Source organism: Sinohyriopsis cumingii, chromosome 5 (assembly GCF_028554795.1).
Source record: "Sinohyriopsis cumingii isolate HCF-2022 chromosome 5, ASM2855479v2, whole genome shotgun sequence".
NCBI lineage: Eukaryota > Metazoa > Mollusca > Bivalvia > Unionida > Unionidae > Sinohyriopsis > Sinohyriopsis cumingii.
Genome location: NC_142965.1, coordinates 101,866,153 through 101,934,914, shown reverse-complemented (window position 1 = coordinate 101,934,914; position 68,762 = coordinate 101,866,153). Strand labels below are relative to the sequence as shown.

Here is a 68,762-nt window from a genome sequence, read left to right as displayed (position 1 = left end):
TGTAAAATGGACAGGACATTATTATGTATGTGTTCGCCTCCCTTTCGGGTCACGTTCAAGTCCAAAATCAAGCAATTTGTTGGATAGCAATTCATAATTATGGTACTGATGTCATCTTGCACCTCCTTGACAACTTTCTTACAATAGATCCTCCTTCTGGCATGTGGTTGAGAGAATAATGGCTTTGTTGACTTTAATTTTCAACAGATTGAAGATTCCTACAGCTCCAAACAAGACCATTGACCCATGTACATTTATAGAATATTTGGGAATAATTCTGGACTAGGAGCAAACACAAGCACGTTTACCGCAGGATAAAGTGGAGTGTATTGTGAAACACTTTCTTAACAAACAGAGTGTCGGCAAGCGAGAACTACTCCAGTTACTGGGACACAAATTTTGCTACTCGTGTTATCCTACCAGGACAAGCGTTTGTGTCATATTTCATACGACTATCTACCGAAGTCAGGAAACTCAATCATTACATACACTTAGATGCAAATTGCAGAGAGGAACTATCCGTGTGGCACCAATTTTTAGCTTCATGGAATGGAGTTTCCATGTTTCTTGACAATCATTCGGACGATCTTGAATTATGCACAGATGCTTCATCCAAAGTAGGGTAAGGGGGTTATTTCAAAACTCACTGGTTTTCACCTGCATGGTCTGATGATCTCCAAAGAGGTAAACTTTTTATGGAACCAAACTTTAAGCCCTGCTACACAAATCGCCTACAACACTGCATTCAACATTTTTAGGACCTTCATGCTGATATGTGGCTTTGCCTCAAACATGCAACCTTTGCCAGATATTACGGAGAACACCTTAATATACTTTGTGACACACTGCGCAAGAGCCCTCAACTTAAAGCATTCTACAATAAAATTGTACCTCTGTGGCATTAGGTTCAAGTATATGCAGGCTGGTATGCAATCATCATTTACCACAGACAGAAATAATATGCCAAGTCTTGCCACCATCTTCCAGGCCATAAAAAAAAAGGTTCATCTGCAAAACTGCGCCAGCCTATTACATATAATATCCTGACAAGCATTTGTACAATTCTGCGAGCAGGAGTATTTGACACAGATTTGTTGTCGTTGACTGTCTGCATAGTTGCTTTCTTCGGATTTCCAAGATGTGGGGAATTCACTATTCGGGATTCTTTCAATCCAACCATTTATCTCTGTGTGGGCGATGTGCATTTCCACCTAGAAACTGCATTTCTAAAGTTAAAATCATCAAAAAACTGACCCTTTTCATAGGGGTGTGACCATTCAGTTACATGCCACAGGTCATGCTATATGTCCATACTCTGCTCTGAAGACTTTCATGCAATTCAGGAGACGTTCATAACCCCAGCAATATGCCCCACTTTTCATTACGGCTACAGATCAAACGTTAATCAAGAGTTGTGTTCCTTAATCATATGCGACTTGTCTACTGTAAGATGAGACTGGACACTTCCCAGTATAGTGGCCATTCATTTTGTATAGGTGCAGCTACTTCAGTGGCAGCGGCCCAGCTGGAAGACCACAGAATCAGAGTTCTGGGCCGATGGTCTTCAGATTGTTACACAAGATACATTCACACACCTCTTAGTACTATTCAAGCAGCACAGAGGGCCATGGCCATGGATGCGGATAGTAATATACAGCAACCATGATCATGCTGCATTCAACATACAGGGATAGAAGGTCTCACATTGGTACTGTTCTTCCATCCAATATCACATGGAAACCTACCACCAAAACCAAGAACAGAACAATCTAAAAAGAGCTTCCAATACTCTGATACAGTTATGTGGAAAAAGCTTCCACTACATGTAAAATCTGCTGAAAATATTAGAGTATTTAAGAAGAGATATTATGAGCATGTATGTGCTTCTAATACATAAGGGAATTTAGTATTTTAATACTAAACATATTAAAGTAAACAGTAATTATTGCTACCTTCATATAATGTGCATTGTTTTACTCTCCTTAGAGGGCCTCAAGGGAGAATGGTCCTTGACTAATGAGTCACCCTCTATAAATAAAGCATTATTATTATTATTATTATTATTATTATTATTATTATTATTATTATTATATTATGATTATTATGATTATTATCCTAGGGGAGTGTTTCTGGATCCAGTTTGTTGCTAATGTACCATGTGATGTAACTGCTGTGGTTCCAGTTTCCACAGTCGTTCATTGCGTTTCTGTATTCATTATGTGTGGAGTTCTGCACGCGTGTGATACCAGTGTTCTTTGTGTGGCACTTGTGCCTATCCATTATGTGTGGAGTTCTGCACGTGTGTGATACTAGTGTTATTTGTGTGGCACTTGTGCCTATCCATTATATGTGAGTTCTGCATGCGTGTGATACCAGTGTTATTTGTGTGGCTCTTGCCTATCCTTTATGTGTGGAGTTCTGCACGTGTGTGATACCAGTGTTCTTTGTGCGGCACTTAATTGTGCCCATTATGTGTGGAGTTCTGTACACGTGTGATACCAGTGTTCTTTGTGTGGCACTTGTGCATATTCATCAGTTTCTTAATTCCTGGAGGTGTTATTGCATTCTCATGGTATTCTTCTACCCATTTCATGGATGTGATCATCTTGCTTCTCATATGAGTTGGATGTGATAAGTTTTTCATTTCCATTCTCAAATTCCCATAGTTCATCTTTGTCTTATTCCAAGACACACAGGGAACCACTCCAAGATATTCTCACATGATTTGAATTTTATCATAATTCATAGACTTATTGCAGTTCATGTGGCTTTGTCGTGATAAGTCAGAGGCTGCTGTTACAGTCATAATACCAGTCTTTTTATAGTAATTACATGATGTTTCTTGCCATTGTCGATCTATTCCTACAAGCATGTATACCTTTCTTTTACATTATTGTTGATATACTGCTGTTGTATAGACAAACACTTTTTACATTCTCTTTTTTCTTCATTGAACACTAAAGGCTTCCCAACTATTAATTCTTGGGGGACAACATCTGCTGCACGTTTTCTTTGGGCATTCACTTCATTCCATTCCATTCTTTCACCCAAGAATCTAATGTCAGCACTATATGGTGTATTCAAACTAAACCACTGAGTGAAGTCCACACAGTTGCCACTGTCATCCCAACCTTCATTGGACAGCCCAGTCTTCGCAGGGCTCCTTCAGTTTCCGCTGAAGAAACTTTACTCAAGGGTTATCCATAAAATTCTGTCAGGGAGTTTCACAGACCAGCTGTGACCTCTGTACAACCATGTTGTGCCAATCAGTAGCTGCTGAATCACTCACTGACAGAATGAACCAAAACAGTTTCATAAGTAGCAGCAAACAGTCCCTGTAGGCAAAGAGTATAATTATAATAAAACTAACTGGATCTGTGTTTTGTTGTGTATAAATCTGTATTTACTGGCATGCATCAGCATCATCTGTTCAATACTGAAAGGTTCAATGCCAGGAAGCTCCAAATCAAAGTTGATAAAATACTGTACAGCAGTTGTTTTTAAACTTGTGTAAAACTTTTAGTAACAGTAATTCAAACAGGGACAAAGTGTCAAAGTCTGTTATGTGGTATTTTAGAAGAAGTTATAAATGGTTTTTTAATATTTAGCAACAGCAAACATATTTGATTGCAGACTGGCAACTTTTCTATTTATTTAAAAGACTTTCATGCCTGAAGACTTTCTGCAAAATTTGGTTAAATTCTGAGAAGCCATTTAAAGGATATTCTACATTTATTAACAGTGGATGTATTTACTGGCAACAGTTGTATCACTATGAAAGCCATTTAAATGATATTTTACATTTAGTAACAGTGGATACTAGCAACAGCTGTACAGCTATGGAAGCCCTTATAATCAGAATGCTTTCTGTCAAATTTGGTCAATTTCTGCAGAGTAGTTTCTGAGAAGTGAGTTACAGGTTTTCTATTTTGCTAAAGACAGCCATATCTGATGGACTTACATAGATTTCTCTACGTTCAGTTACTGGTAGTCACGATGGTACATCTGCATGATATGCCAAAAACTTAAAGTACTTCCTACAAAGATAATAACAGACTTATTTAAATGTTCAAAAACTTAAAAGTTCTTCCTACAAAGATAATAACAGACCTATTTAAATGCAGATCTGCATGATTTATTAATCATGAAAGATCTTCTGGTCATGATGCTGTCAAATCTGACTCAATTCTGTTCAGTGGTTTTAGTTGGACATGAATACCATCAAATCTGACTCAATTCTGTTCAGTGGTTTTAGTTGGACATAGCAGTCAAATCTGACTCAATTCTGTTCAGTGGTTTTAGTTGGACATGAATGATGTCAGATCTGACTCGATACTTTTCAGTGGTTTTAGTTGGACAGGAATGCCATCAAATCTGACTCAATTCTGTTCAGTGGTTTTAGTTGGACATGAATGCTGGCAAATCTGACTCAATTCTGTTCAGTGGTTTTAGTTGGACATGAATGCTGTCCAATCTGACTCAATATTTTTCAGTGGTTTTAGTTGGACATGAATGCCATCAAATCTGACTCAATTCTGTTCTGTGGTTTTAGTTGGGCATGAATGCTGCAAAGGTTACCAGTATAGTGACAGCAAAAAATTAATTTTCCAATCATACATCATTATACTGCTGTAATTCAATGCTGCATATATGCACATGTTGCCAGCAGAGTGACAGCATTAGTACTGCTATGACTATATGCACGTTACCAGCAGAGTAACAGCATTAGTATTGCTGTGACTATATGCACATGTTACCAGCAGAGTGACAGCATTAGTATTGCTGTGACTATATGCACATGTTACCAGCAGAGTGACAGCATTAGTGTTGCTGTGACTATATGCACAAGTTACCAGCAGAGTGACAGCATTAGAGTTGCTGTGACTATATGCACGTTACCAGCTGAGTGACAGCATTAGTGTTGCTGTGACTATACGCACAAGTTACCAGCAGAGTTACAGCATTAGTGTTGCTGTGACTATATGCACATTACCAGCAGAGTGACCGCATTAGAGTTGCTGTGACTATATGCACATGTTACTAGCAGAGTGACAGCATTAGTATTGCTGTGACTATATGCACAAGTTACCAGCAGAGTGACAGCATTAGTATTGTTGTGACTATATGCACAAGTTACCAGCAGAGTGACAGCATTAGTACTGCTGTGACTATATGCACAAGTTACCAGCAGAGTGACAGCATTAGTACTGCTGTGACTATATGCACATGTTACCAGCAGAATGACAGCATTAGTATCGCTGTGACTATATGCACAAGTTACCAGCAGAGTGACAGCATTAGTATTCCAGCAGAGTGACAGCATTAGTATTGCAATGACTATATGCACAAGTTACCAGCAGAGTGACAGCATTAGTGTTGCTGTGACTATATGCACAAGTTACCAGCAGAGTGACTGCATTAGTATTGCTGTGACTATATGTACAAGTTACCAGCAGGGTAACAGCATTAGTATTGCTGTGACTATATGCACGAGTTACCAGCAGAGTGACAGCATTAGTATTGCTGTGACTATATGTATAAGTTACCAGCAGAGTGACAGCATTAGTATTGCTGTGACTATATGCACGAGTTACCAGCAGAGTGACAGCATTAGTATTTTTGTGACTATTTTGCTGGACTGGATGCCAAAAAAACCAAACAGTTGTAGCTGTAGTATCCTACATGTGCAAGATCATGGTTGCTGTAACTGCTGGACACGTATGCCACCCACACACAATTACAATCTTTACTATTAGATTGGCAGTTTCACTTGGGATTCTACAATCTAGCGGAAGGAAGGAATTCAATAGTTGTTTAAAATGGTGTTAATTGAAACTAGAAATTATTTAAATAACTCGCTCAGTGGAACCTCCCACTGGAATACCTTGATGTACAAACATGCCGTTAAATTTCTTTATGACAGTACTCAACACGAAAAAATATTTAAATAGCTGCTACTTGTTTCATCTTTTCTTAATAAAACATGCATCTTTTCCTTGCACAATAGTGACACAAAGCAAATAAAGGTGACTTAGTGCATGTATTATCTGGACCATACATATATTATTCAAGATCGAATCCAGAAATACCCGATATATTACTCAAGATTGAATCCAGAAATACTCAAAATATTACTCGAATTCAGAAATACCCAATATATTACTCAAGATTGAATCCAGAAATACCCGATATATTACTCAAGATTGAATCCAGAAATACCCGATCTATTACTCAAGACTGAATCCAGAAATACCCGATCTATTACTCAAGACTGAATCCAGAAATACCCAATATATTACTCAAGAATGAATCCAGAAATACCTGATATATTACTCAAGATTGAATCCAAAAATCTAGGATTATCAACAAAAAGGCAAAATCCTGAGTTTGAATGTACAAATGAACAAAATGAACAACAAAACTCCTTACAAGTAAACTACAATCATTAAAATCATTTGTTTTAAGACATTACTCTCTGAAGCCTGTCAGATACAACTGCCCTTTTACATTCTAGTTGTTCCCCCTCAACAGTATTTATATACGCATAAAATATGGTAACAAAAATAAAAATCTTTTTTTTTGTATGAATATAGTCATCATTTGACAAAATACACAATTTAAAGAAGCTCAATTTGTAAAATGTCACTGTCCCAAAATTAAGGAACGTCTTTTTATTTATGTAGTAATGCCGTTGTTAATTACAATGGCACATTAATGGATAAAACCCATGAAAATTAATGGCTTTTGTCTTTATAAAATTATAATAAAATCAACATTTTTTATTAGATACATGAAAATATTTCACTCTTCAAGTTGAACATTTTATATTGTCACTTGCAGATTGGCCACTCATGACAATACAATCTTTCCACTTGTCAAATATTTCTGCATGTCCACTCAAAAAATATCCTCTATTAATGTCAATATTAAATTCATGACACTAAAGATAAGTCTACATGATTCTCTTAAGTATAGGAATACAAATTTATACTTAACACAAATTTAATGATATAATTACCAAACTGTTTCTTATCTGCTTTTTACAAATTGTGTGGTAAATTTCTGAATAACGTGTGCTTTAAAGGAAATATATTTTTATTTCACTTTTCTTTTACAAACATAAATTTGAAGCTGACAGATGACATTCTGAAAGGAAACAATCAGAAAAAAATCCTGATTGCAAGAAATTCCAGCATTTTTTGACCAAGAATTCTTGCATGATAAAAGTCTGTAGGTTTTGACATACCCAGACTCCAGATGACTTGCAGAACAAAAAAGTCCAGAGAAATCATGACGGATTCCTACAGCTGATAGATAAAATGTCAGACATCATGATACCTCCTGCTGCGGTCATGAATTCAAAAAATCTCAGGATTATTTTAAAAGACTGGAAACTGCCAACTATTTCACCAGGATATCTCAGCATGTCATAAGATAGAACTATCATATCCTTGTTCATGCAACTTAAAATTATTTCTGTTATAGAATAGTCTTTTCAAAAAGATAATATTTATAATTAACTAATGTAGCCAGCTATACTGAAATCAACAGCTATTGTTTATAACATATTTTTCAATAGCAGCAGCATCTTTAAAAGTGAACACAGCATAACTGCAGCATGTTACAAACTTGTTTCTTTCCAAATCAACAAGATTTTTACAGCAACATCATTAAAATCTGTTAAAACAGCACAAATGCAGTATTGATTCATTTATCTAGGTAATATCTTGCATGAATTCAGGAGAACTGCATGCTGTATAACAGCAACACCAGATGAGACAGAGCACTGTTGTGAATTGTCGGAGTCAGTTCTACAAGACTGCAGCATGATGGCAATTCATGCTGGACAACAGCACTATTCATTATTTTTGAAGTTCAATTTGCATGACTACATCACTGATGTGTTGAAAATGTACTTTAATATTACAGCACTGATACAGTATTTGAATAGCATAAATGCTGGATCTACTGCATTTGTAGCAAATTATGTGGCAGTTCTGCAAGGACTGCGCTTAAGAGATGGATGACAACCAGCTCGGGCTGGTTTTGACCAGGTCTAAACCTGCAAACAACAGAAAGAAAACCAACAATAAGCCACTGCAGTCAAAGTTTTCACTTCCTAATGCAAGGATGCCATCATCTGAACCACTGAGTACTTTAAGAAAATTGCTAGAACTTCTTAAACAAGTTTATTATAAATAAAAAATGCAATTAAGTATGATCTTAAAAACAATGAAGTTCAGTAATTGTGTCACAATTAACAAGACATTAGTCTGAATTACGTACCTCCTGCAGCATATTCCATCACAATATTGAGGGCCCCTGCATCAATATATGCCTTGCTGTAACGCACAACATTGACATGCTTGCAGCAGGCCAGTATCTCCACTTCTGTGACACACCGATCCACCTCCTTGTCATTTAAATTTGCCACTTTGATCACCTTCACCACACATTTCCTTTGAGTTGTATTTTCTCTTGCAAGCCATGCCTGACCATAAGTCCCTGAGCCAAGCAAACGTAGTAGGTCATACTTTGGGGACGCCATTTTAGAACAGCCAACTGTTACATGTAAAGAGAAAGTGCCATCAGAACAAATCCAAATCTACTGAAATGTAATCAAATTTTTGATGGTAAAGTTTTTTGGGACAAATAATAGATAAAAAATTCACAAGTACAGAATGATATTTGCAAATTCAAGGTAAAAACTGAATGCTCCAAACAGCAAAAAAACTGAGTAAAATGAGCTTTCTCAATATTTACCCTCTGCTATCTAAATACCTTAGGAGAATGACCATTACCTCCAAATCCAGACCTCCCAAGCTAACATTTTAGCTACAATTAAAGCTTGTTTTCTGCACATATAGGTAGGATTCCAACAATGTAGGGATTGGCACCACATCATGTATGCGCTTATCTTACTGATGAAACTATTGCCATCAAGGTTGCTTGTGCAGGCAAGAATATGTCATGATTTTTCTTGCAATTTGCCGATTTAACAAATCTATTATCCAAGATTTTCCTCAGCTGAGGGAAGCAGCGAGAACACATCACTCTGATTCCATCACATTTTGCAAATCAAGGAACAAACGACAAGCACAAGCGCTAATATGGCATGCAAAGTGTGGATATTCCTGAAAATCTGACTGATCGTTCCGAAGTTAATCAACATCAAAACACGCTACACAGCGCCATCGTTGGGCAGTAAGACCTCGATGCCATAAAAATAAATATCAGGTCAAGGTCTTACTGTAGGACTAAGGGTTTGTGGGGGAAAAAAGGTTCTAATGAGACCATGATAAATCCAATGAAGCTAATATTCCACTTGAAAACTGCTTTTTTCAAAATACCTTGTTTTTTGTTAAACAAATATCTTTGTTTTTACTAGCAGGACATTTTCGTTTCTGAGTTGCTCCACACCTGATCATGAAGCACTTAAAGATGAGTTTGTGGATTACTGCATACTGCCTGAGTGTGTGCCTGTATTAATTAACAGACAATTGCCAGAAAAGGAGCTTTTGTAGCTACTGGCTGGTTATTATCAGCTAGACAATTAGTACTGGTGGAATCCACTTCCCAAATCCGAAATTAGTTAATCAGCGACTACTTACTTTGCCTCACAACAAAGCAGACTATGAGAGATCTTTTTCTATCATGAAAAAAATACATACATATCGTAGGAAGTCCCTGAATGCAGACACACTAACATTTTTACAGTGTAAAATAAACACTGACACCTGCTGTATAGACTTTAAAAGCCCTGATTACATTTTGAAAGGTGCAAAGTTGCATATAATAATGTGTGTGTGTTAAAACACACTGAAAATCAAATGAATAAGTTTCAGAGATGTAAATACTTATGTAAATGTGTGTAAAATTAGTTCGTTTATGGCATGTGTTGTTTTAAAACTGTTGATCTTATATAATGTATGAATACATATTTTTATGTACGGTTTTTTTGGTCTTTGCAAGGTTTTCATCGGTCTGGCATACAGGTTTGTCCAAACTGGTTGATAGGTATAGATTTAGTTCTTTCTACTGCATATTACAGAATCCTCTACTTCAAATGAAACAAAAACTAAAATGCTGATGGACCTATTTCGAGTACATTTAGTGCCATGTATCTTACTTTAAAAAAACTCAATACTGCGTTATGGGAATGTTAGATGCATTCATTTCCTTTCTGCTGTTTGTGCAATATGCTTTGTTGAGCATACGAAATTCCATAATACTGAACTCCCTACAGAGAAAAGAATGACAACGAAAAATTTAAGTCCAACATTTTACAACAAAATTGCATTAATACTAGATTCATGTGAAACAATATGGCACAAGTTCTGTTAGTTACCCCATGCAAGAGCAGTTCCAGATCAGGTTAAGTGTTGGGTGGGGGTGGGTGGAGGTATTCCAAAATTTCAAAAGGGCCCTAACTTTCCTCGCAAGAGCACCAAAGCAAATGTCTGCATGTCTTTACTCAGTGTATGCATGATACCCAATAAATGTGTGTAAGAATAAAATGGTCAAATTTCAAGAAAAAGTGACTACGTTTGTATACGTTTCTTTTTAGCAGGCTAATCTGGTCCTGAAGAACTCTTGGTAATATTTGTACTATTTCTTCTGATATACAATCACAGGATTATAGAGGGGTTAATTAAACTTTAGATTTTGTATTAAAAATAAGGACAACATGCCATTCCTTTTCCTATTTAAATAAATTTATCTTGTGATGAATATAACAATAAAAAATATCCTGGTCGGAAAGAAGAACCTAGCCCCACATTTTAAACAGCCTTGCAGAACATGTGTAGTTAAAATTGAGTATGTATATTCAGCCTTGAGACTGGGTCATTACGCGATTCGTAAATTCAGAGTTTGCTCTGGGTTTTTTTTAAAACAAGAGAAACAAAAGTGACTGGAATTTAATTGTCTAAACCTAAAGGATTACTTTTCATGTTTGAACAGCAAGATAAATTTACATTGTTGAAGAGAAGATCAATACAGTGTGCCTCTTGTCAAGTCAATGCACAAGTCTGTTCAGATTTCTTTTGAATAAAGTAAACGTTTAAACGTACTGCAAAAGAAGTCGATCATCATTCTCCAAATAAACAGAACACACAAGATTTTTTTTAAATGTTCCAATATATTTGATAGAAATTAAGATCGCATGATACTTAAAATGGTGTCCGATTTTAACTCACACATGATGCCTCAGTCTTTCTGTGTGGGTGGTCATCATTCATTGACTATTCAAATGTCAAACAGTACACCTATGTTGTTAATGACTGGACCAGAATTTGAGCTATTGTATTAAGTGTATTGAGCCAAGTCATTAGTGTGATAGAAATGCACCTTTCCCAAGCTGAAATTGACATCTTCTGATGGTAATATTTTATAACAGTGTTTACAATAGTCAATGCTTTCATTGCTGAAGCCAAATCTTTATTAGGAGAAGACCATTTAAGTTTCTAAAGGGGGGTGGATAAGTGCTCAAAATCTATTGTCCTAATGTATTTCATGTTATTTTTCGTACAAAAATAATTATTAATATAAGTGTTTGAAAAATTATATGTAAAATAAATTATCATTTGGTGGTACTGACCATGGACAAAAAATAAAGGGATTGTACCTGAACAAGTTCTACGGAACACGTGCTACTCGACAACCAAACAGTACGAACATACAAAGTAAATGTATATTTTCTGTCTCATTCTGCTCTCAACTCAAGAATCTAATTACAATCAAAATAAAAGTACTCAAAGATTTTTGTTGTTATTTGTGAACGAGAGAGAGAGACAATTATGTTTCAGTGTGCAAGCTCATCTGCATTTAGAGCATATGTAGCTGTTATGTTGTACAATGTTGGCAAAATGATTTAAGATGGTTTTAGTTTTAACATGTATTAGTTATGGGCATTACTTATTTGGTAAATTGTATGCAACAATACAAGTCCACATGGTTGAGAAATTAAGTGCACCTTGTATTTTTACAGCAACAATGATCTCATTATCAAATTGCAATAAAAAATACAGAACTTGAAATCACGTTTTAGTTAACGCAAGCGAGTGAGTACGCATGTGAGAGATGCACAGAGATGAAACAAAATTTTGTCAGTGTACAAGTCCATATTTATTCAGGGTGGTTTTTATTTGTAGCTTTTGCAAAGACAAAAAAAAAATTTACCCAATGATTGTGATAATCCTCATGTCATTACGACCCTACTATATTCCATTACCAATAAACACTGCTAAATCAATAATTCATTCTTGTTTTAATTATAATGTACATTGTCACAGCAACCACATGGCTATACAGTGTTATTTACAAGGTAATTAAACATGCTTAGCACTTTGGTTATTCCAGTACAAACCAGATTGAGTGTAAGAAGAGGTCAAATCAGCGAGGCTCCAGTAGGGAAATGAGGCTCTCTTTAGGGAAATGAAGATCTGTCAATGTGCTATTGAAACTGTTGTCCATACAACAGATGTTATAAGGAGAAGCGATCATACACATTACTTGTTATTCAAACTTGCCAATAAAGATACTAGTGTGGTATTGGAGTCTGTGACTTTCATATTTATGATAGAAACTTACTAGGTTTTTATATTTTATGTTTGTATGATACAATGAAACAATAAGACTAGTTGACCAATGATCTGTGGTCTTCACTTTAACATGTACTGAGATGTAATTTTTGTTGCATAAGAAAACATCAAAGGTCTTCCAAACTCATTTTAAAATGCATGTGGTGTTTTGTTATGGTGACGGACTTAATAAGGAGAACTAATTAACGATAATATTTAAAGGTATGGTCTGAGAAGTCCTTTGTCCATTTGTTAATAAACACCAGTAGATATTGCAATTAGAATGACAGCTTATGCACATGGGCACCCGCTTAATTTTTTGCAGGGGGGTAATCAGTCAGTCACGGCCAGGAGAGTTAGTATATCAAGCAGTCTGAAACTAAAGTTAATATTTACTAAGCGTTTTGAACAGAATCTTGTGACATATTTTCAGCTTCATTTGCATGATTATACTTGTCAGAATTTATATATATATTTGCAGTATGATTTTGGGGGCGGGGGGGGTACGTGAACCCTTCACCTATGCTGTAGGCACCCATGCTTATGCATCAATCATTGCATTTTCTCACTAACAATTATTAATTTTTGTAAAAACAAAATTGCAATATGCTATTTTTTATGTTTTTTTGCAAACATAAATCTTTTTAGTAGAAATTTTATGTCCTATAATTTAATAGATTTTTTTTATAAAAAATACAAAGTGTTATGTACAAAAATTATGATACATTTAAATAATTATTATTCTGATAATTGGACTGTGTATAAAAAATTATAGGGTACGAAAAATTACATGAAATATGGTATTCTGATTTGTGGTATAAAAATGGACACTGTCATTCCTTGCATTACTTGAATCACACTTATCTTGTGATGAATTAATTTTAAAAAATACCAGCTGGAAATAATAATTTAACCACATAAAATCAAATGGCCAGTCCCTTACAAGACATATGGATTCAGAATTTAACTAGTTGAGTTGTGTACATGTATATTCATCAATCTCCTAAGTGGGCCACTACTGCTTAAGGAATAAACAAATGGTTTAATTTTAAAAATAAATTCAGTGTTTTCCTTTTCATTTTTCATTCCTTTGAGGATAACATTTCATGTTTAAACACTAGGATAAATTTACACTGTTCAAGAGAAGCTCATCAACTTGTGGGCAAGCGTGCAAGTTTTCTGAATATAAGAAATACACAAGACTTAGAATTAATTTCTATTGTCCATATATATAATCGAAATAAAGATAACTGAATGCTCTGAAAAAGTATTTAATTCCTATCACTCATGACATCGGAGTCTTTCCATGGGTGGTCAAGGGTCATAAATCAGCTTTGTTCCACTTTTTCTATCAATGTGCAGGGATAAATTATAAGCCATCCAACTCAAAATGGAAAGTGAAAACTTCTAGTCTACTGAATTTTCCTATCACATTTATGGCCATGTGATGATTCAGGGCTGAACACTGAATCACTATTTTCAAATACGCTCTCTCGAAAAATATTATTAACTTTGTTAACTGATGGTCCATATTTTCCAACAAGTTTGTTTTACATTTATTCTGATCAAGTAAATACAAATACTTTGATCTCACTCTTCAGTGCTAATAAACACTTACCAGAAGAAGAGCAGATTGGTTTAAGTTTTTAATTATTTACAACTAGTATTGGAAAGGTCAAAGAATTCTTGAAATTTTTCAGATCAGATTTGGGTGACAATATGAAAATGTTCAATCTATTACATTAACCAATACATTTCTCTAATAGCTGGTTAAGTAGGAATCTGTTAAAATTGCAACATAAAGTTTTTGGTACTTACCTGACTGTATGAATAGATTATAAGAGATTGTTTTAACCCATGATGTGGAAAAGAATTAGATCAATGATCCCTGGCTATTCAAGCCATTTGCTCCTCTGTCTGTAACACTGGAAGTGGAGGATTACAATCTAAATATAGCATACAGAACAGTCTGAACCAAAAGCATTTATATATAACGTGCAATAATTTATACCGATACTGAAGAATAATATTATAGAATATTGATGATGGTAGGAATATATTTTTTGTATATAGGCATATTTTTTCACAACATTACGTGGTTTTGTTTGCTATCCACCTACCAAGTTCTGCATTCATTTGAACCAATAAATACCGGTGCTAGTATACACCACTATTTCACCAAAATTCCAAGATACTATACCTAGTTAATTTTCAAAAGAATAATTTTTAAGACCTTTAAAAATACCTTTAGAGCAATTTATCATTGTACAATATGATCAGCACTGTAAAATAAGGTCCAAAAATTGATGACCAAATTGAGGATAAAGACCAAGTTTTCACCTCAGCCAAATGAGGGGTCACCTCAAAATAACGAAGCAACAACTCTTCTGTACATACTATGGATACATAAAATATGTAAACCCCAAAATAAGTTCAACTGAATGACATTGTACACTACACAATGGATGGATGATGTCACTATGATACAATATATATATATATATATATATATATATATATATATATATATATATATATATATATATATATATATATAATGAAAACCAACAAGTTTTGTAAAATTTAACACATAATTTATTTCCTTGGAGTACAAAGTAAAAATTTAAAAAGAATTTACAGTATTTTGAATTAAATCCCAAATAGTCCTAAAAGTTCTATCATACCTCCAAAGGTACAGAGTATTCAAAAAGGAGTTTTAGTGGTGTTCCAAATTTAGTCCAATCTTGAATTTGCTTATGTGACCACAGCCTGGAGTTTTATAAAATGCCAACTGTCTTGATGTATAATCCAGAATGTCTTTAAATGAATTCACAATAATCCCAACATACTGATTTTATCAATTAAGTCGATCAGAATTCCAACGAATAATTGAAATGAATAAATCCTCTCAAATCATAACTGAACACAAAATTACTAATTCCATTACAGAGGTTACAAATAGTAATTATTAATTCTGTTTATTAGTTATATATAAACTTAATAACAGAACCAGGATGAGGATTACAAGTTCATTTCCAGAAATTACAAGTTATATACAAGGTCCAAAGGTCATGTAATCATGTTTAACCATATTCAAGTGCAACCCACAATCATGGAGCTATGTAATGTTTATATATATATATATATATATATATATATAGTATGAGCTGTTCAACTCTTTCCTCATTTAATAACAAACTTCCAGTTTACAAAACTTTTCAAAGCAAACACTGTAAAATTTATTTATTGATATACAAATTATCAATGCCATCAGTGCCAGAGTTCTGAAGTGAAAGAAAAAATTAAGAGATGAACATACGGTCAAACGGACTCCATGTCTCTTCTAAAATTCACTCATTTGTATCTGGTCTCGAATGCTGATGGTGGTCTCCATTAACAGTTAATATACTAACTTTGGGTTGTAAAAAGTGACCAGTCCTCTGCTCCATTCCCACAGTGTGTGTGTACTGCCACGAGATCGAGACCATCTCATTACATATTACATTCTTACCCTAAGCCCATCCAAATACTACTGATGAAGCACATTCCAATATAACCAGAATGTCATTCAAAAAGGACATTATTTTAATCTAAAGACGTTTTTTGATTGAACATAAAATGATATTTCTAGAACCTTTGAAAAAACAGTATCCTAACATGCCAGTAATTGCTTCAATCTGCCCTGGTTGGACATTACATCCTGTATTCTGGGCAGATGACCTCAAATGAGCCCAGGAAAAACTATGCATTGCATGAACTGCACCTGTTGGTAGTATCCAAGTTTTAACATAATTACAAATTATTTACTCAAATTAGAACAAGCCATTTATTTTCTACAGTGTTTTAAGCATCTGAAAAAAATGACAAAGTCAAAATTATTCATCTAACTTTTAAACATAGTTGCAAAGATGAGGTTACTTGTCCATAACATCAATGAGCACTTTGTCTTAATATATGACCACTATGGTGTAAGATGTCTGTGTACATGCCCTCCGATACACTTGCTGGGGTTGTTTCAAAATAACACAGATACACTTCTGGATTCTATTTTTCGCAGAGTTTTGAAAAAATTGTTATTAAATATTTTCTTGTGAGTACCACTCTCTAGGTAATACCAGCAGTTAGAATACACAAGTTTTTGTTGCGCCGATTTAAATGTTATACAGCCAAAATGCAAGGTGTAATGATAAGTGAACTTGTTCCATCTGTAACATGGGAAAACTAATGATACCTCTTTCTCTTATATGCAAATATGTTATTGAGGTTGTTGTTGTTGTAGCGGTTAACGCCATTTTTCAGCACACGAATACTGGCGGCCAGTATTAATGGAGGAGGAAGGTCCCGGGAAAACCCCGGAAAGAACGACCGACCCACGAGAAGCTACTGACAAGCTTTCTCACATACCCACATTAGCCGAATCCGAGACTCGAACCCACGCAGACAAAGGTTGAGATGGCAGTGATCTGTAACGGAGAGCGCTTTAGACTACTCGGCCACTCATTGCCCCTTGCAAATAGGTAGTGGCGAGTGTTATTAGTGACCACATTTTTTCTGATAAATGCAAGTGTCTTTTGGGTAATAACGTATGTGACACGTCTATAATGAAAGCGAATTTCAATTATTCTGGCACAGTACCATTCGATATAAATGTGATAACAATAAAAGTATCTGGTATAGTCAAAACACGGACCCCATCTTCTACAAACCATGCTGGAATATTCTCAAGCCTCAAGGTTAGTCCTACATGTAAGACGTATCACGTTATTTATGTTTTAGTGCTGACACCCAAAACAAATAGCGTCGAGGTCTTACATGTACGACTAGCCTCAAGGGCTGTACTTCTACATCGACAACGAGTACGAAATTCTTTCTGAAGAAAATCCTCTTAATTTCTTACCCTATTAAACGATTTTTAAAATGTCGAATCCACCTATCCTAATAAGCAACCTGTCTTTCAGTCAACTTACATCTACCGATATAACGTAAGAATAGATTTTAGATAGTATTTCTGCTCTTACGCCTCGTGTCGGTGTTAACTTCCTTTCCCTTCTGTGGGAATTAATCCCGCTACAGGGCGTTGGACTCAACGCGCACGAGATACTTGTGCTGAGGTCGTAACTACAATGTTCATACACAGTTTGCTGTGTGCAAATCGTGTACCATAGTTACTCTTACATCGATAATTACAGTATTCAAACTATTTACACAAAAGTTTAGTACTCATTGGATTAAAAAAAAAAATTGACATGGCGTCTCAAATTTGGCATTAATGAATAATGCAAATCATTTTAATGGTCTGAGTTTCAGTGTGTGTGTGTGTGTGTGTGTGTGTGTGATATGGATATTGAACGTAGCTTTAACAATTTTTCAGTCATCGCTACGATGTCTGACAGCATGCCGCGGACATATATCATAATGTACCACCCAGTTACATTATCCTGACACCAGGCAGACCAGTCCTAACACTAACCTCTTAATGCTAAGCGCCTAGCGAGGCAACTGTTAGTACCATTTTGTTCGAACCAGCGACCTCCCGCATCCGAGGCGGACGCTCTAACGACTAGGCCACCGGAGAGTGTCTGAGTTTCAGAATACACGGTCGAGGCTTATGCAAGAGAGAATTTTGATTAAAACAAACATATTTGTTTATCCTCTTACTGTTGGAAATACCGGCTCTACTTGCATGTGTCTATTCAAACTGCAAATTTCACAGACCCAAATCAAAGCATTATGCGCCGGCAGATCTGAGTCTATGCAATTCGCAGTTGCACACTGTCACAGATCCAGCGCAGTAGCAATGTGATGACATACTTGTTAATCATGAAAGGCCCGAAACCTCTTGGGTATGAAAACTTCCACAAAACAAATCAAATATGCAATCGTTTACTGATCGTATTTCGAATTAAAAAGTGAAGCTTTGGGATCATATGACTGATTTTGATTTCTTTTTTAACGCGTATGTGTGTGTGTGTGTGTGTGTGTGTGTTATGTAATTCATTATGGCTTTCTTTTCGTAGAGGTTAAGTACGCACGTGACAAAATACGAGATATCTCCACGGTGTCAAGCGATGACCTTAGTTACCAAGTGCATTACGTCAAACAAAGTCATCAGCTACGCTGGCGATTTGGGATATGCATATTTACTTATCATACTATGTAATTATTAATTTAAGTGTCAATTTAAAAATGCGTTTTAGCATCAAAGATGTGTAAGGCATTCATCGTGCCGTCTGAATGGCAACAACCAGTTTGCAAGGTCTCCGACTTTAAAAAAATTACATAACTGGTATCAGTTTTCTTTTTATCTCGTGCTATCAGTTTGATGGACGACTTCAGGTGGTCAAGTGTTTATGTGATGATAACATATGTAGATTATCTGGAGCTAATTCCAGTTTAGTAGCAGATATTTAACCAATGCCCCAAATAGGAGAACATCTAGTAGCAGAGAGACTGGGCCCACCAACTTTTTCGTCCAACAGGACCATCTATCAAAAACTCTTCTGATAGAAGTTCTTATTTCACAAAATAAACCCTTCCAGCCAGAAACTATAATGACTAAATCATCTTTTCTGGCTAACGGGGTTATTTCGACAGCGATAACCAGCCGCTATAAATAATAGTTTCTTCGCGGGGTGACGTCGACGACGACGTTGGTGGCGTAGTCTCTCTGCTGCTAATCATTTTAGGATTTTTAGTTAAAAAATGTATCTAACCCAACTCGGTATCGTGTCCGAGGATCATGTAAATTTATCGTCACAAACCCGTGTGGTTTTCGTTGAGCATGACTAAAGAAATTTTTTAATTTATTGAGGTCCATGTCACCACTGCACCAAGTCTGATGAATATTTCTCAGCGTGTGTGCGTCAACTCCGTTAAACACTGCAAGAACGTTACAATTATCTCTGATCACTTTTGGAATTTGTGTATACCGTTGAGTCACATAAATGACATCAGTGTTTTTATGACGCCCACGGGAAAATATTCTCGCAGGGTTTGTTTGTTTATCCAGCATGACATCATCGTACACTACTAGATTATTAATTGATCCATCGATGTCATCAATGCCGGGTGCATCATTTATGTCAGTTATGAATTCAACTACGTTTTCGTCGGTCTCAGAAATGCTTGCATTTCCAATGATTGTTTTTGCACTTTCGTTAAAATCTTTTAGCACTTGATAACACCGCTGATCGTCCACAGACGGGGCTATCAAATATAATTTATCCCACTTCATCCACTTCATTATCAAATTCAACAACAGCTGTGTCTTACCCGACCCAGATGGGCCTATGATAATCATTCGAACAGAATTTGGTAGCACTGAGTTATGCTTGATTGGCTCTCGTCGCTTTGTCGCGGAAAAGTCAGTGATTTCCATTAGATATATCATAAAATAATATGGATTTATATTGTGTGAAATGCCGAGCACGTACCTCAACTGCGGATACGACAACAATTACAACAAAAAATAATCGACAAGCGCTCACGGGTAGGTGTGAACGATGTGGCACAAAAAAATTTAGATTTATTAAAAAAAAAGGAGGTGATATCGCAGCCAAGTTAACAGCGCTGCCAGGAGCTCCGTGGGCTAAATACCCAGGAGAAAAACATCTTCCGGGATATAATTACTGTGGTCCAGGAACCCGACTTGATATCAGACTTGATGCTCAGGATCAACCAAAACCCGGTGAGTATCCGATAAATGCTATCGATGCAGCGTGCCATGCTCATGATGTAGCTTACCGAAGCAAGGATTTGCAACAGCGCCATCTCGCGGACGTGAAATTAATTCACGCGTTAAATGCCATCCCTGATAAATCTTTCAAAGAAAGGTTAGCGTCTTGGTTGATAAAAACTGCAATGAAGGGTAAATTAGCGTTAGGTACTGGTATATAATGGAGTCGATTTATTATTCCCCAAGCGGATACTGGAGAGGTAACGCGGCAATTGATAAACTTGCCAGCGCGGCATCAGTAACACGCGCGGTTGCCAAAAATTGGTTATCCCGACAGGCAATATGGCAAATTTATCTACCGCGCCCCAAACAAATTCACTTCGCGCATTTCGATGTTAGTGTGCCAAATGAGGTTCATCAAGCTGATATATTATTTCTGCCACATGATACTGTCCGAAGACGCACATACAAGTACGCGTTAACCATAGTTGATGTTGCCAGTAGATACAAAGATGCGGAACCGTTAACAACTAAAACAGCATCTGAGGTTGCTTCTGCGTTTGAAAGAATTTATCGGCGAGGACCTCTGCGATGGCCACATCTGCTACAAGTTGATCCTGGCAAAGAATTTCAAGGTGCGGTATCATCGTTGATGAAACAACATAACGTCACCATACGACAAGGACACACTGAAATTCACCGTGATCAGGCAATTGTTGAGCGATTCAATAGAACACTTGCTGAGCGGTTATTTGGATATCAATACGCGAAGGGATTCATTCAGGATACGAGATCGCGTGAATGGGTTGCAAGATTACCAAGCGTGATAGCTGCGCTAAATAATGAAATAACTCGAACAACCAACATGAAACCTTCCATCGCGATCACAAAAAAATATATACAAATACAACGAAATAATATTTCAACACAGCCAGTGTTGGGTAATGTCACAGTTAGATATTTATACGAACCAGGCGAACTTGAAGGTGGTAAACGAAGAGCGACTGATCCCATCTGGAGTGTTACCACACATAGCATATCCACCGTGACAAGATCCACTGGGAGAAACGCAAGCGTTTCTAGACCAGCAATCTACAGGTTGGATTCAACTGCTCCTCAACGCGGATTCACCCGTGAGCAACTTCAGGTAATTCCCGAGGACACACAATTGCCGCCAAAATCACTGAAGTGACTTAACTAGCGCTGGCACCCTGACGTCGATTACACTCAAGACAGGTCAACATGACATTATCACGTGTATGACCGCGACTGTTATCTTTTCTATCTACGGTAAATTGTCTTGAATTTTTATTCGAATACTGCCATAGCATTATACAATTACAGCTCGCACAGTGATTATTCTGCTGTTGTTTCAGCGCAACAACGAAGTCAACATCAAGATCAAAATCGCGATTATTTTTTTTTTGTCACTCTGTTTGTAACCGGCGAGTTTTTTTCTTATTACATCACCATCGGTGATGCTGTTGTTTTCATTGTTTGATTTAAAATCCGAAGGATTTTCCAAGACAATTCTTCGCAGTTGAGATATTCTTCTGACTCTGGACACCGCCAAGTAGACTAGGTTGGACCATTCGATTCGATCATCAACGATCCAGACAGTTGTATCTGAAATAGTCAGTCCTTGAGAACAATGAATGGTCATTGCGTATCCTAGCGTCCACGGGGATTTATTCATCGCTAGTGCATCCTCAACAGCATCGATGTCAACTAACACAATATCATTCAATACTAAATTCTGTTTCTCTGTCTTTCCTGGAATATCAACATCTACATTTTGTAACCGCGTATCAGTTGGTCTATAACATAACGGCGTTGGCAGCATTGGAAACTTTATTTTTTGCAACCGAAATAGCTGTTGTTGAAGTGTGTCTCTGACTATCTTTCTACTCGCCACTATCAAATCGTTTGGTTTCCACACGAGTAAAAAGTCACTCATCGAAGTTTCAGGAATCATCTCGCGCATGATTTCACATTGAATTTTATTCGGTTGTAGCCTGATTAGTGTTTTAAATTCTTTCAGCGATGCATCAAGTGCTCGGTAATCATCAGACACTTCTTCGTGATAATCAACAAAATTTCTCAGCCAATCATGTTGAGATGCGCCGACAAACGGAGGTGGTTGGCCGTGATCGCCGCACATAATCACTGCGGTATTTTTCGTTAGCAGCCAATCAAGAAATGTTTTTAACGTTTCCAGCGGCACCGTACATATCTCATCCCAAATTATTATATCATTGATATATTTTGTGCCCATTCGATCTGGCGTCCACGTACCGCCGCTGTATTTGAAAAAGCTGTGATAAGTACAAGAATTGACTCCTCGCTGTTTCATCTCTCTGGCAAGCCTGTGTGTAGGTGTTAGCACAATCATATCTGAATTTCGAAATAATTCAATCGCTCGAGTTGTTTTACCAGACCCGCCCGGCCCGTTCAAATAAACAGTTTTATGTCTGGTGATTGGATCATCCACAGACGGTGCGGAAGATATTTCTGGCATTGTTGATTTATAATAATCGTCCTCTGTTGCAACATCAGCGGATTCACAATACTCGTGCAACATCTCGGCTTTTATTCTCCATGAACCCCATTTATCTCCGCCGCAGAATTTCATTATATCGGTCAGTGATTCTGAATATTTCTTGTTGATGTAAAATGAATCCGTGGCAACTCTGACTGCCATACCAGTATGGTATGGGTCAGGAAATCGATTTACCATCGATAACAAATTTATAGAAACATAAGCCAGCATTGAAGATCTCAAATGTGTGTATTGAGGCGATTCTCCGTCGATATAACTTACAATTGTGCCCAACTTTTTCCCGTCGGACAAGAACACATCCTCCCTGTTACAAAATATGTCTCTGGCAACCGCGTCGGCGATTATAAAATCCAATTCAGCTTCATCGATAATCAACCGCGAGTGATGCATTTTATCATCAAATGCTGCACCCTGAGTAAATTTACCGATTATTCTTCGTCCAAGATCTTTCGCTGTACTTTCACTGTTTTTGAGTCTAATCTTCAGAATTTCAGGAGCTCCTTCGCGGACAGCATCAATAGGAGTTTCTGGACGTGCTTGTGTCCATTCTTCGATAACTTCTTCGAGAGTTACACGCTCCGGTGTTGGCAACCAAACTGATGTCTGCGGTCGATAACATATGATTGCTTCACTGACAGTCAACGATACCAGTATGCCGCTGTCAAGCATGTATCGCAATAACACTATTGGTACCCAGCGCTTTTCGACGAAGTGTCTGCCAAACCAAACATAACAGCACGGATGAAGTCCCGCAGCAAATTCAAACGAAGTCACACGAGCAAATCCTGTCAGGTCAGCGTCGGGTAAACTGCCGTTTACGGCGACTCGTGTCATCGAGTTCGTGGGGTGTCCAAACCGTGCAAAGTATTCGCGGCACTCGCCGTTCCCGAGAAAGCTTCCTGGGTATCAGGCAATCATATCCACGGAAATCATGTCCCGGTAGTCATATCGGGTGTTCCACAACCCGCCATGACCATACTCGACACAACTTAATTGTATATCCGAAAGAAACTGACTTCGGGTTGGTCTCCACGAATTTCTTTCTCTGGCGGCGTGAGCGGCAACACTTGGAACTGTAAAACAATTAACCAATAACTGCTCATCGCTAGCATCCCTCATATACGTTTTTGCGAGTTTTTTCATTTGTTGGTGCAACGATTCTGTTCTGTATAATTCTCCGTTGGGTCTCACAAATTGATCATACTCGGAATCTTCGGAGCTCCTAAATAACCACACCGACACAGGGTCGGTTTTACTCAGCGCGTAAATAACCTCGTATATGTTTCCACGATAAAACTTGACAACACGGTCTCGTGGAAATATTGTAACCGCATCAGTCCACGCGTGCGAATTATGATCAATAATTTCAATCGGTGTTCCTGACTTTTTATAATGCTTCGAACTGTATAATATTTCCCCGGTTAGTGTTTTTACTGTTATTGAGTATTTTAATTTACTTGATAGCGCAGCAACATCATTTATTGTTGCCCCGGTATTCTTAACCGAATCGCCCCAGGCTGTTATTTTTTCACGTCGCAGGTCGGTTAAACCGTTTCCTCGTTTTGTGTTTTTAAAATGTTCCATTACTCGCTCGGCTACACAATTCAACACCGTCGAAGTAAATGACGCAGTCATTCGCATCGGAGCGAGTTTATCAATTTTTGGTTTTTTTACCGGGTATATTCCATAAATGACTGCGGTTACAGGATACGCTCGAGCGTAATATGGTATATCAATCCCGGTCAGCATTCCTGGTTTACAATTGCTGCTTAACAGAGCGGTCTTTCCGTTAGCAAGAACAGGGTCGAGTTTGTCACGGATAATCCACGTATCGTCTTCAACGTTGACAATAAATTTTATTCTGAAAAAATATTTCTTTTCACGTTGATTAATATAATCAATAATTGTTTTTGCTCGGGCATCAGTCATTGTAGCATCGATGATGTCGTTGACTTCGTCAGCGTCGCGGATAATTTTAAATGTCGACCATACATGAGATGCGCCGTCGTCGCGGAATTCTTTTTTACCCTCCCTGATAATATCGAACAGATCAGTTAGATGCCGTCGTCGTGGATCCGGGTTTAGCCTGTCAAGATCTAATCTCCCGGCGCCAACTGCGGTTAGCCTAGAAAACTCCTCCATTGTTATATTTAAGACAAATATTTAAATAAGAAAATATTATATATACAATGAACACCTGCAGATGGTTAAAAATTGGATCTGTAACAGTCTGTGGTAAGCCCTGTAGGAAGGAATTCTGCGGTGAACATATACAGAGCATCAAACGAGGAAGCACAGGACCTATTCGTTGCCTGCGATGTGGCATTGGTGTCAGGGGTAAAACACAATTATGTGCGGGATGCGGGGGGAAACGATACCGGGAACTCAAGCGATATTACAATAAAAAAAATAACGGAGACGCGCTAAAATCGGAGAGTGATTATATAACTAGGTTTTCAGACAAATTATAAATTAGACAAATATATTATTATATAAATGAGCCAAGAATTTGTCTCACATCCAACCATTAAAAATTACGAAGCATCTCGCGAGGGAATAGTGAGACACTGCAGATTGAAAAAACCAGTTGGTGCTGTTAGTAATACTGGTTATTTAATGTTTAGGGCTGGGGGTAAAAACTATTATATTCACAGGATCGTGTTCGAGTGTTTTCGCGGAGAGATCAAAAAAGGTCTTGTAATTGATCATATTGATGGACAGAAACTTAATAATAATTTATCCAATCTAAGGGTTGTGACGCAGAGCGAAAATTGTAGGGCTGGTAATACTGGGGGGAAGAGAGAGTCTAGGGCAGTTGTATCCATAAATTTAAATACAAAAGAAGAAATAATATTTCGCTCAATGACCTCAGCTGGCAAGTATTTCGGTATTTGTGAGGCTTCAGTACGAAGAGTCGCAGAAAAAATATATAAATCCGCGTTGGCAAAAAAGTATAATAATCAGAAAATTATATTTCGTTATCACGATGATTTTCCTAACGGAGATAACTCCGTTAGGCATATCTCATGCAATTAGTCCCCTCCCCTTGTGCAATAGGTAAATTTATCGAGCGCAGTATTACAGGTACGAGCAGACGATTTTCTGCACAAGGAAGTAAATAACTTCCCTTGTTTTTATCTCCCTGTCAAGGACAGGGACATCGCAACAATGATTTTATCCTTGACAGCAACAAGAATAAACGCGTATTTATCTTTTTTTTCACAGACAATATTGCTATTTTATTACACTTGTTCTCGTTTATGGTTCATCTGTGGTTTCCACACGATAATATTTAAGAATATACGTTTTAAACAAATCACGCTGAGCTATTTCTGGACTTTCAAGTATCAGTTGGTTTATATACAATATCGTCCTAATACCATATTGGGGTTTCGAAACCCAACGAAGTTGCACACGTACTCTGTTATCGCCTCGTTTCGGAGTAACCTTTTACCCGGAAACAGGGTTGATTTCAGGGGGTAGTGTGCAACTTGTTGGATGTAGAATTATAACCCCGCATTGTGTTTGTAGCGTCTTAGGATAAGTTATGTGTTTGTGCCGTCTTACGATAAGTTATATGTTTGTACCGTCCTAAGATATATACAATTGTAAAATACAACTGCTGTAAATATGCTTCTACTGCTGTAAATAGCTTCTACTGTAAATACTATATGTTTGTGCCGTCCCTAGAATTAAGTTATGTGTTATGTGTTATCCCCATATGAGCCTTGCTAGCATATCAGATGGTAAGCTACGAGGTTCACAAATGGGGAATGTCTCGTCGTTTCGCAAACACACCCTCTGGGCCTTCTAGACTGTTATTTGGCAGTTTAGGGGCTCAATCGGAGGTAAGTGTTTCCGCCCCCTCCTGAGTTTGGTAGGATGTCATAAGACACCCTAGAGACTCAGCGAGATGTGATGTTTTTTTATTTTAAAGATTTAAAAATATATATAAATATGAATCAAGAAAATATCAATAATGTGATTGATGCTATTCAAAAATTAGAAAAACAAGGATTTAAAATATTACTAAATGTTGAAACTATTCTGTCAGATTTTGAATCATTATACGAAGCTAAATGCGCAGGGCGTTATATTCTTCCTGCTCAATATCGATTCATAAAGATGATCCAAAATAATTTGTATAAATCGCTGGCCAGCGTAGCGGAGACACAAATAAATGAATTTGTTCCACTGTCTCCTGCAGTCGAAAAGATCAGGCTGGCACTGGCAGCCGAGTATGAAACTAAAAAAATAATCAACAATCGGGTCCGGAAATTAAAGCATTGTATGTCCGTTGACTTCGTCAAGGATGACGAGGTCAAGGATGAAAATCCAGAGAATTTATCAAGCAATGATAGCTTTGTCACCGATGACGAAGTCATTCACGAAGTCAGCGGGAAGTAAAAATACCTCACCTTGATTGCATTTTACTTGGAAGTGAAATACTTGGAAGTGAAATCGAAAGTAAAAAAAAAGTAATATTTTTTTTTACTGTGTAAATTATGCAACTGTCCAATTTCGTTGATTTTCATAGCAACATACCAGCGAAAATTGTCAGTGAGAAAATTAATATTATAGTAAAATTCTGCAACTGTCCGATTTTGTTAACTTTTACTAGCAAATACCCCATCAAATCCACGACGCTGGTCTGTTTTGTTAAATTTTACTAGCAATTACCCTATCAAATCCACGACGCTGGTCTGTTTTGTTAAATTTTACTAGCAAATACCCTATGAAAATCGGGAAAATGGTCAGTGAAAAATCTTCGATTTTCAAAAATATATATAAAGTAAAGAATTTTCACTGAAGTATCTTATCAAGATGATCCCGTGAAATGCACGAGTGAGCAACATTGAGGATTTGGTCTGCATCACAAGTAATCATCGTGATATTGTTTTCGCGGAGTTGCTTCAGCTGAAAATCTGCCAGTAAAAAGTCATCATTGCCGTGTTTATCGATGATTATTTTAACAACGCCAGGGGAATGATTTCCGGTAAATATTTTTCGGATGAATTCTTCAAGCGCGCGCTTGTCAACGATGGAACATTTCATATGTTGATACATTTGCTATGTTATTCGCGTTCATTTAATATAATTTATTGTGACAGTGCTGTCGCTGATGGTGATGCCGTTGGAAACGCTAGCGTTTCCCAAAGTGCTATCATCGTCATCGTCGTCGTTGTCAGCGAAATCACTGTCAGAATCACGCTGTGATTCACAAACACTTTGTGTTTCATCATCTTCATCACTGACAACAAAATCACTGTCAGAGACATCTTCGTCGTTGACAACAAAATCACTGTCAGTGGAAACACTTTGTGTTTCATCCTCGTCATCATCATACTGTTGGTAATTCGAAGATTTTTTGGACATTATTATGATATGATATTATTAATTGAAAAATACTTTGTATTTTTACGATGGAAATCGTTTCACGATGAAAATCCTTTAGGATGAAAGTCTTAAGACGAAAATCCCTTAGGATGGAAATCGTTTCACGATGAAAATCTTAAGATGGAAATCCTTTAGGATTTCACCAGCAGATTAATACTAACAGTCTCCCCACGCAGGTCCAACAGTCGCTGTTGTTGGTCAGTGACTTTAAAATTTATTCTTGTCAGTGTCGGGTTATGACACCGAAGAAACACCGGATTGATTGGCTCTTGCACAATCAAAAATCCAGGCGGTTGTGTAGGAGTAAACGAATACAGTATAAATCCTTGCTGGGCTTGATTCGATGTTGTCGTGTCTATGTTGTAACTGCCATCGATGACATCACATACAAGATTGACCGCGACGACATCAGTGATTGCTACGATGCCCGGAGAAATATGCCGGCCATCGCTCGCTGTGGAATTATCATGTGCCAAGATAACGGGTTCTGGTAGTGTTCGCGCGTGCTGTGCAAGTATGTCATCGAAGTATTCATCGACGATATCAGTGACGAATTTTCGCAAGATGACCGGGGAAACATATCCTGGTAATTTAAAATTCGGCAGTTCAGCTTCGGTCAGCGAGTACTTATCCAAAAATTGTTGTTTAATGATGGAGCTACTGTCGGTTACTACCTGAATCATTCGTTGGTTAATATATTCCACATCTGCGGCAATCTGATTTAATATTTCGATTTGCTTAATAATTTCTCCACGTGAACCTGTTACATCAGAAAGATGTTCTTGGAAGCGTTGCCGTAGATGCGCTAGTTGCGCACGGTGCTCTATATTAATAGTTTTAAAAAATTCAGTAATTTCGTTTAGATAAACACGATACCGTGAATACGATGTTGGTGATATGCCCGGGAGTAACTGTAACGGGGACTTTAATCAAACTGATTTTGTTAACGATCTCAGGAATTCCCGATACGATATCCTGCTGTGTTTGTTTGATCGTGCTGATGTCGTTCTGTACATCGGTGAGTTTCACATCGACGACTGGAGGAGTTCCAAAGAACTTATCCACGGTATCACTAGTTTTTTGAAAGTTTCTTTGGAGTCTTTTAAACCCGTTCACGTGAACATCATACTCTGACCGCAGCGTATTTAGTTTACCGTTGACGATGTCCACGTATTGTTTGTTTGACGCATCCTGGTCGGATTCGGGATTCGCTAACGCGGTTATTTTGTTGTCGCTCATGTGGAGTTCGCCGGTCATTACGTCGCCGGATTTTATTACTCTGTCGCTGACTAGGCCAACAACGAGTTTGTACTGCGCGTCGACGTATTGTTTATTTGCGGCATCTTCGGGGCCTATTGGATCCGCTAACACAGTTATTTTGTTGTTGTTCATGCTGAGTTCGCCTGTCATTGTATCACCGGTCTTTGCTACACGCGTCATTGCGACTTTTCGTGCATCATCTCGCAGCATCGCAATTGATATCGACGAATCTCTGATTCTGCCGCTGTCAGTGAATACAACAATGTTGTCCGTGACAGCTCCAGTAACCTTGCGAATTATGTCATTCCACTTAATGTTACTGGTTCTTAGCTTACCGTGCCTGTCCTGAAAAATAACAACCTCATCTGGGTCTATCCCGGTCAAATTTAAAAGATCATCAATTTCATCTTTGGTCGCATACTTCGATAAATCGATATCTTTTTTTTCTTCCTTGGTTCTGCTTGATCTTCCGTAAATATCAACCATTATCTGTTATGGGGTTGTTTAAATTTGGAGATGATTTTTCAACGTGTATTCGTGCACGACTTTATGAGGAGGAATCGCTGGATGTTTTGTTATCGCGTCAAGAACATTCAAAACCTCTTGACCACATATCGGAGGATCGGTTAGTGTTTGTGTTGGTAACGTTGACTGCCAAACTGGAATTGGAAATCCTTGGACGTACCTGAGAAACTCAACTGGCGGTGCTAGCCCGTACGAATCGAAATAGATAATTCCACGCGGATCGATCGCGTAAGCAACCCAATGAGTCCCAGGGCCTTCCTTGTTGTCAAGATTAATAATTCCTGTTTCGGGATTATTCGGTCGTGCTGGTAATTCATCTCGCATAAATACACCTTTGAAGGATTTTATACGTAATTGTTTAGCAGCATCGAGTAGATCAAAATTGGACGCTGGAAGCGTCAACGCTGGAAGTGTTTTCAAAACCTTTTTAGGTACCATGACGCCGGAGTTCCCGGTAGTCTTAGACCCGCTCCGTATTGTTCCACTGGAAGTTTTAAACGATTGGGCTGAGGCATAGTTGTCTTTCGGGGGTGTCTTGTTGGTTTTTGTGTTCTTGTTTGTCTTTTTTTTAGACTTTCCTTGTGTAAAATTCCTTTTCCGGTTACTTTCTTTAGTGCCATTGCAGCAGCGGTTCCAACTGCTCCTAACGCGGCTGCCTTTGCCGCGGCGGCTGCTGATGGTGCTAACGCGGCGGCAATTATTGGAAGAAATGGAAGTATTCCGCCGGTTTTAACCATGTCGCTGACAGCTTTTGGAGAAAAATCAAGTCGAACACCGGTTTTTGCTTCCAGTGCCTTATTAAAATGTTTGAGCTGGGTCGTAGTCAACGACATTCTGTTTGGACCACCAACAAGTTGATCTCGCTTTAACGTTATTGATGTCCCGCATGTGCTTGCGTTCTTTGATTGCAATTTTTTCGTCTGACCTACGGTCAAGGTAACATTAACGTGACTGTATGACATTATATTTCAGAGATTGGTTTAATTGTCTACATATTTTCGGAAAACTACAAGTTTTCTACTGGTGCATCGATGACTCTCATTCGTCCGCCAACACCTTCAAGCAACATTGATTTATCAGAGAGTATAACAGCAATTGCTCTGAAACCAGCGGGACCTGCAAGTACGGGAGGAGGCCCGGCCCCATCAGCTACTGCAGGTGGGAAGAGGCCCACTTTAGCCTTGAAGTGTATATCAACGACAGATTGTTTGGTTAAATCCATATGTTCCAGAGAAAAGTAATAAATCGGATACCGCGATGTGAAATCCAACTGAGATATCTGTAGACCGGTATCAATATTTTGATCACGTCCCATAAATGTCAGCAGACGGTGATATGCACGTGCAACCTTATTTTCTCCAAAAGTTATACGAATATCTTCGGACGGTTCTTGATGTCCGTTTACACGCAGCGAAACCTCGCTGACCTGAAGGTCGTCAAATGCCATAGGGTTTCTTGTTTGATCGTTTAATCTCTTATTTTCTTGGAATGCAACGAAAATATGTCGTGGCGCTGATACTCCCTGCTGTGATGATATATGCCACGTGAAATCCCCAGTACCGGCGCCCTGCACGGAATCTGTTGTTGTTGTCAACCATGATATCAATGATTTACCACCCGAGTCCATGAAAGAGAGTAGCCGTTGCTCTTCAGTGATCGATGGGGACATCACTGGCATCCACAACGCAAGCTTGGTTAATACTACTTTACCATGAAGTGCTCTAGTTGCGGCGGCATCAGCACCATGACCGTGCCAGATAGCATCATTGCTATCACCCTTTCTGACAAGTACAACAGTATGATTGGCTCCAAAAATAACCTTTCGGACACCTCTGCAGAATCCAAAGATGTGAGACAGCGGAATTGCACAAGAAAATCTTCCGGTACCTGATAACATTGATTTGCGCGTTGCAAACCCCAGATTGTGATTAGGGTTGGGAAATGATATGGGTTCGGTATCAGCATTATTGTCTCCGGCATGATTTCGTGGTCGTCTTGAAATACTGGTCCTATGATCCGGATAATCAGAATTATCCTTAGCGAACATCATGGTCGGACCAGCTGATCTGGTGTAATCATCTGAGTATCGTGCTAATCCGATAATTGTTGTGGCAACGTCGACGTTATCCTGAATTGTTTCAATTTCTCTACCGTCAATGCTATATGAAGCACTTTTGAACAGCGCCATGATGCCGTTGTTAACAAAACCAACTTGGTCATCTCTTCCGTATGCTGTGTTATCGGGTCTTAAAAGACTACCTTCGACTTCAAGGAACGCTTCCGCGGGCAGGAAATATCTGCTTGTATCCTGACCTCGTAATTCAATTCGACTCGGCTGATTGGGTGATGTTGCTTCGTAGGAATAATACTGATAATCGCGCACGGACTCATCTTTGAGTATTGGTGCATCCATGTCGAACGCTGGATCTGATACTCGTTTAAACATTATATAAAATTATCGTCGTCTAAAACGAAAACCACTTCCTGATATCAGGCTCGTATTTATTTGTTCGGGTATTTGGTTTACTAGCGCCGCAAGTTTTTGATTCGCGGATTGATTTATTACTTTACTGACATCCGCGGGCATAAGTTCAGTGCTCGGCAATTTTACTGGCGGTGGTTTAACCGGTTTTGGTCTGCGTGCTAACCGTAACAGTCTGTCCTTGATTGACGTGAATGCTCTACCCGCAAGATTACCAACAGCTCCAAGAGCTTTATCCTTGACAACATCAATCGCTTTCATCGACAGTTGTTTCGCAATCGGCAACGCCTTAGGGGCTATCCTTGAAAACAAACCCGTAACAACATCACCGAGACCATCTCCGTAGGTTGCTCTGTAGACCGGTAATCGTAAATTCACTACTCTGACTGGGCTGGGTCGAGTATCGTGTACTATCATGTTATTCAATTGCTGTTTCTCTAACTAATCGCTGTAGTAACCATCTGCGAGTTCATCAATGAGTCCCCGATAGATGCCGATATCCATGATACCACTCTGAAATAGTCGTTGACAGATATCAGCAGCTTCATTAATTATTTCCGGAGAGTTATTCCCGGCACGTTTTCCTCCGATGAGAACTTCCAACCGAGATACGTCGTTGATAACACTATCAGGACAGGAAATGTGACCAACCCCTAAACCTTTTCCTGATGTTTTTTTAGTTGGTGGTGTTTTTGATGTTGGTGAAGGGATGGAGGGTGTTTTTGATGTTGGTGAAGTTTTAGGAGGTGGTTTTAATGTTGGTAAAGTTTTCAAGGGAGGATCAATAAGACCCAATTCCACGAGAATATCTTCCTCCACCTTGCTCCTCTCTTCAACAGTTTTCTTAAGATAATTCTCCATACTCATATTAAAATTATACCATCTAGGATCGTCTTGTCTAGCCTGAGGAACATCATAATATCCACGAAATATACCCTTATACCATTCTTCACGACTCATTTTCTTTACATACTCAGGTTTTAAAATTTTTTCTCTCGCGGTAAAAAGCGAATAAGCCATTGGACCTAACACATTTTCTGGCATTTTTCTTAAACCCTCAACAGCATCCGGCATAAATTTATTAACCAAATCAACTTTAGGCTTAGCAGCTGCTTCTGGAGCGGCTGCAATAGCTTCCTCCTCCTCTCCTTCTGGGGGGGGGTATTGCCGCCGCGGGCGGAGGTACTGCCGCAGCAGCGATACCAGCTGGAAGCGTTCGTAAAAGTTCTTTTGTTTCTCTTAGTACTGGAACAATAGCTCGCCTGGTAGTCGCCTCAGCTTTTTCAGTAGCTGTTGTAACGGGTTTAAATAATTGTTCTGCACCCTCCACAAATTCAACTCGTGATAACTGCCTTGCTTGTAATTTTTCTCTGACACTATCTCGCACAGGAAGAAAATTTTTTATTGCTTCTAGTCGCTCTCGAGCTAATCTAGCAGAACGTGCTTCTCCAATGTTGGCCATTATTGTTAACCCGAATTTTTAATTCACAATGGAAATCCTAAAATGATTAGCAGCAGAGAGACTACGCCACCAACGTCGTCGTCGACGTCACCCCGCGAAGAAACTATTATTTATAGCGGATGGTTATCGCTGTCGAAATAACCCCGTTAGCCAGAAAAGAGGATTTAGTCATCATAGTTTCTGGCTGGAAGGGTTTATTTTGTGAAATAAGAACTTCTATCAGAAGAGTTTTTGATAGATGGTCCTGTTGGACGAAAAAGTTGGTGGGCCCAGTCTCTCTGCTGCTCATCTGTATCAAATCTATTTGAAAAAGATATAAGGCTGGGCAAATTACAAGAGTTTCCCCAAAATTATCAGTTTTTCTTTTCTTAAAGCATATGCGAGTATGCCTGTGTAGTCAGGTAATTTTACAGACAAATTCTGCAAGGCGATAAAATATGTTACTTAAGTCCAAGTAAAAGCCAGAAAGCCCAGAATAAATTCAGCTACAGACTCAGTTTTGAACAAACGATACAATGCTTCACTTAATAAGGCTTTCGTGTCGGCAAAATGAGAGTATTAAACAATCCCTCTCAGATTGTTAGGCCCTCTTATGGTATACAACAATAAAATTCAGTGATATAGCTCACAGGTACAAAGGGGCGCGGCTCCCGCCCCCAACTCCATATGTCACATCTCTATCTACTTCAGGCCTTCGATTTATTTAGTACCTATATTTTCATTTGTAGATTCATAATCTTGTATTCCGGTACAAAATTTTGTAGATATTTTCGCATTACATTCTGTCGTGGTCAGCGTGACACGTAACCATTATGATTGACGTATGAGCTATGTTCGCACTATTTCTTTGGTAGCTTGCGATGCATAACATCCCTTTTTTTTTGGTGGGGATGGGATGAGTGAATATTAATTAGAGTCCGTTCGGATAATAGTGAGACAGATAGAAGAGAGCGATGTTAACGTACAGTCACTTAGAGGAAAATGACATAGTTGAAACAAGCCAGAAACAATTTTGGGCTTTTTGAAATAGGTATCATAAAATGATATTTTCCAGACAAGTAAATTATTAAGGCAGACTAGATATAAATGTTCTGACTTCGTATGGAGTGTTGAAAGTTTGGCGGTTAGAGGTCCTTAATCCTAACTGGCTCAGCAAAACGTTGAGGTGTGTTTCCCAGTCGAAATTCAAGGTTTTAAGTAATCTCCCTCGCTAAATTAGCCAGTCGAAGTTTCTGTGGGAAGCCAGAATTTAGCTCCTAGAAATAACAAGCATTTATTGTTAAAATGTCCAAAGGATGTGGGTCTGGAAGAATTTGAGAGACCCGGGACTAGAGAGAGAGCCAGCGATCGGCTGCATAGAAAAGCGTGCTTCGAAAGGGCACAAAAGGTATCACCCCTCTCTCAGAATATATATATATATATATATATATATATATATATATAGACAGAGAGAGAGAGAGAGAGAGAGAGAGAGAGAGAGAATGGCAGTAATAAAATAATTTCGAAGCTGCGAGATGATCAGAGGTGTCCATAACGTAGCTATCGTGTTCCAGCGCTCTAAACCGATCATTCATGCGCTCACCATTAAGAAAAAAAAAACAAAAACAAACAAGAATGAACCAAGGTCAAAGGAAAAGGCTAACTAATTTGTTTGGCAAGTGGAAATATCACTCATCTATATGTATAATCCCAATGAATTAAATACATTAAACAATGTAACAAATTGACTGCTATATACGCCACAAAGAGGAAGACGCGAATAGCTCGATCCTACGTTGTAGTTATGGATACTTAAATGTAAGGACCGCGAGTACTGACACCCTTACTGTAGCTCTCATTCACCAGCACTTTAATCTACTCAACAACTCTTACCCGTCCAACCCCCAAAAATGGACCAACAATGGCACAGGGATACAAGGAAATGCTGGAGGTGCACGGAAATCAACTCACTAAGCATGTGGAAATTAGCATTCGTTTATATATTCAAACATAATTGATCTGAATTTAGAAATGCAAGATATATATATATATATATATATATATATATATATATATATATATATATATATATATATATATATATATATATATATATATATATATATATATATATATAATAATAATAAAATTAAAAGGGGCATTTGAAAGTTCAGAATATTTTATTTATAACATTTCTGTTTCTTTCAATATGACCATCAATTTAATGCCAATCAATAGACAAAATAACGTTCGAAAAAAATGATCTACAGCTGCACTGACAGCACGCGGACACATGCATATATATATGTGTGCCTAACATACAATATACTAAAAATATCGAAGGAGAACGATTCTGCCATTGAGCAAAGAGCATACTGTGAAATCTTGGAGCACTTGAGGTAATCTTCCACTGATATAAAGGCTGACTTGGATATAATTTACGGACGTAATTTTCTGTCATATCCTACAATTTTATAGTGTTATCATCTTTAAAAATCGTCGTGGAGCAATGGAAGATGACACAGGTTCTGGAAGACCGTAGTCTGCTTTTGGTTAGCGAGAAGTGGTTGCTGTGAAGCGACAATTGATGAAGATGCTAAATACGCAGTTGAAGATATTTCCGTTATCATAGGTATTCTCCTCTGCTATTGTAATATACTTAAGAATCATCTGAAGTTCAGAAATGTTCGTGCAAGATGGGTCCCACATTTATTGACTGCTGATTAAAAAAAAAAAAAAAACGTATTCAGGTTGCAATCGACAGATACTCACCAAATATGAATATTGTGACCAGCTACGTTTTAATGATATTGTCACGTGCGATTAAACATAAATTAGTTTTTTTTTTATTCATTATCTTTCTATACAGAATGGCCGGATGTGCAAATACCAGTGTCATTTAACATTTGAATGCCTTTAAAGTGTTGCAAAAAGTCTCCGAACTCTACCAAACCCCTTGTTAAGGCACCGGTACCCAAGGTTTCCATGTCAACGCAATAGCGCACAAAACCTGAAGGAGCACGGTATCCAAATTTTGCCACATTTTCCATACAGCCCTGATTTAGCTGCAAGTGATCTTTGGCCAAATCCTCTTTTTGAACATTCGCTGACTACCATTTTAGTAAGCCGTTCCTTAAATGAAGCAGAGTAAGAATCAACGATAAATATATAAGCTGTAGGTTTTGTGCGAACTGTGTGTACACGGAATAAATGTATTAATTAATAGCGAGCGGTTCGATAATCCACACGTATAACAAGGATGACACTCCAGTACCAACAGTATCTTTATACGGTTGTTCTCCGCCACTAATCATGCCAGAAAATACAAAGGAGGAGAACAACGTGTTGGTCTACAACATTACCTTGAACGGCAAATCAATACTATCCTGTTTGCATATGATTTCTATCAGTACTCGACCACGTCACCAACTGGTTCAAACCAGGCGAGATATGCACTTCCTGGCGAGTTATCATGCAATAGTATTGTATTTACAGAGGAGGGCCACGTCAGCAAATAGCAGATTCACCAAAACACGAGCGTACCATCATTCAAGTATTTCAATATGAGGAAGGCAACAAATCCAAATGACATACTATGTCCACTTTGTCTGGACAACTTTACCAATCCGAGGTCCCTGCCCTGTCTACATACTTACTGTGAGAAGTGCCTGGATGATTATATCAAAAATTCCTTTAAAAGGGTCGGAAAGACATTTAGGTTTGAGTGCCCAACGTGTGAGAAAGAGACTTTGCTACCATCATCACGTACACGCGTAGATGCCTGGGCAGCGCACTTTCCTAATGATCGAATTCTGATGTCTATGTTACCTGAAAATACAGGTAAGGTGAAGCAACTGTGTCAGTCCTGTATAAAGGGAGCAAAACAGGAACCTGCTGATAGTTTTTGTACCAACTGTAAAAAGGTATTTTGTAAAGATTGTGTTGTTATTCACAACCATGGCAAACAAAACCATTTAATCATTGCTCTAAGTGATCCCCGCTGTCGAGCTGACATGTACATCGGAATATCTGAGAAAGTAAAATGTTCACGTCATATACATAAAGACTTAGAATATTTCTGTAGGTCTCACAAACAAACATGCTGCTCTGATTGTATATTTGATGACCATGGAGCTTGTGAAGAAAAGTTGAAATTGAAGAAACATAGCAGATTTTTATTGAAATCTAGGAAAACAGAGCATTTGACTAAACACGTAAATGAACTCGTTGATTATTTGGACACACGTACACAGATAAACAAAGGCGCTATTTCAAAGATGGAAAGTGAAACCCAAAGCATGGTCGATGAGATAGATAGCTTGATATGTTTGTTGCAAAACGCAAAAAGTCGAATCGTCAAGGAAAGAGAAGAGTTATTGGAGACAGAATCGCTGACTTTGCACGAGAGGAATATACATTTTAGATCCTTGAAAGCTTCCCTGATCAACTCTCTCAAGTCTTATAAAGAAGTGTGTAAATATGGAGACAATTATGAATGCTTCGTAATATTGCATAAATTAGAAGAACACATTGTGCATTGTGAAAATATACTTCAAAATAAATATCCTGAAGTAAGACAGCTTAATTTCGGTCTCCAGTATGTAAGCATGTTTGATGTGTTACGTACGATAGACGTTAATCGATTGGCAGAGATCAATTTTACAGAAACCATTCGGCCAGCTCCACCAGTCCCTAGGATATCAAGAAGTTCCCCACTCCAGTTAGCAAAGGTTGGAGGACTTCAACCAAAACTGGGTATCTTCCTGACAGCGCTACTATGGCTTCAAGGTAAACGATTTTGTTATTATATTTATCATACTAAAAGATAGAAAATGAAAGAATACGAGATTAAAAAAACTATAACGGCTACAATTAAAACAACGGGACACAAAATCACAGTGTCAAAATTCTCTGAAACATTAAATATCCTGCACGTAGAGTAAGATCCTAAACCCTGTATTATTATTATATCCCAAATATTCCATCATAATGGAGTCCGTATAAAAGTGTTTTTAATTCATATTTGAATAGTACTAAGCCTGACATGAATTGGACTAACATCTAAAAAGAAGAAGAAATGTAGATATTATTATTATTATTGTTGTTGTTGTTGTTATTATTATTATTATTATTATTATTATTATCATTGCAATGCAAGAATAAAAAATTTCATAACAAATAAATTGAAACAATAAGGCAAATGTTTTGAAAATTATTAAAATAATTTGTTCTTTCAAAGATCTGATTTTTAAAATATTTTAAAATTATGATAAAATCAGCCTTTATTGTAAAATAATTTTCTTACTTGTATTCCTTACTAAATTTGCAAAATAAAGATATTGACTCTTTAAATAGTTTAATTATTACTTTGATTTAAAATGCAGCTGTTTATAGTACTTTCATTTAATAATAATAATAATAATAATAATAATAATAATAATAATAACAATAAATGTACGCAAAGCACCAACATTGCAAATACTACTTAAATATTAATTTAAAAAGTAAACAATTTACTTTATTAACACTGCATTACTGCATTAGTGTAGAATAAAAGAAACACACACACACACACACACACACACACACACACACACACACACACACACACATATATATATATATATATATATATATATATATATATATATATATATATATATATATATATATATATATATATATATATATATATATATATAATTATTATGTTCAATTAGTAATTATGTAGGTGATTGTTTGCTTCTTTACTAAGTAAAAACAGTATGAAATAAAAATGTTACTTCTTTCCAAAACTTCTTACTTTAAAAAAAATGTTACAGATGACCTGACGTTTCAAAGATTTTTTAAAATCTTGAACATATTATAGTAAGGTCGTGAAATTTCTTGCTCCATTTGAATTAAATGGACGGTAATTACTCGATTTCCTGCGAGAGAATTTTTTGAGGACTTTGGATCTAAATTTTATTAACACAAATATTTTAATTAGTGTGTACTTTATGCTTTACTTACCTTATGATGTAACTATTTCATGCAGTATTTGAGAGCATATTTTGGAAGATTTGTGCGGAATTAAATAAATATGGAAGTATATGCGGCAAACCCTGTTTTTCTAGCATAAGGCATTTGTACAGTCAGTGCTAGTAGCGTGTAGTGACACGTAGTGGTCAGGGGGAGGTAAAGATTGTCAACAGGAAAGGTCTATACAGAATATAATTTAATTAATTAGATAAACAAAATAAAATTGTACAAGACCAATTGTATGATAAATGTCTATTAGAAATTAAATTAATTCAAAGTTTTAGAATGCAATTAGCAGTTCCGTTTACTTAGATATGGCAAAGTTCATCCAGAATCGAGTGAACATTTTGAACTTAATTGTCCGCCATGTCTGCATAACCTATTCCGGTTGCTGGCCCTTTTTATGACTCAAAGTAGCTTGTAGGATGGAGTCGATTTGTACGTGTATGACGTTAAATCACTAACGTGGATCGAAGATCGATGTGGAGATTGGCTCAGTGGTGCCTTTTGGATTCAGATGTTACGGGGTCCGCATCAATCATGGTATGGATTAATGCTATCGTACATAGAAAGGGAAATGAGGAGAATGCTTTAGAAACAGTTTTTCGGTGGATTTGCACATATGTACATCCAAATGAGTAAACAGAGCAGACGTGAAGAAAATAATAATATAAATCTACATTGTTAGATGAGTTGTAGGGGTGGAAAAACACGAGTCAGATACATATGTTTCGGTGATAGATAATCTGTTTTGATTTTCAATGGTACTTTTGACGTCATGAGTCTACAGCTAACATGTGATAGCTCGGCAATTACAAACACAACGGGTCAAACACATTTTCCATGTAAACAGGGAACATTTTGACTTTCAAAAAAGAAACAAAACCAAAATAATAGTATGAATTTCAAATAATTCCTGAAAATGCTTTTGTTACTAAAACAGAAGATATAAGAGGTGCGTTAAGCTACAAATTTGCAATAATTATAAATTTCAGCCTTATTTGTTACTTTGGAAAAAAATAATACAGCTTTTGCTCCTGATAAAGCTGGATGATACGATTTAATATTGTCAATAATATTTCTATAAATACACACACAAATATTTTTGCACAGACAGAACTGTACTTCATAACAGATATTTTGGTCATCATCAAGAATAATTAAAATTGTTCAAATGAAGATTTTGTTGTTTTGCCAATAGTTTCTGTGTAAATAAAATGTTATTAGAAAGAAAAATAATTTTAAAATTCAAAACTTCATAAACATCATCAATTAGAAAAATAAATTTAGAAAGAACTGAATAGCGGTGAATAGATCCTTAAAAATATATATGAAGGGAATAAGACGGGGAGACATATCTTTTATGTTATCCAATTAAGAATTTGTAATGTTTTAACGTTTTCAATAGGAAATATTACTATCTTATACTGTAAGAGAAAAGGAAAAGTAGTACAATGTTTTCATAATACAAGAAAATAAAACATTTGTGAACAATTTTAAGCGGGACAGACGCAAAATAATTTGGAAGATTCTTTAATCATATTAGGGACTATTAAAAAACATTTTGTTAGTAATGCCAGTTAAACATGTAACCATCTTAAAGTATAAAAAAGAACAGAAAGGAAGACATATCAATACAAATACATAAGTAAGTAGTAAGCAACGGTTCACAATTCCTAATGAAGATAGTAATCATTTATGCAATTTCATCTTCATCTCTTGATGGAAGCTGACAGCTAGTCAGCTACATTGTTAGATGTTGTTAGAAACTCATCAAGGTCAGAAGCAATATTGATTGAAGTTCTAAAGGTATCTTCGAACCTCATTCAAACTTCACCCGTAGCAACGAGAAGCTTAGAACATAAAAAATGCAAAACATTGTATAGTTTTGTTTGTACATTTTAATTAAAGTATTGCTATATTGGTAAAGTGGATTCTCTCATCAGTGACACTGTCTGACTGAGACAATCAGGTACCAAGAATATAAAGCTGCGCAATTAAAACGCATTGTTGCCATACTTTCTACAATCTTTTTCAGAAAATAACAGAGATGCTTACAATTATCGCTTGTACAATTGTCAGTGTACTATACGATGTAAATTGTGTATTTGTAACCTACGCAATTCATTAAGGATAGATGAAGGATAATTAAAAGAAAGACAACCATAAGTACAATGATCTGTACATAGTACGGACCTTAACTGCTTAGTGTAGATCTCTTAGACTCACGTGAGACTATGACTGAACGATACTAGAATTGAAAATGTTAAAGAGAATAAAGGAAACACTGATTGCCTGGAAGAAAAAAAAAACCACCAGAATTAACACGTGATTTTATCAAAAGTATAAATTTCATGCAATTATAATCTTGAACCTATAACCAGTTGCAATTTATCACAGACACAGGACAGGTACTCCAGATGTAAACAAAGAAGTCAAATCGGCCCTATTTTGATAGTGAGCACCTAAAGATAAGTTTTCAAAAAAGACCCCGGTTCCAAATAATTTTCATTGCTTTAAATATTTACTCTTGGATAACCCATGCATAAAATATGAGCTTATTTTGCCGGTTTTGGCATAAAAGTATAGTAATTGTGCAAAACATTAACATTACGGTGTATTGGAGTTGAATGCGTACTTTGTGGTCTATAGCAATAAATACATTATGTGTTAAAGGACTCAGATGCAATATTTCAAAAGCTTTCTCATCCGTTTCATCAGTTCAGTACAATTCTATTTAACGTTTATGTTTTGATTGGTTGTTATTGTTTTGTTTTAATGGCGTTTTGAAAGCCTTATTGGCTGTATTATGCCGAATAAATGGAACAATGACGTAATTGGTTGAGAAGATCTGTTCCTTTCATAACTAACAAATATATGTTTTAAATTTAGTAAATATTGGCTACTATCTTACACTAAAAACCTTTAAAATTGATGACAGCTCACATGCACTCTTTACCATTCCAAAAGAAAAGAAACAACAAATTGGGAAGAAGAAATCATGCAATGGAATTAATGTCATTCACTAAAGATTGATTAATCAGTCGTTTTAGTATGTATTTTATTTTATGTTTTACTGCTGCTTAAGTTCATTTTGTTTTTGGGTTGTTGTTTTTCGATTCATCAGTTGACACACTTGATCGGTTGAGTCTTTGATTTGCAGATTACAATAAATTGGTTTTTTTTTTAAATTTTATTTACGACGAAGTTGTTGTAAGACGTGTTTCCAGTCATTCAGATATTCGTACAAGTTCTTCATAGATCCCTATTTTTTCTAGTTCCAGGAAGACTTTGAAAATATGCGTGTTTGTGATTTTTCATTATATGTTTCATGTTTGTGACTGACTTTATACCATAACAGTAAGATTTGTTTTTACTATGCTGACATTTACGCATTGGTGCTGTCAACCAAAACACTTCTGTCGTCCTGAGCTCGTGTTTTCGGATGTAGTACATCTATTGATAGCATGACCTTAGTAGATTCATTTTCTGGTAATTTGCCTGTACGTGAAAAATTCTTTTATCAAACATTTTGATATTCCTTTACAAACTTTCTTTTCTTAATGATCAATCCTTAATAAATAAAGCTGAGAAAGAAAATAACAAAAACTCTTTCATTGGTGTGCCGTTTAATTTATCTTTGAAAACTATCAGCATTTTAAATATTTATAATTTTATATTTGTGGAATGTTGAAAACGTTGTCATTATATTTCTGTAGTGAATGAATCAGATAATTTCGTTATGTAACGTACACTGTAATTTTTTTGGGTAAAAATTATTTCCTACCTTTCCCATTAGCACTTAGTTTCTTTTATGTTCTGATGTTTCCTCGAGGGTTGTTAAAATATTTTGAAGCTCAGGATGACAGTATATGCAATGGTCCAGTACATGCAATGGTCCAGTATATACAATGGCCTAGTATATGCAATGATCCAGTATATGAAATGGTCCAGTATATGCAATGGTCTAGTATATGCAATGGTCCAGTATATGCAATGGTCCAGTAACTCTGCATAACATCAAGATCAACAACTCTATTTGCGAGACTTATTATATTGATTTTTTGTAGGGTGGGTGGGGTTGGTTATTTTCTTTTTGTTAGCTATACCATTATAAGTAGTGAAGTGGGACGATTCAGGGACTAGGGCAAGTACCATTAAAAAAGTGAAAATTGCATATACGGACTATGTAAATTAACATTAGGCAAATAACATTAGTGTTCCATAATCCCTGAGAATGTTTCCTATACAGCATAGGCCTTATAGGGACAAGAGGAATTTAACATGGGAAAAGAACATTAGTTTTCCCATTGTCCCTATAACTGAACAAACATCATAGGCATTATAGGGACAAAGGGGAATGGAACAGGGTCGGGACCCTATTTTAATACGGTCCCGACCTTATGGGTTTATGGAAACTGAACATAGTGGGTCTATATAGCGTCAAAGGGAATTGAACATGGTGGGACTGTCTAGGGACAATGATGGTAGAGGGCCAAACACAACAGAGACAGAGACAGACATACACTAGTACACGCCTGAGATTTATATATAAAGCATTACCAAGACCTGAAATTTTGCTGGGGTGTTCAAACATTTGCATAATTGTAATGATGCTATAAATAACTATAATCAAGGAAAAGCTCAACGCCAAAATGGATGTGACTAAAAGTAACGTCAAAATGACGAAATTGTCCCAGAATTTAAAGGAGAATAAACATATCCCCGAAAATTAAGTTACAATGGTTTAGACTAAAATGGATAAACCTAGTTACTACTTACAATATCAACTTGTGTGACGATGGTGGATAAACACACATGAATCTATTTATAGATATAATCTGTTGACATTCCTATGAAATCTCACTATCTATTTATAGCTACAACTTGTGGAAAAAATCCTTTTGGAAAACCCCACTATTTATAACCTCAACTTATGTGACGTTCCTGTTTAAAAACCATAGTATTTATTTATAGCTATAATCTGTAAATAAAATCTAAATCTATATTTATAGTCTCAAAATTTCTAGCTTGAATGACCTGACTGTACTGAACACTAAATGAATAATGGCAACAGCGTTGCAAGTAGCTGACCTGAATACGCGCTACTGTAGGTAGGTAGGTAGAATGTATTTGATAGGGATAAAGAGAGTGTTATAGGGACAAACAGAGACCAATACACACACACACACACACACACACACACACATACACACACACACACACTATTCACACAGAAGGAAACTGAAGAAAAAGAAAACAAAATATACTATCCACACGGAAGGGAAGGAAAAGAAACCCAAATATACTATCCATACAAACGTACACAAACTCATACAAATCCCAAATATACTATCCACACAACGTCGCTAACGCATACAAACCCAAAATATACTATCCACACGGAAGGGAGCGAAAACAAACCCAAAATATACTATCCACACGGAAGGGAGGGAAAACAAAACCAAATATACTATCAATACAAACGTACCCGAACGCATACAAACCCCAAATATACTATCCACACAACGTCGCTAACGCATATAAACCCAAAATATGCTTTCCACACGGAAGGGAGGGAAAACAAACCCAAAATATACTATCCACACGGAAGGGAGGGAAAACAAACCCAAAATATACTATCCACACGGAAGGGAGGGAAAACAAAACCAAATATACTATCAATACTAACGTACCCGAACGCATACAAACCCCAAATATACTATCCACACAACGTCGCTAACGCATATAAACCCAAAATATGCTTTCCACACGGAAGGGAGGGAAAACAAACCCAAAATATACTATCCACACGGAAGGGAGGGAAAACAAAACCAAATATACTATCCACACAAACGTACCCGAACACATACAAACCTAAAATATACTATCCACACGGAAGGGAGGGAAAACAAAACCAAAATATACTATCCACACGGAAGGGAGGGAAAACAAAAACAAGTATACAGTCCATACAAACGTACCCGAACGCATACAAACCCCAAATATACTATCCACACAACGTCGCTAACGCGTACGAACCCAAAATATACTATCCATACAACGTCGCTAACGCACATAAACCCAAAATATACTATCCACACGGAAGGGAGGGAAAACAAAACCAAATATACTATCCATACAAACGCATACAAACCCCAAATATACTATCCACACAACGTCGCTAACGCGTACAAACCCAAAATATACTATCCACACGGAAGGGAGGGAAAACAAATACAAAATATACTATCCACACGGAAGGGAGGGAAAACAAACCCAAATATACTATCCATACAAACGTACCCGAACGCATACAAACCCCAAATATACTATCCACACAACATCGATAACGCGTACAAACCCCAAATATACTATCCACACAACGTCGCTAACGCGTACAAACCCCAAATATACTATCCACACTCGGGAGAAGAAGAAAAAATACAACCAAATATACGATCTACACAACGTACGCGAACACACACACACACACACATACACACACAGACACACACAGAAGTGAGATAATACAAACCCCAAATATACTATCTACACATGGAAGAGAAAGAATACAAATCCCATACCTACTATCCACACGGAGGTGAGATGTAAAAAAATAAACCCCATATCTACAATCCACGCAGAGGGAAGAAGAAATTAATAACCCAATATACACTATCCTCAAAGAGGGAAGAGGAAAAAGCCATAATATACTAACCACACAGAGGGAATAAGAAAACCATTATACACTATCCACACGGAGTGAAGAAATTACCCTTTATATATACTAACAACATAGAGTGAAGAAACTAACCCATTATATTCCATCAACACAGAGTGAAGAAGAAAAAGTTTTTTGAAAGCACCTAAGCCCTCACCTGCAATGACCAACTCTGCCAAACACCTACACCCCACCCCCAACGCTACAAAACCCATTAAACCCGTTATTTTATGGCATCAATGTGTGATTTAGGAAACATCAAGACACAAAATGATGGATGAATAGACTCACTATTGTTTACCGACTTGCATGCCTAAAGAGCGTGCGTGAAGGAAAACATCATTCCATTTCAATTCTAACTAAAACATGATCCAGAGGGATAGAGAGAGGTGAAAGAGCACAATTTCATAAAGTGTGAGTAAAAACAAAACACGCCATCCTTATTATAGAATGTCAAGACCAAGAGACACTTACGTTTTCTTTCTGGTCTATTCTCTTTCAGAAGGTAGTATGAAATTTCACATCAGGGCCAACGCATCGGCTCACATTGTCAATTTTTCCATTTCCATGTCTTCACTGGCACAAGTTCTTCCTCATCTTCAATTTCTTCTTCTTTTGAATCCCTCTTCTCTTTTTCGTCTCGTTTCTGTTTCTTCTCTTTTCTCTTAGGGCACTCTGAATCCCAGTGTCCTTTCTCCCGACAACGATATTAGGTATCTTGACTTTTCTCTCTCTTTCTTAGACGAAGCAGGTATTCCGGAGACAAATACCCATTTACCTTTGCAGATATAGGAAACTTCATCAGCACTTACACACTTTCGTATGACTCTCATCAAATCAACGACCAAAAGAGTAAGTTTTGTTGCCACTTTCGCCTGTGAATTATGCTTTCGTATGACTTTTAGCAAATATTTGACCAGCAGGTCGATCTGTGCTGACTCTTCCATCTTCTTGATCGTTTGATAGTGGAATGAATAATCTGACGCTAAGACACTCACCCTATATACAGGGACCTGCTGCGTATGAAACCTAGTCAAATGTAATTTTGCAATAAGATTTAACGATTTCATTGAGAAAGTAAAAGGCAATGACGTGCCGTGTCGCCTCACACAAGAGCTGAAGTGTTAGCTCAAATCCGTGTCAGCGGCTTCGAATACGACATAACTGAGCTTTAATCAATGCTCTCCAATTATGACACAAAACCGCGAGTCCTGATTCACGCCAAAAGAAATTTCGTTCGGTCCATAGAAAATGGTATCACATCTGAGAAACGCAAAAACGAACTTCCAGAAAACTGAGAACGACGGCTTACACCTACAACGTAAATTTATGAGTTCAAGTAGTGCGTAAAACTTAGTCAGATTAAATTTTTATCGTCAAGACGAAACGATCTCTTTTCGAAGAAGAAAGCAGACACCAAGCGACAATGGCGATCCATGTCACACAACACTTTTCAAAATGTATTATAGAGGTTTGTTCTAGCGATCTGCACGGTTAAATGAAATGTTGATATATTTTGCAATAAGACGGACACAATTTCCATGGGATCGCCCATGGTACGATTGTTCGTGCATTAGTTTAATTTTTTAAGTATAGCCAATGAAATGGCTTACAACGGGTGATGCATTGTTTTGTTCTAAGACTGTGTGGCATAATAATCCCTACGCTCTTGCGTTGTTACCATTACAGTGCAGACAGACTGGAATGTGAACTTACAAGCCCTCTTTGTGTATTGTAACATTTCTTCTTACCACATCAAAATACTGAGCGTCACAGTATTGGTTAGCGTTTTCAAGCCGTCCATTTTTTTATATCTCATTTAAACATTTTAACATAAACACTCACACTCACATCGGTAGAGTCAGAACAGACGTGTTACTGTATTCAGGGGCATGTTGTCTCTTTTTTCTTTCTTTCTTCAAACTAATAAATTTGGGGTTTGTTTGAAGTAAAGAACCGAAAGTACAGTGAACCTCAAGGATGATGACCCAGTCTGTCTGTCTATTGATGCGTGTATTTACTTAAGAAGAAATATGACCTCTAAAACACAAAGAGATACGGCAAACATGATTAGAATGAACACAACGATGTTTTCCTTCACGCCCGTGTAATTTAGAGTTTCAATCCTCTTTCAAGACAAACTTGGTCTCCTTTTGTAGGGCTTGAAATAAAAAAAAACTGAAAAATCTTAAGCACTTTGCTATAGATAATTTCATCAACAGACTAAACAACATAAATACCGTTACAACAATAGAAAGCCTTAAATCTTCTATCAAAAAGAAATGCATCAAAAAAATTAAAGATTAACTATAACTAACCAGTGAAACCGAATTTAACAAAGGCAATGACATGTGAAGAAATGCCTCTCACTTTGGAAAGGTAGGCGAATGTAATCTGTCATGCACCATGAACTGGAAAAAATTATAAACAGAGAGAAACCTGAATTCAAAATTCAGTTTTTTTTTTCAAAATTGTTTCGTTTCTTTTTTCTTTTTTGGAACAAATCTAAGCACTAATATAGAGTGGAAAAGGGAAAATGCACATAAAAGCTTTGATATTTCTGAAAAAATGAGGGGATATTCCTAAAGTTCATAACCACCTATATATGCTTGGACTTGTCTGTGGCTTATCCACAAAACAAGATGTACATATTTCTGGTCAAGCTAGCAAGTGTGTGCGTATTTTGGAAAAAGGTAAAAATTGGATATACAATTTTCTCGTGACACTTATAAAGTGAAGAGTCTGTGCAAGTGTCAAAAGTCAAAGTCATATAATTTTTGTATTTTGTACGGCTTGTAAAGATTTCCACTTTAGAAAATGTGAAGTATCATAAGTTATTATCACAAACAGAAGTGGAACATAGGGGCTTGCAAGAAAGAAAATAAACCAGGCAGTTGGTGTCATGAAGAGTGCTAGAGACGGTACCCGAACTTGCTTGCTTGCTTACTTGAATTAAAGTGATTTTCGCTCCAATGGAGCGTGTATCACTAGTTTAATCACGCACCGTGTGATTTTTAATTACTCCTGGGGAAGGAAAGAGGGCCTCATCCCCCAGGATTTTATGTACTCACAGACTACTTTTAAATTTAGCCACTCAGGTGAAGGACTAAATAGTCCATAACAACCTGACTGAAAGGCTTTAAACATGAATAAACATGAATGGGAATAGTCTCACCACACACTCATTTTTCTGTTCAGCGTGGTAAAGGAGGAAAAAGGTGCTCAGCAAGCCAGCGATGGATGTTAAGTACTCACCAAAACGCTAGCCCATACTTATTTCAAATCATGTCGTGTCACCAAAAAAGAAGACGTGTACGACATCGAAGGCATTCTCAAACGCAGAACCCGTAAAGTGGGCAAACAACGTGTCAAAGAAGTCAAAGTACGTTGGAAAGGATATCCACCCAGTTTTGATTCTTGGATCGACGCTTCGCAAGTCATCGACTATAAAAAGAAGTGACCATCACGCCCTTTCACACAGACACAGCTACGGCGACCACTCCTTCACCCAGTTCTTCTCTGCAAGATTTACAAAAACAACCCTTGTGGGTGTGGTGTGGAGAACGTGTGCCTAAAACGCAAATCGTCTTTTTTCTGCCAAATCTTCGTGGTGTATTGTCTCATCGGTGCAGCCATTGCCAATTTGAGTTTGTAACAAGGAAACAAACAATTGTGGACCATTTTATTGAGCAGTTGCATCGGTTACCTGCTTTCCAATCCCTTCCTGAAATTCTCCTCGAACGGGAAGAACGGGGATCTTGCGTCCAGTGTCAGTCACCACTCCAACAACAACAACCCCATTTTGGGCGGAGACACTCCTCTGACTTCCAGTAACACCTCGGACAACAAAAAAAATTCTGGAATTATAAGTCACCATAACCAATTTTACTTAACCTTACCCAGTGACAGTTCCATGGAGGTGTTTCCCAAGAACGCTTTGTGCTGTAACACGGTCAAGTTACCTCAGACCATCCAATTAGATCACGAAGCCCATTGGGAAGTGGCTTTAGTGGAAATCATTCACCCAACACAAATCAAAAACATCACCGAAAAGCAAAACACTTTCCAGGTGGAAATCCTGAATGCCCAATTGGAAGAAGAAATCAATAAAATCGGGTTTTTAGGAGACACAAGACCAGCCAGCAATCATTATCTACACCTTGAAAATTCCTTCAGGTTATTATTTTAGTGGTGAACATTTGGTGGACACTATTGCGGACAGGTTCAACTTAGCCTTTGGCAAAGCTCTGAACAGAGCCAAAAAAAGTGTGAAGATTGAGTACCATAAAGCGGCTCATCGTCTCATGATCAAATTTCAAGATACGGACACATTGTCCCTCAGGTTCAATGGTAGTTTGTTTGAAATTTTGGGTGGACATGCAGAAATTGTCGCAAACAATTTGAGCCCCAAGATCAACAGTAATATGGATTTTTACAGAGCTTTCGGAAACCCGGTAGAACTGAACCAAGGACTGAATTTGATCTTAGTGTATTCCGATGTGGTGGAGTACAACGTGGTGGGACACACTTCTGTGCCGTTACTGCGTGTCATTCCTTTCAAAGTGGATAGTACCACGAACAATGACCAGGAAGGTGCAAACACCTATCACGTACACCGTGAATTTGTACATCCTCACTATTTGCCTGTCAGTAAGTCGTATTTGGACACTGTTAACATTGCTATAAAAGGAGATCTGGGACAAAATATTCCATTCTCCAAAGGGAAAGTTACAGTGAAACTCCATTTTCGAAAACGGTTCTCTAACGAATTGTAAGTCAAGACAGCGACGAGGGCCATTTCCACCCTATAAAATCCGGCCAGATTCGTGTGGAAATTTAGTTTGCAGAAAATCTAAGCGCAGATAATACGGTGAACGTCATCCTGTATGCTGAATTTGACAATACGATAGAAATCAACAGTTTGAGAGAAGTCGTTCTAGACTATTAGAAGTCATGGAAGACTTTTATCAATGTTTATATAGTAGGGATTCTTTGGATATGGAATCTGAAGATCCTGAGGAAGGAAAACTCAAGACAAAGACAAAGAGGTCGTCATGATGAAGTCTAGATGGCCAGAACAAGAAGCACATTTAGTTTCCTGTTATGCTATAGTCTTGGCAGAAAAAATTAAGGAATTGATCAAGAAAGATTGCTATGGATGTCATAACGATCATCTCAGTCAAATTCAACACGATAAATGCCTGATGCTGAGTCAAGAAGAAAAATTGGACGAATATCTGGACGAAGCTTGGAGTCTCATCTCGGAAGAAGACTTGTTGCAACAGTGGTATAAAGGCTTGCGTGAACATTCTTGTCCTCTATTAACAACTCAAGATATCCATCGCATCGAAGCTCTCTTGGATCAGAGTTGGGAGACGAGGCGAAGAAACGGTTACTTGTCAGACATTTTCAAGCAAAATGTCAGGATCGAATTGATCACTTATCATTACCTGTGAAGAAAAAAACCCACACAAAACATGGATACCTGGGATCTTTATTACCTTTTGAACCACAGTTCGTATACGGCTTCTTGGAATCCTGTCGTATGTGCTAAAGATGAACTCCCTCATCGCAAACCTCAAGACCATCAAGCTTATGTGATCAACACGGACGACAGTCATTTCCCAGGAACCCACTGGGTAGCCGTCTACTTTCCTCAAGAAGGATGTGTGGAATATTTCGATTCGTATGGATTGCCCCCTTTGGAAGACGATATTACTGACTTTATGACAAGAAATATTCAGACCACACGATTCAATAATGTGAAATTACAAGGCAATATTCCTTGGTGTGTGGACAATATTGTGTGTATTTTCTGCATCATCGTAGTCTGGGCTATTCTTTAGAACATTTAGTGACTTATTTTGATCGTTATTCTTCTAGAAACGATGAGAAAGTAGATCGATGGTTTTTTGACCATTATGCTTATCTTTTGTCTCTAGCTAGGAAACGTAGTGTCCATCAATGGCCTAATGACTTCCAACAGTAGAAATCACAATTTCATCCACAACGTTGTCAACCCTGTCCAAAAAATTGTTAGTGAGTTGAAAAAAATGTTTGTTAGTTAAATTAGATATTTATTGTTGAAAAATGTGTTACTTGTTAGTGTTAAGTGATTTGAATAAAAATGTTGTGTTTTGAGAAAAAAATGCCCTTGTGATTTGTTTTGCTATAGGTATCATGATTCATGGTCTTTGACTTCTCTCTATCCCTCCCATGACACTAATTTAGCTTTCCGACTCGAAAACCGTGTAGGGATGCTTTCCTTCGCGTCCGCGCTTTGACCATAAAAACGGGGCAGTCTCCAGTCTGCCCATCTATTGTCGACTCATCTTCCTACGAAGATGTGCTCAAGGTTAACCAAGTTGAACGAAGCCTATGTGAATTTACATAGGGTCATGACAAGTCTGATACCGAGACCTGAAGAGATAGACAATATTAGAATGTTGAAAGTCACTGAAGACCTGAAAGAAGAGCTCTTCAAAGAGGAAATCAAGAAGGAGAAAGAAGAATGGACGGAGAAGTACAGACTTCATAAACAGCAGAGAGAGCAGCAACAGCAGCAGCAGCATGAACCTGACAGAAGCTTTGTCGACTGTCGTATCGACACCAAAGAGTTCTTCTTCTCTTTCCGAAGAAGCAGACCTTATCCTGTGAGAAAGCCTGTCGTCAGAGGAGGCCGCCATCGTATAACCTAAAAGATCGCCATAGCTTCAAGTTCACAAAAAAAAAAAAAAAACAAACAAAAAAAAATTTCAGGGCTATCCCATACTCTCGAAAAGAAATAACATTCCATTGCCTATGATATGTTAGTCAGTTAGAAAAAAAACAGAAGTGAGTCTATAAGCACATGATTTCTTTATCTTGGTTAGAAAGTGTCACTATAAGCCCTTCGTTTCCGTCGCTTATCAAAATGTTTAAAATAGTGATGGTCAGTAAAAAGTGAGTGTTTCTTTTAGGTCTGTGCGGGTTTTTATTTTTGGTGATAATATGGATAATGTAAGTTTGGGTAGAACGAAATTAAAAGAATTAGGCCCAGAACTCGGTGTGGAGTGAAGAAATATACGCAACAGCAGAGGGAGCAAGAAATGCAGACCCAGCCAGTTAGCACTCCACCCACCTCGAGACCACAAATAACATCTAGTCAACAGCAGACTATACATAACAAACAACCCACCCCGGAAAGAGTGGTGGCAGAACAAAGGGCCAATTATGTTAGACAAGCGGTATGTCAAACTCAGACTCAATTATCGGAGGCACTACGTTCTTCTCTCACTCCGATACTACAGGCAATCCCAGCTGAAAGAACAACCACAACAACAATAACAGCGACAGACACCATATCAACGGATTTGAAACTATCTACCTCAACTGAAGAATTAGTATCAGAACCAGAAGAGGAAATAGAGGCGGTTGAGTAGGAAGAGGGGGACGCTGACCCTCGTTGAGAAGTACACCGAAATGGGGCTTGATAAAGCATTGTATGACGTCAACAAAGGAGGGCAGTGTATAAGAGCCATACAATACGTTGCCTACAAACCTCTAGACACCTTTAAACCAAGACCTTCTCAATGGGGATTTGGGGTCAGAGTTCTCCCCCCAATTCTACAGACAAGCCTACACTGGATACCCCCTCAGTCAACTTGTAGAAGCCGCTGCTTACATTGTCGCCCATCATGGCTACGCATTTCCTGATATCAATAATCATGAGACTAGGAATGCGGGAAAGATCGTGAGGGCGAAAGAGAGACGTGGTACCTTCTAGCAGAAAAAAACAGCCCTTTTTAGGGCTCCAAAAGATTGCCTTTTATTAAATAGGGACCCATATTTGGCTTGGTATCCCTCCCTGACTAAACTATTCTCGAAACAAACTTGACCCATTGGAATACCGCAACAAACTTAACTTGTTAAATCTAACAGTGACAGAACTTGTATATGTCGCTTAGACATATTAATTTAAATAAGTGTGTGTGTGCGTGATTTGGATTTTTAACGTAGCTTTAACAATTTTTCAGTCATATCGCTACGATGTCTGCAATGTGGCAGTTTATAGTGATGTCTAGTACTGGGGCATCATGCCGCAGACATGTAGCATGATGTCCCACCCAGTCACATTATCCTAGCACCGGGCCGACCAGTCCTAACACTAGCCTCTTAATGCTGAGCGCCAAGCGAGGCAGCTGTTAGTACCATTTTTGTAAGTCTTTGGTATGACTCGGCCGGGGATCGAACCCACGACCTCCCGCATCCGAGGCGGGCGCTCTAACCACTAGGCCACCGAAGCGGTCTAATTTAAATAAGACCAGTATGGCTATTTTTATGTACACTAAATACTAATATTAGATAGATACGTTAGGAAGTAGGAACTTTAACAGACTCGTTAGATTTGAACTAATTGCACAGGTGGTTAACACGTTATTGGTACTTCTTATTGTCCATTAGCATAAACGGGACTTGATTTGAAATAAGAACGGGCTGGCGTTTTGGGGAGTACTTAACATCCATGGCTGGCTTGCTGAGCACCTTTTTCCTCCTTTACCGCGCTCGGACATCGTGCACGTGGCAGAATGTGGAACGATTTCCACCTGCCACACGCCCATGTGTTCTAATGTGACGTCATCGCTGCCGACCAATCGTAGCGGGCTTTACATACTGCTTGGGTTGACACCTGAGGCATTTCAAACCAGCTAAGAAAAATGAGTGTGTGGTGAGACTATTCCCACTCATATTTAAAGCCTTTCAGTCAGGTTGTTAAGGACTAGTTAGTCCTACACCTGAGTGGCTAAATTTAAAAGTAGTCTGTGAGTACATAAAAGCCTGGGGGATGAGGCCCTCTTTCCTTCCCCAGGAGTAATTAAAAATCACGCGCTGCGTGATTAAACCAGTGATACATGCTCCATTGGAGCGAAAATCACTTTAATTCAAGTAAGCAAGCAAGCAAGTTCGGGTACCGTCTCTAACACTCTTCATGACACCAACTGTCTGGATTATTTTCTTTCTTGCAAGCCCCTATGTTCCACTTCTGTTTGTGATAATAACTTGTGATACTTCACATTTTCTAAAGTGGAAATCTTTACAAGCCGTACAAAATACAAAAATTATATGACTTTGGCTTTTGACACTTGCACAGACTCTTCACTTTATAAGTGTCACGAGAAAATTGTATATCCAATTTTTACCTTTTTCCAAAATACGCACACACTTGCTAGCTTGACCAGAAATATGTACATCTTGTTTTGTGGATAAGCCACAGACAAGTCCAAGCATATATAGGTGGTTATGAACTTTAGGAATATCCCCTCATTTTTTCAGAAATATCAAAGCTTTTATGTGCATTTTCCCTTTTCCACTCTATATTAGTGCTTAGATTTGTTCCAAAAAAGAAAAAAGAAACGAAACAAATTTGAAAAAAAAACTGAATTTTGAATTCAGGTTTCTCTCTGTTTATAATTTTTTCCAGTTCATGGTGCATGACAGATTACATTCGCCTACCTTTCCAAAGTGAGAGGCATTTCTTCACATGTCATTGCCTTTGTTAAATTCGGTTTCACTGGTTAGTTATAGTTAATCTTTAATTTTTTTGATGCATTTCTTTTTGATAGAAGATTTAAGGCTTTCTATTGTTGTAACGGTATTTATGTTGTTTAGTCTGTTGATGAAATTATCTATAGCAAAGTGCTTAAGATTTTTCAGTTTTTTTTTTATTTCAAGCCCTACAAAAGGAGACCAAGTTTATCTTGAAAGAGGATTGAAACTCTAACTCCCACCATGTTCAATTCCCTTTGACGCTGTACAGACCCACCATGTTCAACTTCCATAAACCCATAAGGTCGGGACCGTATGAAAATAGGGTCTCGACCCTGTTCCATTCCCCCTTGTCCCTATAATGCCTATGATGTTTGTCATGTTTGTCCAGTTATAGGGACAATGGGAAAAACTAATGTTCTTTTCCTATGTTAAATTCCCCTTGTCCCTATAATGCCTATGATGTTTGTCCTGTTCGTCCAGTTATAGGGACAATGGAAAAATTAATGTTCTTTTCCCATGTTAAATTCCCCTTGTCCCTATAAGGCCTATGCTGTATAGGAAAAATTCTCAGGGACTATGGAAAACTAATGTTATTTTCCTAATGTTAATTTACATAGTCCGTATATGCAATTTTCACTTTTTTAATGGTACTTGCCCTAGTCCCTGAATCGTCCCACTTCACTACTATTATAGTGCATGATAGAGAACATCCGTTTAGACACATCGTACTCACCATCATTTTTTTTTTTCATGGACCGAACCAATATTCATGAATGGCATTGTTGTATCTATGAGACAGTGTGCTAATTCTACATTTTGTTCCACATTCGATCATCATACCCCATTAACTGTACAATGTCTACACCGATTAACTTCAGCCTAATCTCTTGAGCTAAACTTGAAGCACTGTGACTGTGAGAATACAAAAGTGCTAGAACTCTTGAAATATACTGCATAGCACTAACGTATCTTACTTTATAAGAAATGTCATTTAAATTTTGATTTGAAGTGTTTCATAGCATCCTGTATATAATGATAATCTTCAAGTTGTATGGTTAAGTCGAACAGTGATGAATAGAACTTGTCTATCTGTGTAACGGCCACTTCATTACACAGCTGTCCATGTATTTGTATGCGTAATTTTAATATGTAGGCGTTCCAGAAATATTTAGACATCGTACGTTGAAAGGATCTGATTTTATTGTGAACTTGTTATCACTAACATTCTTTAGAGTATTCTTTCATGAACCTATCGGCTATGAAATCCATGCAAATTTCATCGATGTTTCTTGTTAGGTATGATATTTATATTTTGTTCCAGCCGACATATCAGCGCGATAACACGAAAAATATCCCGATAGCCAAGACTAAGTTACATAAAAACGTTTATTTTAATCCACGAAGTCCTTCCAAAGTTAGCAAGTGAAAATTGGACTTCAAAGCTTTAAGTCAAACTAGGGTTATACCCCTGTAACTTTTGCCCGAAAACAGTGAAACATGACCTAGGAAACCTCCATAACTCAATTCGTGAAATCCTTGAAAAGTTATTGCCTGGAAATAAAAGCATGCAGTTCTAAGATACAGGGGCCATAACTCGTGAAATTTTTCCCGAAAGCCTCACAAAGTTGATTTGGGTCTTCGTAAAGTAAATCCTCATACTAAATTTGATTTAATCTGTGAAAACCTTCAAAGTTATCAAGCAGAACTTGAAGGACGAAGTTATGTAAATAATGTAAATAAAACTTAACCATGTTCTTCTCAATGTAAAGTCTCAAACTAAATTTGGTTTCAGTCCCTGAAATTCTTCATATTTTATTTAACAACATTGGTAGTGCAATGTTCAAAGACAAACGTGGGCTACCACTCAGCAAAATAAACGGAGAAAATCGAGCTAGATTTAGGGCTTTGTGATTTAAAGCCTCACACTACGTTTGGTTACATTGTATGGAATACTTTAAGAGTTATTGAGCTGAAAGTAAAGTGCAAAAATCAAAGTTAAACACGAACGATAACTATGTGAAATTTTACTAGACAACAGTGATTATAAAACACGATTTTCTTCTAAATGTACAGCCTTTAATTAAATATGGTGTCAATCCTCAAAATCCTTCCAAAGTTATTGAAGAATGAAATTCACAACGTACATGACGTGGCGGTCATACATGAGCAACAGAACTAGCCCCTCCATAGATATGACAAGGATATTAACCTACCTAAATAGAGTTTAATCCGGACAAAAAATCAGGTTACCAGATTAATAAATAATCACGGACAGGAAAATGTAGACTACTCCAGACCATAATTAAATGCAGACATGTTTTTTGCTATTATGTTCCTTTTAAATCTTTCAAATGCTTGCTTATTTGCACCTGTTCAAGTGTACAACACAATAAAATGTGAAAACTTCATCGAGTACTTTAATCAGCCTTACAGTATGTAGAAGTATCAAGTAGGGAGGAAGACTTGGAAAACAAGATCTGTTATGTAGAAGTATCAAGTAGGGAGGAAGACTTGGAAAACAAGATCTGTTATTATACCCCTCACACCTCTGAATAGAGGACATCTGCAAGTGTGGACACAATATGCATATTACTCATGCGGTAATTATGTTGAGAAAGTTAAAGAAATCTAAACAAAATGTATCGATCATTATACAAATCTGATTTAAATTAAATTTGCACAGGACTGTGGAATTTTCTTAAAGATTTTGCGAAAGGTATCTTGAAAGATCACAATGACAAACAAAAATATGAAAATTTTATGAGGTGTCGGATTTACAACGAATGCTCTACTCATATTAACTTAACAATGTCCCTGCCGTGTAAATGTTGATACAGTTTTCATGTTGTCATATTAGATCGTGTGTACCGTATTTACACTGTCACAGAAAAGAGTATGTGTCATCTTCCCAAGAGTATGTCAGGGTTGCATCTGATTTCAGATTGTTTACACTGATCGGAGGATACTCAACTCCAGAGGATACTCAACTCGATAACACCCACATATATAGGAATCTATTAACTGGTACCATGTGAATTGTATTTCCAAAATGGAACGTTGTGATGACAAACATTATTGCCAATGATTAAGGAATGCTTCATGTGATACATCGGTATAGTTTCAACAATTATCTGGCGTGGTTCCAATTTATAGTGGATTTCCAATTCCAGTTCCAATTTATCCCTGAATTTAGAAGAAACTGTTAGTATCAAATTTCCTCATCACCAGTTCAATGTGACACATGGTGATATCTGGCAGGTATGTTCAAAGGAAAAAGTCTGCAAAGTTTCAAATTCCCGTCCTGAATGGCTCAAAAGTTATATTGGAGGAAACCTTTGTTGTTTTAGAACATTCCATATCTGGGGGCTACGTTGAACTGAATTTGTGTCAGTGAGGTTAGGAATGTACAAAGCAGTAATTATCAAAAGTTCATTCAACAGTTGTGCCAAAGAAAATTTAATAGGGATTAAATCGGCGTTCATTCCATCCGAACATTATATTTACCCCAAAGTTAACGTCAAAACAAGTAACCATCTGCAGAAGAAATGGGGTCTGTTGTAGAATTCCAAATGGTATCGCTCCTGACAGGTAAATCCAATCAAATCTATTTTTACTCACCTGTATTTTTAATTCCATTAAATCTTGTATCCAGTTGTTAAGACCTCGATCGTAAACTGTTGCAAAAGATATAATAATAAAATAGGACGTTGATGACTTTTTAAAAATGTATAGTTCATGACTTCTGAAAGATAGTTTGGATCAATCCCTATTTTATCTGTACATTAATTTAGATAGATAGAAGGGAACTTGTATACTGAAGATAAACATGTTCAGTTATATGTCTCCTCCTTTTCAGCAATGTCGTTTTATTAACCTGTGGTTTCGTAGTTTGAACATGGGTTGTTTACATATTGTTTAAACCCTAGTTCACGACTTAAGACAACTATGCCTGGATATAGAAATATGTTTCTTTCTACCATGTTGCTATTATGAGTTAGTGATAGCATTTCATTATCGTAAGTACTTCTGCTTCGAGTGTTGCTATTTTGTCACTTTTTGAGACAGGGAGTCGTTTTCTTTCGTTGTTTGAATGTGGTGCAGTAATCGTTGGCTTGATTTCTGTCATCATAATAATCATTATCATTCACGTTACCATCGTCATCACTCTCTTGTATTATTATTATTATTATTATTAATGTCGTTACTTACAAATGTTTCACTCTTATAATACACACCATTTCCTTACAACCATCATTTACGTGAGTCGGTGGTTCTTCTCTGGGTTTTCCAGGGTTCTTCCTCCACCATTTATACTAGCCGCCATGTATAGCCTATTTTGTGCTGACAAATGGCGTTAAACCCTAGAACAGCAACAACAACAACCATCATTTATACAGTCAAATTTAATTTGATGCTTTCATGATATTTTCATGCTAAAATAAATGTTTTTGTATCAACTTTGTTTTCTTACAGATCCATTTAGAACCACAAATATAAAACTTATCGAGCGCCTTCCGGGGAATAAAATGATTGTGATGGGCAAGAAAGGTAGTACAGATTTTGGATATGTCTTAAACCTCCAGACGAACCGCGTCATGGCACATTACTGTCCTTTTCTTCTGTCATCTCCATGGGATTTATGTGTTATAGATACGCCTGTTCCACTTGTGGTGGTCACATTTCCTTTTAGCAGCAAATTGATCATTCTGTCTATTACGTGTATTCAAAGTGAGACTGCCACTATTAGTACTAGTAAGGAATTTGACAAAAAACCACATAAATTTTATGGAGTGAGCGCTCTTTCGCCTCATCTCTTTGCAGCGAGCGCTGAATATGGGGACAACATTGTTTTGAGTATTGTGTCAGTTGCAGAATTGAGGCTGGTCAAAGAGCACCATGTTTGCAAGCAAAGACGATCATGGTTCTCTCATGGAGGCAGCTACCTGACTACAAGTAAGGACAAGTCCCGAGCGTATATTTCATGTGCTGCTGGCAGTAGTGAATCTAAACCCGCCGTTTACTGCTTGTCCGTGGGAACCGGCGAGAACATATTTAAGTATCAGCATCCGGACCTGACATATCCGTCGAAACTCTGCGTTGATGGGCAGGACAATATCTATATATGCAATTCTATAAATCCTGGCAGCATCCACCACATAACAGGTGAAGGCGAGCTGATACAAATATTTCACTCAGGAATTCCAAAAGAACCTATCGCAATTTGCTTCGATGAGGAAGAAAATGAGCTATTTGTAGCGAGTAGACAGGAGGGCGAAATTGCGAGATTGCGGCTCGAACAGTGAGGAGCAACGAGAACAATTTGTTGATTTCTCAACCAGTTAAACTGCAAATATATTGAATAAATATATGAGCAGAAGTATTTGAAATCATTTTGTGTGCTGCAAAAAGTACTTCTCAGTTCAGTGATGACTTCCACTATACGACATAGTTAATGATTTGTATTGCGCAATCATATTTATCTGTATATGACAAACTATTTAATCCTAATCCTGGATAAAGATATCATGACATTTTTGTGTACTCTATTACATGTTTTTTCTTCGGGTGAATATTTAAAATATTGTATATTTATTGTGAATATATTTATAGGATAAACACAAATTAATGAACTAACGAGTTAACTAGATTTCAAGAATACATAACTGGTAAAATTTCAATCTTGCTGAATCGTGAAATTTAAAAAACGTTATTAATACAAAGTAAGAATATTTTAGCATTTTGTTCAAATGTTAAATCTTGTAAAATAGTGAAAATTTTCTCTGTGAATTCATCAGATTATGAATGACAAATCCCGAAAAGAATGTTGCGATCCCAGTGACATACTTTTGTGAAGTAATTTAGAAAATATTCGAAGGAAAGCGAAAAATTATATTTGTCGCTTCCAAGGAGCTATATTTGACTGAGGCATAAAATGGAACAGGTCGATTCTACCTAATTTTTATCAAGAGCTTTATACATCTGAACTAGCCAGTATATGGACCTCTAGATCTTCACCGGTCTATTCCGTCAATCTAAACTGTAAGAGCTACACAGTTTATTTTCAAAAGTTTATCAGCAGGAAGCAAACAAATCAGCCATTGTAAACTATCGCATAGTCTACCTAGCGTGATGCTAATCTTTGTATTATGTTCATTTGAAGATAACGCATGCACATGCATTTTCTTGTACATTCAAGTTTTAAAGAGGTTTTTTTGCAACATAGCCCTAAGAGTTGTTTCCCTTATATTTGATTGCTGTAATTATACCTCTGCTAGAGATGAAAAGATTATGATAAGCAGTTTGTTACTCTCCAAGGCTTTGTAAGAAGGGAAGAGGGACATCAGAATCTCTTTAGTATGACGTGGTTCTCTTGCCTAATAGTGGTATATCGTTCTAGAGTATGCATTGTATGACATTCAAAAATTGTCCCAATTTATCTTGATGTGACATTTTCGTTATCAATCAGGCCAGTGTTGCCTTTATTGGTTTGTGTTTGTAAGCGTTTGTGTGGTGTTGAAATGAAATTCAGTTACAGTTAAACTGTATTTGGTGTCAGTTACCATTAAGCTGTATCTGGTGTAATTTACCATTAAACTGTATATGGTGACATTTGTCATTAAACTGTATATGGTGTCAGTTACTATAAAACTGTATTTGGTGTCAGTTACCATTAAGCTGTATCTGGTGTAATTTGCCATTAAACTGTATCTGGTGTCAGTTACCATAAAACTATATTTGGTGTCATTTACCGTTAAACTGTATTTGGTGTCATTTGTCATTAAACTGTATATGGTGTCAGTTGCCATAAAACTGTATTTGGTGTCAGTTACCATTAAGCTGTATCTGGTGTAATTTACCATTAATCTGTATCTGGTGTCAGTTATCATAAAACTGTATTTGGTGTCATTTACCATTAAACTGTATTTGGTGTCATTTGTCATTAATCTGTATTTGGTGTCATTTACCATTAAACTGTATTTGGTGTCATTTACCATTAAACTGTACGAGGTTAACGTTCTGTACTATTTAATTGTATAAAGTGAAGTTATGTACAATTAAATTGCATAAAATTTAAGTTATGAACCTTTCAGTTGTATAACATTGACGTTATGCACTAATATATTGTATGAAAGTGACATTACGTACCTTTAACCTGCAATAATTTGAAATGATGTACCATTAAATTGTATCAATATGAAGTTATGTACCATCACATTTTGTTACATTGAAGGTATGTACTAATAAATTGCATGAGGTTAAAGTAATGCACCATTGAATTTAATTAAATCGAAGTTATGTACCATTACACCGTATAAGTTGAAGTTATGTCCTGTTTAACTATATAAATATGAACTTAAGATATATAGATATCGGTTCAGTAGTTATATTAAAGCCAGAGGACCAGTCTACTAATAAAAGAAACATAGAAAATACTAAATATTTTGAAATGTACCATTTTGCTAGTAAATGGACTTTTTCGGTTATTAATTTCCCAAACTTCGATATATGTACTCTAATTGATAATAAAATATTTCCGTTAATTTTGATATACTGTACTTAATTTCCTATATAAAACATACAGTATTATGTGAAATCTTATTGCAAAGCTATGCTTTTAGGTGTAGACCATACTGTCCTCATGTTTAACAACACAAGGTTCAATAGCAAAAAAAAAAAAAAAATACAAAAAAAAAAAAAAAAAATGTCCACGGAAGACATGCTTGTGAATGATAGATAGATGTTTCTAACTGTAATGAATGGAAGCTTGCGTCGTTTGTATGCAAATATCTTTTTTATATAAAATAATGGCATGAAGTGTAATGTGGCAAATGAATTAGTAGTCAGAACCTATAGGGGTGAGGGGCTGTATGCGTGTCCATCACAACTATGTGAATCTCTGCATTCCTTTCAATTTTATTATTTCAATTATAAGAAACTGCAACATAGTGGATCGTTATTGGAGTAATTTAAAGCAGGCACAAGTGAAAATGCAAAGAAATACGGAAAGAAAGCTTCATGAAGCTTTACGGCTGCCCTAAAGTTACCAGTGTCCGGATCATTTACGTTTTTATTACCTCCATGTGCGATTAAAGTTTCAATATAAAGGCAAAGATTCATTTGAGCAGCTATATTAGCACTACAGGTACGGTTGACAGATTCTTCCTGAGATGTAAGAAACTGAGCATTGTTGCAGAGTTTGTTTTGGTCGCCTTGTCATTGTTACGACTCTTTGGTCTTAAACTAAGTAACAGAAAGAGGCAAAACCAGCAACTTTAGTAAACTCAGGAAATAATTTGTTCCCCGGGAATAAAAAGTGAAAATACCCCCCACCCCGCAAAAAAAACAACAAACAATAACAACACAGTATTGTGAATTGAACCACAAATAATCCTAAATGTTCTATCGCAAGTCCGAACGTTAGAATAGGATCTTCCAAATAAATTCCAACATTTTAAATATCTTGTCCTATCACAATGTTATACTCCAGATTGTTTTGAATGAGTCCTCAGTAATTCCAAAGAAGTGCTGTAGTCTAAAAGGTCAATAATCACTTTGTAATTACAATGAACAATTTAAATAAATAATTCCTCTAAAATTATATCTTAACCCAAGTGCAATATTCAATAAAAGTTTCCCAAAGACTGATTTTAACCGGAAATGAAGAATTTCTTAACAAAATCCTCTTGATATGCAACCTCATTTGACCTATGTCGCAAGAGTAGTTTCTGAAATCTAATGGAAGACCCCCAAATATTGTCACCAAGTTCGATTCCAGAACACACCACATTCGTAAAAAAGGTTAGGCCTTGAACTTAATTTTTAGCAAATATTTTTAAAAATGATAATAGTTAAGTAGGCCAAAACTCTATTCTCAATCACGGACAAAGGTTAGACACACAATACATATTAAACATGCATAACATTATTTTGGGTTACATTTTCTACCCGATTGTAACCGCACTGAGTTGCAGGGTGGAATTTCCCCAACTTGAAACACATTGCTTTATTGTACATATCTTCATATTTAATGTCAGTAATAAATGTGTTACATCCAAAAAAATTAACGTTTATTACCTTTTCTCAGATTTTTGCCATGCATTTCCTGAACGCACTTCCCTCACTGGGCCTAACATGCAAACTATGAATGCAGTACCTTTCTGTCAGAAGAGTAACACACATTTATTATATATCATGTTGATCTAGCTGTTATAGTGGCTTAATTAATAATTTACAGTCTCTGTTTCAAGGTTTTAGTTGGAGTGGATAGGCTTTCTCTCCGGGTTAATTGTTTGTGAAGGAGTTTCTCGTTCCAAAGTAACATAGCTGAATAATAACACAAAAATGCTCTTTGTTTTTCTATATTGCAATTAGGAACTGTGTGAATAGCAACATCTCTCAGAAATAGTATCTTTGTGCTTATATCCCGTCAGCTATATTTCGGTTGAAATTTTTTGTTTTATTCATATTTTTAAAAAAAATCATTTTGACTTATTACTTTGCTTCATGTAAAATATCAAACAAATTGAATGATATTACTTTTGTTAGAAGACTGAATAATGATAGATTTCTCTCCGCTTCTTTTGTTCGGAGTCACCATAATGTCGATAAACCAATGAGTTATTGGTGTTAGTCAGTCTTAGGCACGTGCATTGCACCAAAACTTCCTCTTTGGCAGTACTAGGATTTGAACTTGGTCTTTTGTGTGACAATATTTTTTTTCTCTCAAAAATTCATTTATGTTTCGTTTTTGGTGATATTTCTCTCTACTTGGTTTCTTGCTAATTCTTATATATATATATATATATATATATATATATATATATATATATATATATATATATATATATATATATATATATAAGCAGGGTCACAATAATGGATTCAGACAGCGCTCAGTATATAGGTCGCCGGTATAGAGGTCACCGCCTTCTATCCCCATCACTTCTGCTCATATTTGTAAACTCCCACTTGTCTTTAATTACCCTCGGTGCACGTATGAGAGGTGTCGTTGCCGTGATTACACTGTGCCACGCCAACAGCTTCTACTGCCAAACGTGCGTTTGTATTTCACAATCAACGCGGTACGGTTCTCTTTAAGCTTTCATTTTGCAGTAGCAGTTCCTCCTCGATTAGTTTTTCACGTCGGTAGCATTGAGTCTCCATCATAGCTCTTCTATTCATAATGTAATTGCTTAGTACAACAGGAAGACCCTGTCCAGATTCAACGCGTCCAGGTGCAATAGGCACACACAAATATAACCAATTAATACGTTATTATATAAACAACCCAGGAGTGTTTTCGCATTTGGTTGTGCATTCTGTGATTAAACGTTTTCATGTGCAAATGCAATGATTCCAATCTTCAAGTTGGTATTGGCACAACATTTTGGTCCCAACGGTTGATTTCTAATTGGTCTTTATCAAGATTATAGTCGAGTGAATATGAGGGCCTGGTGATGTTATATTTTTGAAGTAGATATTCGTCGACAAGTGGAACAAAATTACTAATGATGTTAGCTTCGTTTTTTAGGTCAATTATTTTATCGGTAAATTCCGCAACGTCATCACCGCGATCAAAATCCATCACTTAAATATTAATAAATCTAATCAAAGCGCAAACATCCAGGACCGGTAATAACGCATCATCCCATACATTTGTCTCAGGTATCTATAATGTATGGTCCTTGTTGGTCATAAACGAGCCGGCAATCGAAACAGTTAGGTTGATACCTAAAGAAAGAATCCCTAGATTTTAATATTTAGTGTCAGCATTAGGATTTTTCGATATTGTTTTACTTAATGAGTGCCAAAGAGACCCACATGTGTTAGTGGACGTGCACATGATAAGAAATAACATTAGGAGGATGTATCAGCAACAAATCTAAAGACACCAGTGCGATGAAGCCGTTAATATTTACGTGCGATACACAAAATACTCCAGAGGCTACCGCACCTCCTCCTTCTTTTGTATATTTCATGGTGTACCATCAGAAAACGTAAGAAGTCCTTCTGACAACATGGTGCTGAAAGTTACGACTTTGGTATCAGTGAATTAGATATCTGCGTATTATTATCTGCAGGATTATTTGCAGCCTGATAACAATATTTTGAATGTCCATATTAGACATTTGCAATTTACTAGTTCGATCTTGAAAATCACAAGCTCGGTAGGGTCTACATCAACAACAAAACGACTAGTAAAATCGGTTACATCCGCTTTAGGTGGCATACCTGTTCAGATCCAGATCGCGTCGTCAGGCGGTTGAGCGTCCCTATATATCAATAGGCATTTTCTATAATAGTAAACATACTTACATATAAAATCAATAAGTGTTTGGGGAGTTGGTCTGTAAGAAATTTTGCTTCTCGCAAATGCATGCAATGCTTTAACAATGAGATGTCCACATATTGGCCTGTCCAACCGAGTCTGCACGGGTATAGCTGAAAAAAGACGGTCAACAGATTTACGTGGTGGCGCAAGTCTATACGAGTCAAAATATAAAAGATGATTGGGTGTCGTCGAGTAGATAATACGTTCCAGGTGTTGCTGATGAATTCGTTTCAACGATGACTGTTTCCCTTGTGCGTGGTATCATTGTTGCAAGTTCGTCACGCACAAAGACATCACGGAAATGTTTGACAGACTTTTAATCTCTTGTAAAGGCAAATTAGTCAGTGGACGTGTCAAAAGAGATACAACAACCGAAGACCATTTCCGCTCTAAAACCTTTGGTTTACAAGCCTGGATAATCGAAGGTCTTTCCTTTTTTATTTGCTTTCGATGCGCTATGGGTCCACCGGCCGCCTTTTTCTAAAGCCTTTCCTTATTCTGTTCCAACAGCCCCTAACGCTGCCGCTTTTGCAACCACTGGACCGCTGTTGCTCAAAATACTGGAAATGCTGTAATGAACGGAAATGTTCCATTTGTCTTTAGCATTTGTGCCACATCTAATTTGGATAATTTAAATGCTAAAGAGGTAGTGTTTTGTTTGGTTGCAATAAGTTGATTAAGTTGTGTTGGGTCAACCACAAAGGTACATTTCCAATTAATTTTGTCAGAGAAAGTTTCAACGTGACCCCACAATAGCTTTGTTGTTGAGTTTTTATATATAAAAAAATAGGTTTTCGCTAAGTCCGATCTTTACTTCATGATAGGACATTATTATTTATATAAAAACCCAACTTCATTTATAAATGTAATAACTTTAGTTATGAATTTTCCACAGGCGCGTCAATAACCCTCATTAGGCACCTCAAGCCCTGCAAAAACAGTCTTTACGGAGAGGATCACAACAATACATTTATTCTTCGTATCAGCAGGACCTATGCGTGCTTTGAAGTACATGTCAAAACGGTATGTTCCAATAGGTCTAGATGATCAATGTTACACTAATAAATCTGACACAATGTACGAAAGTCATGTTTGTAAAGCCAAAAGCATGCGTCCACATATTGGTCTCGATCCATTTATTTTAAAAGTCGATGATATACACGAGCGAATTGATGGTTGTCAAAGTCAAGCAGAATGTTCTCGGTTGGTTTTGGTTTAACCTCAGCGAGACATCAT

The 68,762-nt window shown here is 37.1% G+C and overlaps 1 protein-coding gene across 1 annotated transcript; it reads left to right on the top strand.

Moving 5' to 3' along the window:
• The first annotated feature begins 37,175 nt into the window (after nucleotides 1-37,175).
• LOC149799894 (uncharacterized) lies at nucleotides 37,176-63,393 on the top strand. Its single transcript, XM_089959340.1, has 2 exons — nucleotides 37,176-38,709; nucleotides 60,668-63,393. Exons 1-2 carry the CDS (start codon nucleotides 37,485-37,487, stop codon nucleotides 61,495-61,497), a joined length of 2,055 nt encoding a protein of 684 aa, XP_089815466.1. The 5' UTR covers nucleotides 37,176-37,484; the 3' UTR covers nucleotides 61,498-63,393.
• Nucleotides 63,394-68,762: the final 5,369 nt, after the last annotated feature.

What these genes read in the sequence shown, in the direction of transcription:
- LOC149799894 (XM_089959340.1), top strand. Translation starts at nt 37,485, where the DNA reads ATGAGGAAGGCAACAAATCCAAATGACATACTATGTCCACTTTGTCTG. An exon ending in AGCGCTACTATGGCTTCAAG is followed by an intron (nt 38,710 to 60,667) that starts GTAAACGATTTT and finishes GTTTTCTTACAG; the next exon opens with ATCCATTTAGAACCACAAAT.